This window comes from Buteo buteo, chromosome 3, assembly GCF_964188355.1.
Source record: "Buteo buteo chromosome 3, bButBut1.hap1.1, whole genome shotgun sequence".
Classification (NCBI taxonomy): domain Eukaryota; kingdom Metazoa; phylum Chordata; class Aves; order Accipitriformes; family Accipitridae; genus Buteo; species Buteo buteo.
Genome location: NC_134173.1, coordinates 58946166 through 59018254, shown reverse-complemented (window position 1 = coordinate 59018254; position 72089 = coordinate 58946166). Strand labels below are relative to the sequence as shown.

At 38.9% G+C, this 72089-nt stretch overlaps 1 protein-coding gene across 1 annotated transcript; it reads right to left on the bottom strand.

Annotated features, from left to right (window-relative positions):
• Positions 1-27293: 27293 nt before the first annotated feature.
• On the bottom strand, positions 27294-70634 carry EMC2 (ER membrane protein complex subunit 2). The gene is made up of 11 exons (XM_075023821.1): positions 70482-70634; positions 64821-64934; positions 61426-61490; positions 57002-57087; positions 54067-54124; positions 41313-41398; positions 41083-41142; positions 38539-38620; positions 37287-37397; positions 34816-34920; positions 27294-28751 (listed from the first exon to the last, which is right to left on the bottom strand). Exons 1-11 carry the CDS (start codon positions 70519-70521, stop codon positions 28665-28667), a joined length of 894 nt encoding a protein of 297 aa, XP_074879922.1. The 5' UTR covers positions 70522-70634; the 3' UTR covers positions 27294-28664.
• Positions 70635-72089: the final 1455 nt, after the last annotated feature.

Below are 72089 nucleotides of genomic sequence, written 5' to 3'. Positions count from 1 at the left end.
GCTGCCAAATTAGCAGAAAGCACATTTCTAAAACAAATAGAAGAATACAGCTGGAAAACAAAACTTTAACTGATGCTTAACCAAGCGTTGGAAACTAAGCATTCAAATTTGACAGTCAGTAGTAACAAAAAGTGACACAAAATTTAAATATTCAAGAGCTGTCCACAGGAGTCAAAAAGAAATTGAGCAATGAATACGTACAAGGAGAGTGAGTGACTATTGAGACAGAAGGGTGAAACATTTGCCAGCCCTTGGAGCTAATATACTACAGTCCTAAAACAGCCCCAGTGAGTGTTGTAGCTTATTTACACAAATTTGCTAAAATCCATTTAGCAAGATCTCTCACAATTTGGGTAGCACAACCCCAAGAGAATAATTGTCTTGTGATGACTTTTAAGCTGTTGCTACTGGATTTGGCTCTCTTGCTGCATATATCAAGTACTGATTTTGAAAAGCCCATCACTTGCATGATACTGTAATTCAGAGCGACTTCAGAAATGGTTTTGGTGCATTTCCTAGTGGCACCAAGAACATACAGCACTTTGCAACTGACTCTACAATTAATGAGGTCACACACGTAACTGATACATGAAATAATCACAGACAAGCGAAAACCTTCCTTTCTTTTTACATCATCACAATTTTTTTAAAAAGCAGCTTTGGAAATAAGTCAGCCTTGCTGACTTCTGAATGGGTGGTAGTATCATCCCTACCAAAAATGTATTTATAAGTACAATGCCTGTGGGACAGTTTGCTGTATTTCAGTGTTACTGATGTACATGGGATCTGACCTTAGGGAACCTTGTGTAAGTACAGGATAACTCAGGGATGAATCAGGACCTGCATGTACCCATGGCCAGGATGCAGATCATTAGGCCTATCATGTGCAGCCTGCCAGGATGACAGGTATAGCAGGAGAATAAACTGGTATTAAAACATGCTAACGTATTTTTCATGCTGTAATGGCCTAATTCTCGTTTTCTCAGTTGCATCCTATGCAAAGTCTCTCTCTGATCCTTTCTCTCACGTGCTGACACTACTTCGGTGTCTTTACATGTATGCCCCGGGGCCTAGAGATAATTAAGAACAAATTATTTGGCAGAAGCCCAACATCTGTAATTAGATCTATTAAAGCTTAAAATGCCTCAATTATTCTTTATTGAAAAACATGCAGTCAAAACACTCTTAAGAAAAGAAATGTATTGTTCCTCTCAAAAAACTTCGTGAAATATTTACCCCAATCTACCATCAACAAGACACGCGTTGAAGCCTTCCGCTAAACCTTCAATAAGAAAGAAGATCTCCTCCGGGGAAAGAGAGGAGCAGCAGATAAACTTCAGAGGAGGAGAAAATCCCACCGTAGCGGCGGCGGCGGCGGCAGCTGCCGCCAGATCCTGCCTTGATCCGCAGCCTGCCTCACCCCCCGGTTTCGGCGGGAACGCGCAGGGCCTAATCTAACCCATATGACAAACGAGCTTCCGTGCACCGCCGCGCGTTCGCCTCACATATCTACCCAGCGCCTATTAATTTTGAGATAAAGTAACGCGTGTAATACTTGTTTTTCAGGTGTCATTGCTATCTGTAATTTTCAGGCAGAGGGAGTCGCAGAACTAAGTAATGAGTTTGTGCTACAACGGCTCCCAAAGGCCTCGCGGGCCCGCTCTCCCACCCCCTCCACAATCCCCCCCGCTGCCTGCCGGCAGCCGGTGCCCCAGCCGCCCACCTCGGGAGGGGGCAGCCACCGCTGCGGGCACCCACCCGCTGCAGGCACCCACCCGCTGCAGGCCCCCACCCGCTGCAGGCCCCCACCCGCTGCAGGCAGCGCAGCACCGCAGCTCCCCGTCCGGCCGCTCGCTGCCCGCCCCACAGGCCATGCCGGCCAGCCCTTCTCAGAGCGGCTGGGGTGGGAAGGGGCCTCCGGAGGTCCCCTGGCCCGAGCCCCCTGCTTGAGCAGGGCCACCCAGAGCTGGCTGCCCAGCACGGCCAGCCCCGGGCCGCCCCGGGGGGCACAGCCGGGTGAGGGTATGAAGGGCAACGTTCGCTGTCCTGTTTTGGGCTGCCACGCCACAACCAGAGAAATTACAGGTATCAGATTGCATCTGGCTGGTTTTGTGGCACAACCTTTACAACCGGAATCAACATTTTCTGACAGCAGCCTGCTGGCTTCTTTTTAATAAACGTAAAGGTTGGAAACATTTTGGTTCCGAGGTTAACCGCTGGTATTCTCTGTAGTGTGCAAAGCAGAGGCGCGATGTTTTTCATGTGCAGCCTCATGGCACTTTCTTGCCCTCGGTGTAACGCCCTCCCTCTGGCCACGGCTGAGCAGAGCCGGCGTAAGCGGGAGGCCTTTTTCCCTCTTTTAAATAGAGACTACGAACATACAATTTTTGTATTTCTTATACAGACTTCCCTATTTTATCACTGCTGCACGTATTTGAATAAAAGCCTCCAGCATACACTTGCACTGCCCTGCATACAAGATTTCTCCCTCTCTAAAGAGTCAGAGATAATTCCTGAGTCTCAAGGGTACGAACATATTACACAGCTCTGGACTTTTCAGCTTGATAAAAATAATCTCCATTCTTATCCAAATGTTTCAGAGCTCTGTCAGCAAACAAAGAGTAAATCTTCAAAGCCCCCAGCATCCACCCCCAAGGTATTAACCAAAGCTACATCTGTACCTAAAGTGGCAGAGCATCGGGATCAATGCATTTATGGGGCTTTTCCTGGATCTCCCTCCAGCTGTTTGCAAACCTACCCGAAAGGTTGTCCCCGTGGCTGGGAACAAAGAGCAGGTAACAGCTCGGGGGACACCTGCACCCCACGAGCCCTGGGAGGAGGACGCGCTCCCTCCCCGTGTCTGCCCCCAGCCCTGCAACACGCTGCTCGTGCAGGAGGGCTGGGCAGGGCGGCCCGAGCCGCTGAACTGCGGGGAAGCTGCACCACTGGCTCATCCATGGCTCCCCGGTGAGACCAAGCCATGGCAGGAGGTGCCAGGGCAAGGTACAGGAATGGTGGTGTGCGGGATCTCTCTCGTGTTTGTGCATTTGCTCCTCTCTCTGCCCTACCCTCGTTCTCGTTAGTGCCAGGCACAGGCAGCGGCTGAGCGTCTGTCAGGCAGATTGCGCATATGGCGCATTCCTGAACAACTTCAAACACCATTTCCAAGCGTGTGCAAGAGCTTCTACGCCATATTCCTGACTGTTGCTGTATCACCCTAGGTGGGCTGCTCAGGGTCTTTCTGCAGGTGTTTGGAGATAAAGCATATTCAAAGAAACATCTATGTCACATTAATACTGCTTCTCTCCTCTCTTTGTCTGACGTCGAAGGGGAAAGAAGGCAAAGATTAAAATACAGCAATTATGTTTATAATATCAAGGCATGTTCATGCAACCATTCGGTCAAGCCTGGGATCTGTTGCTTGCCAAATTTCAGTAACGTGTGTGTTTGCAAAGAAACACTAAACTTAGAGAAGTCATATGACCGATGTAGATGGAGACTAAGAAAATGATCAGGGTTAAAGAAAGGTAAGAGTTAAAATTACATGACAGTTTAGTGGCTGGAGATGTTATTTACAACTTTGGAGTAAAAATTTTTGTTTATCACTTTAGGTATCTTAAAGTGAGTAGTTTATGATGCAAAACTCCAGAACAGAAAGTAATTACATGTAATATGTTAATCTAGATGAGGAATTTTGTGCTATCCATAATTAAGGAAAGTGACAGCATGCTAAATACTAGCTAACCTCTGGCAGGGAAGCCTGTTCCTGGAACCTGGGCAACCCAGTGGTGATCCATCGCCTACGTGCTTTTAAAACAGTAATAGAAAGGCTTCAACTTTTCCAGATTCTTGCAGTGAAATCTCACACTACAAAAATGCTTCCTGCAGCACACGCTGCGCTAACAAAAATCACATTTGTCATTGCTTTGGAAGAGGAATTAGCACTACAGTGACCAGAAGGAAAGCATGTGACTGTGTAAAAAAACCTGTATTTGAATAAACCGCCAAGAAAAAAAGTGATCTTCAGAAGCACCAAAGATTGACCTAAATATTCTCTTCTAGAGGGAAAAAGAGGTGCTTTGGAAGACTTCATCAAAAACGCCTCATGGCAAGCTGGCTTTGACTATGCGATTCAAATTCATGCAGAGGAGATGCAATTCTTGTTAAGCTAAACTGAGCCACAGTTTGATTTGACTGGTCTTGGGGTTCAGTGGGTCGTCTGTGCAGTGAGCTGTTACCCCTTGGGCAGACATCCCGACTCCTTCTGCAATCAGAGAGTGAGCTGGAATAAACCAGCATGGGTTTTGGTCCTGAAACTGGAAGAGGAACCCTAATACACTCTGTGGACAATAAATGTGCCCCCCCGGGCGGGCTGAGGCAAATAGTGGGTAAAACTCTAAGGTATAAACATCGAGTTTGTTAGATGCTTTTGCTGTCTGTGAAGACTGTATGAGATGTGACGGCTAATGATGTAAATGTGCCCAGGTGTGCTCTCCGGCACTGAGACCAGCAGGCACTGGACAGTCCCACCTGCTCCATCAAACTCCCATACCCTCACCCCAAACAACATGGGCTGCAACTGGGCTGCACGCTGGGTGTGATACCCGGCCTGTGACAACTCCTGCGCCAGCTGAAGGGACCCTCCAAAATTTCCTGAGGCAGGGAGGGCCCTGGCTACTGCCTAGTTTACTTGCATAAAGATAACCGTACACACAGTATGCTGCTCTGAAAAATGCAGTGTGCTTCACCTTTCCAGGCAATGGTGGTGTGCACATAGGCACGCAGTGCTGAGCAGCCGAACGGTCCTTGCTCTCTTGTCAGCTCCCTCGCAGACATACCCAGGGTCAGGGCAAATGAAGGCAGGATTTAAGCCAGCATCACCGTCAGCACTCAGCGCCACACCACAACCTGGGTGCATGCGTGCTCCGCCTAAACCAACAAGCGTAATATGAGTAAGGGGTGTAAAGTATCATTTCAAAACACGAGTGTCAGAAAACACAGGGCTAGCCAAGGAGCAGCAGAGGGGAGGTGCATCACACCCGCTGCTGCCGCTGCAGCTCTGTGCCCTGTCTCTGGTGGGCTCCTACGCAGCAACACTCACTACAGCTATACGGGGAGATCAAACCAGGCTGGGAACCAGGCTCAAGCGCCGGCATGCGGTTGTCCATGCTGTTTAGTTATTGGGCTGCTCTCACCCCAGGCAGCACTCGCCCAGGCAATGCCCGAGCACACTGCGGGGGCAACGCGCCCCAGGGATTTTTCCCAGTAGGCAGCAGTCTGGGGGATGAAAAGAGTTGAGCTACATGGGCACAACACGAGCCGTGGTGCCTGCCCTCGGGCTGTTTGATTTATGGGTGCCAGCCAAGGGTGCGAGCGCATGGTGGGGATGGGAGTGCACTGTGCGAGGCGTTGTCAGCGAGAGAGGGAGCGTTACAGCCCCGTAACCCTCCTGCCTCTGGCCCCCGAGCCTATTGCGAGTCCGGCCCAAAGAACGGAAGATGCTCATCTCAACATTTGCAAGGAAGCAAACAAAATGCCTCCACCTTTTTAATGCACTTCAACTTGGCTTTGTGAGTTGTGTGGTGCTGGCACAAGGCATGTTTTTACAAAGAAACATTATTTTTAAAAGTGGCAATAACCCTATCCTAATTAGTCATCTTACATTTATTAAAGCCACTTTCTGAATAAATTGCATTTTAAGCATGATAGAATGTCAGACTTGAGGGGGAAAAAGTTTAAATGAACCAAATACCTTGCAAAACTCAGTGATGACTTTTATGACTCTTTGGGAATGAAAACGACTAAAACCTTTTTTCACCATTATAAGCTAAAGTTCAAAAATTGGAGCAAGGTCACTTTTAAACAGACACATTCCACCCAATCATTGTTTAGGTGAAACAAAATGTGAAAGTCACTGCAGATTTATGCAGTAGCCACCAATGAAATTCTATTCGATATAAATCAATGAAATTGGATCTATTCAGATTGATGGGGATAGGGGTCAGGGAAGCATGCCCGTTCCTCAGCAGTCGAAGTGACAGACTGTGTAGGTTTTCCACAAATCTGACGTGGTTTCTTAATTAGAAACATAAAGGAAGCGGATATACAAATCCCACTGGTATCCGGTGGAAATGAGAGGAGAATGCCAAATGATAAACCAATATTTATAGGGGATTGTTTCCAAGAATTTATTACATTGTTTTTCCACTTAATTACCTTGAACTGGTCCTATAGAAATTCTATAAAGAATAAAAATGTGCTCTTCTTTTAACAAAATAGCAAATTCCTGTTTAAAATGAGCTAATTAGTCTTACTAAATACATTTGAGATCTGCTGTGAAATCCCAAGGCTTAGTCTGCTTACAGCATAATCACCTTAGCTGACATCTCTCAATGGAAAAGTCTAACCTTTATGGGGCACTGGGAAAGACGATCTCATATATTATTCCAACATTTACAAATCTCTAAGGCAGCTGGATCCATTTTTAGAATAAGATCATACATATCGTATGATTTGTGGTTCATTATTTGCATTGAAGAAATTAATTGTGTGTTTGTAAAAGAAGAAAGCAAGCAGCAAGAAAACTGTTTGCCAAGAAAATCACCTTGATTTTTTTTTAAAGTAACTTTTTCTAAAAGAAATTTTTAGGGAGAGACTGGCTTTAGACTTATTTTTTCTAGCAGGGTTCAGAATTAAACAGGGACGAATATGTACCATTTCCTCTTAGTCATATCCTTGAATCAGATTCTGTTTTGATTTTAACTTAAAAAAAGCCATCTTGAGAAACTGCTGGAATCAACACCTACTTTGAAATCAGAATAGTAGTCAGGAGCTACTATTCCAGACCAATAAAAATGTAACAGTACATATGAAAACAGACAAACACTGTGAGGCAGCAGAAGATAGGGTATAGTTCCTGCAGAAAAAAGTAGGGTCAGGCATTTTTCTACGTACTATTATTTTTTAAAAATACTTTGTACTACAATAACAGCTAAGTGTTACTACAATAACACCTAGACTTGTCTCATTTAAAAAAATATATCATCCCTCCTCCAGAAGAATTTAAACCCAAATTCACAAAAACCATTGAGCTTCATATGTCCTATTAAAATTCATAGCTCTGACAAGCTTAAACATATTTGCAAACCTCAACTTTTCAATCAAATTTAAAACAAAAGGCAATGACTAGATATAGATCAGCAAGACAGTATAAATGAATATGAGCTATCAATAGTGAGTGACACTTCATATTTGTCTGGTTTCCCACAGGCAGCAGGTAAAATTAAGATCTGCAACCTACCAAGTGGGTAATGGAAGCTGGAGTCAATCCTTTATACTGAACGACAGGCAGGACGAAGATAAAGTTTTGAAAGGTTTTAAGAACTGAGACAAAGGTGCTTATTTTTGAAATGATAAAGAGGGAGCCAGGGAAGGATTACAAAGAGAAGTGTCACGGTCAAAGCAACAAGGCAGAAAGACGACCCATGCAGCAATGTGCTCAATGGAAGTGAAGGGCAAGACTGCATTTATCAAAACTAGAAAAAGTGTGTAGAGAAATCAAGACATGAGCCGATGAAAGCTACAGGGTGAGCTTTAGCTGTGCAGTTAGATAGGAAAGGCCATGTCTTAGAGATGCTAGGCAGACTTCAACCCGTTTTTCTCCCTGCAGCCTCACTCCTCTTTCCAGGTGTGAAAACTTTGAAAGATGTGGGAAGGTGATGTGTCAAGTTAGGTGGAATGACAGACACGTGGTGCTGCTGTCTGCAGGAACAATGACGGAGGGGAGGGTTAGAGGCTGGTATGCTGCTTCCTAGTATAAAGGGGACAAGATATCTCAGATACATACAGACCCTCAGTGAACAGAACCGCGTTACAACCAGCGAACAATTTTTTTGTCCCCCTTCACCAGATGCACACTTACTTGTTGCCATTTTATTACATAAAATGTGCCAGATGGTTTTCTGGCTTTGCACAGCACAGCTCACGTCCACGCAGCTCTACCCTCCCCCTCCCTCCGCCAAGAGGGTGCTCTCGTCCATGCTGCCTCTTGGAACAGTCTCTTGGCCGTCTTCTTCCCCAGACTGTTGGGAATGCCCTTTCCATGGGCATCCTTCCATGGAGAAATGATGGTTGTCACAGCCCAAACCATGCTAGAAAGTGTGCTACCAGTTACACCGCATGACTGACCGCACAGCGGTGCCGTGTCTTGTTTACTTTGCTAGAAATTGTAAAGACTAATTCAGTTTACCAGACTAGTGCTACTTTACTAGAGCCAACCTGAAAGCATCCCTATTGCTGGGGGGAGTGGAGAGGATGGAAGGAAATGTGTAGTGGGGGGAGTTCGCAAAAGAAACCTCCTGAACAAATCCCAAGCTTAACTAACTCACGTGATAGAAACAATATTACCAAAAGCCTCCCCCACTACTAGTTAGAAAAATTCTGCAAGGGGCAACTTTCTGCATTAAGCTGTGGGCCTGACTTTTCACCCACTGCGGGCTGTGGGGCTGATTGGATCCATTTTACCTCTTATATAGTACTTCATACATATTAATCAATCACCCTAGTACTAGGGAGATGCGAGCAAGCCCACCGCCCATTTTACCTGGAAAATCAGGGCCAGATTGCATCATGAAGCTGTATGCTCATTGCAAAAATCACACCTTAAAGCTCTCCCGATTATTAGTATTTATTATCTGCACCACAGCATAGCCTATGCACCCCGAGCCTCAGTGTATGAGGTGCTATATACAAAACCAGAACAAAAAGATGATCCCATGCTCCAATGAGCTTATTCTGATCTGGCTGCTTAGCAATATTGAAATGTTTTGTTGAATATTAAGATTGAATAAACAGACAAGGTATGTGGCATGTACTCAAATATTTTTTAATGAAAATTTCTGACCCAAATGACCCTTGAAAGGTAGAAGCTGTCATTCTGAGAAATGTGTAGGGGCAGGCGTCATCTTTTACGATGCAAAATCTGACACGCTTTCAAAGCGCTGGCACCAAAAGTAAGAGAGACTTGGGGACAACTTTTGGCATAAACACTAAGGAAAACCGCCTAAACACTGGAAGAAGCAGAAAAGTTTGCACCTTTTTGAGAATTTAAACTAATCTATGGTGCTTCAGGGTATTTTCCTTTAGCATAAGTATTCCGTCTTCTGTGGCGCTGTACAGTACATACAGCAGAGGATACCATTTTTGAGAAAGAAAATAAGCCTCATGATACAAATCCTGCTCACCACACTTAAGCAAACATTCTTCATACTGAATCCAATAGGGCGACTTATGAAAAGTAGAGCGGAGAATTTGGTCCATTATGTGACTATCAGATTTAAATTACACCAATAACTGAGATGCATGGGGTATCAGTGACAGGAATACTGGACCTAGAGTGTATGATTACTCAATTACTCCAATGTCTGTGGATGCTTAAAGGCTAAAACAATTTTGGGTTCCTTCCAGTCAGTGCATATCACTGTCAGCTCTTCAGACAGTTTACCTTTCCCAAGAAGCTTTTGCTTACCTTATCACCTTCCCAGATCTGCTGCCTGCATTCTCCAATTACTGCACTTAACTGCAAGCCACGTTACATATACTTTACACTTCATCTTTATCTGTTCCATTTCGGTGATGTGATATTAGGCAAACATCTTAAACTTACAGCACTGGGCTTTAAGTCACTGACATCTTAGATTTATTTCCCCCAAAGTTTTCAGGTTTAGCAGGAGCTCAAATGTAGCAGTGAGAAAGTGGAGCAAGAAGCTGTAGCCATAATTGTGGAGGCAGTTTGGCAAATGGAAGTATTCTTAAAACACAAGGCAAAAGGGGGCAAAAATCTGCAATACTCTGTAGTTCTGACTTATGAAGGAGATCACAAAATTGAAAGTTGAAAAGAAAGCTGAAACAGGAGGCAATCTAAATCAAAAAGGAGAAACGTGTGAAGCAAGGGGTCTAATTAACCTAAGTTAAAATAAATCTATAAAAGAGAATACATTAACTGGAAATATTTCTTATTACTGTTGTGATTTCTATTTAAAAAAATCTTAAAAGGAAAACAGCTATTCACAGAGTGAGACAGACATATCTATTTCCTCCATTAAACAGTTTTATCTGATTTAGGTTTACTCTGAAGTACCACTATTTGCAATGTAATGCATCATTCAGGAAAGTAACAGCCAAACCGTAGATCACTCATAAAAGGAAAGCGGTTAATACTTAATATCCAAAATCAAACTGGTTTGTTTGTTCTAATTTGTCACATGGGTCTTAAACTTGCTTCTGTGTGCTGATAAAATGAATCCATAACCAAGTGGCTTCTGCTTCCATCGAACACACATTTTGAGCATAAGTCATTGCTTCTTACAAATGCTCACTAATATTTTCCTTGGTTTGCTGTTTCTCTGAACACTTTTCTGCTCCAAAACTATAGGAACAGTTTTGTAATGCAAATAAAAAATTTCATCAAAGACAAATGAGACAAACTTATCACAGCCAATATATGCAGAAAACTCATATAAGAAAATCAGCAATGACTACAAAATAACCAAACTATTAAACTGCTTTTCTAATATTTTTAATAATAAAATACAGTTGTAATATGAGATAATAATACATTGAAAATGCTGTCTAAAGAAAGTGGGGCTCTCCACATAACTTCAGAGTATTTCTAATCCTTATCCTTTCAGGGTAAGGTCTCATGACAAAGCTATTCAAGGAGGGCTAGAAACCTAAATACCGCTTCAGAGCCAGACTACAGTCAGAACTGGGTCTCTGAAAGACACTTTACAGTCACCGTATGCACTGATTTAAAACCATCTTTGGGTTGCTGACATCTTCTTCAGGGAAGCACCAAAGCATTCACTTGACCATAAGCAAACGCTTAAATGCTGCTGACTGAAAAAAACACGCTTTCTTGAGAGGGTACCATCGGCACCACTGGTTGCTTAGCAGCTCTGTAAATCATATTTTTCCTGAAGGTGACCCTATCTAAAATTAAATGCATGAAATTTTAAAATATCAAGTCCAAGTCACACACACATACCCCACCCATCTGTACATAAAACTAAATCATATAAGTTCATGGAGTGCCTTGACCAATAAGGCCATATAAACACACTCCATTATTCACAATTTAAGAAAAAAAGCCTCTCTAGATAGCTATATTAATCATTGATTGGAACTTTGCAGACTTCAGAGCTAGTAACCCAAAACCTGCCTCAAATTAGAAAAAAATGTATGTGGTAGTAGTTAACATTAAGGTGGAATTCTTCTGATTGAACTATTTATCTGGTAGTGTTTCATATAATTAAACTGAGCTCTGAGTAATATGAAAACGTATAGTTATGGTCAGTTTTTATCTTCTAGTACTGCAGGGCTGCTGGGACTTGAAAATTATATGCAGGCAGGTTTGGAATGGGTCCAAGGTAGACCACACCGGACTAAGTAACATCTGGTGTATAGGGCTTAGGCTTTTTAAAAGTGTGTCTGGACAGCTGTAAAATAGAAATGACATACATCTCTGACTAAAGGCTATACGAAAAGTTGGCAGCAAGTTAATTATATGTTATTTGGAAAGGCACTGTTCTCGTCTCAAAGCTGGGTACAACCATCCTGCAATAAGTGCAAAGACATTCCAGTTATGCTGTAAAGAATTTATTTTACATTAAGTGAATGAGAAATACTTGTAAAAGCTTCATCTTTGACTAGCATTTCTCCTGCCTCCCTTTCATGTTTAACAAGTTGAAAAAAAACCAACCTTGGTCCAGGCCCAGGATGTTACCAACACAGAAAATATATAGGTGACTTCAGAAACTGTTAACATGGTATGAAGTGCTGATATACATCAATCTAGTCCTTGCTGAATTTAAACAGTTCTATTTTTCACTCTAAGTTTTCAGGTAAGAAAGGCTCTGCTGTAAGTCATAATGTACAAGCAATGTCTGCAACAAGTTGTCCCCGTACTTTTCTCCATACTGGTGTTTAAACATGACAGTGCTTTCTCCTGTGAATCTATAAAATCGCCTTCCCACAGATTAGAGCAAAAGCCAGGGGAAAAGAGATGCTCTCCCAACCCCTGCCCTGGGCATGTATGGTATGGTGGGGAAGGCTGTCAATGGTGGAAGGAAGGCAGTGGAGGCTAAAGTTTATCACTGTTTCTGGCCAATTCCAGTGCCAAAATTCATATTTGTGCATTTTCTAAAAAACAAAAGCAAAACAGCTCCCAAGTGATTATAATCACTCTTGGAAACAACAGCCAATGCCCACTTGTGTGTTTAGCACCGTCAGCCTGCTCTCCTTTCCTCTCTCCAAATCTTTGTGGCATTTCCCTGTTGAATGCGGTCTTAAATAGAAATGCCCCTGGGACAGGTCACGTATCATGACATATGCCCACAGAGCATGTTAGCGATTCAGTGCCCCTGAGCTTTACTGCAATGATACTGTGTAGGCAGGAAAAAGCATCTTAGCTGGCATAAGGAAAATTGCCTAAAAAGGCTTCTCCACTTGGAAAGAGGTGGAGGGAAGAAAAGAGAAGTATCTAAGAAACTGAAGAACTAATGTGTTTGAGCACAAATCAGAACTTTTTTTAAAAAAAACCCAAGCAAATGACATTTTCATGATTTCAACAAAAACATCAAAAACAATTTTCTGTCATTTGAAATGCAAATTTTTGTTGAGAAAAAAATATTTGGGCAGAAAAAAATGTAATTTATTTTTGCCGACACAAGTAAAAGGCAGAAAAGCAATCATGTCACTAAAATCACAGACTGTTTATAAAATAAGTTATGTATCTGGGTCATTTCAGATGTATGTGCAGTCAGTTTTACCATTCCTCAAGGAGAGCTGGTTGTTCCTGGGAGCAACTACAGGACCTATGCTGTGGTAAGGGATAGCCTAGACCTCAGCTTTCCAAGGTAACTTCCACCTCGCAGCTACATGCACTGAAACCGCAGAGCACGCAACGAAGTGGTAGGTTGGGGTTTTTTAATGGAAGCAGTTGAAATGTCTATTGATCAAATTTGCCTTGACTGTACCAGGACTGGGACTCTGGCCATTTTGGAGTGACAGGAAAACTGCTGGTGCTCTCTGACGGAGGAGCTCTCACTCCACTGAATTTCAGCATTTCAGACATTTCATTGCCATGAGTCAACGTGCAAACACAGCGTGGAGGGTGGGCTCTCGGGGAGGTGGAGGTAGGGCAGCACGGCTCACACTGAGGGCTCTGCCTCTTCATTCGGAGGAAGAGGAAAAAAGATTAATTTAATTAATTAATCTAATTAATAGGAAACTCCTCATTAGAATCACAATGAAAAAGATGCTTTTTCCTTTTAATGAAGCTCATAGCTGACCAAATGCATGCCTGAGACAATAAGGATAATATATTGTTATATATACATAAAATAACAACTTTTTTTTTTTTTTTAATAAATCCTGCGATATATAAAACATTCTGTCTTATCACCTGAGAGGCCCATGGGCTCCTCCTGCTGAGAGCAAACCTCTCGCAGCTAACCACTGGTTTGGGAGTCCAGCTAAGTTCCAGTTGTGGTAAACAAGTCTATTCAATACTTCAGTTAATATTGGGCTGCATACGTGCAACATGCCAAGTCATTAGTAGCCCTTGAGACTATAAGAGCTGAATCCTTTTTCTTCTTGTTTGCATGCAATACAACACATTTTTTTTCCAAAGGAATCACTGGATGCTGTCACCTGCTGCCGCCACCCACCCAGCAAGGCTAAATGCTGGGCTGGGCTGGCTGGTGACACCCCATGAGGGCAGCTGTACACATGCACACCAGCAACCACGGCTCCTCGCTCCTGGCTGGCTGGAAGCCACTTTATGAAGGTTTGTGACCTGTTGCTTTCACAAATAGCCATACTGTAAAACTTCGAGAGACACCCCAGGACAAAGCACCTGCAAAATACACTTATTCCAGAAATATTTTTTTCATTTAACAGCATCTGAAACCATTAAGTCAGCAAATAATAGTGTTCCTGAAAGTGGAAAAAAATAAGCCAAGCCATTTTCCTTCCAAAGTCTGAAACATAATTCCTAGGCTGCGAACATTGCCAATTTTTATCCCGCAATTACATTTTTGCTCATTTTAAATCTAAATCTATTGCAAACTGTGACTGAGATTTTACAGCGTATCAACTCCATATTTAAAACTCAGTCACTAATTCCAATATGACAGATTTCTTACAATAGGCAAAATGGCCCTTTAATGGCAATGGTTTATATTAAAAAGGGCTTAAAAAGGGTTAAGTAACTCTTTACAATAGGAATGCTCATTGCAAAGGTAAAGCAGGGAGAAGTTAAAATGCCAGAGCTTAGAAATAGTATGATTTTGTCTTCAGAGCAGAAGATTGCCTATGGAAATATGCCACTGCCCAGCAAAACTTTTCAAGTGACCAGGGTAAAGGATGAGCAAAAGTTTTACTATCAAGGAATGAGACTCGGTAACTGGTCCAGCAGATGCTGAAATGACAGCCGAGCAGCGCTGCCTTATACCCACTGTCTGTCTAAGAGATAAAGAAATGTAGAGAGGTGAAGGACTGGTAAGGTGAAAGACTAGGAAAACAAAACTTGCTGTGCAACTGTGTCACTTCAAGCTTTCTCTTCAAAACGCTGCCTCACTCGCTTGAAGCAATGCTCCTGCTTTATGAAATGGTTGCAGCCATTTCAGTGTAGGAGATATTAACACCACGGACACATCACAGTGGCATGCTGAGCTGCAGGTTATTTGGTAACATTATGTACTTGCTTCCCCACCTTACACTGTGCACTTAGGCTGGATACTCTAAATTCAGTCTCAGGTCAAAATCTTCTTTAAGCAGAGATGGCTATGTCTACCGTACCTCAGAGCTGCCCGCCTGCCTGTTTTTGCAGTGCCAGTGCCGTAAGCTGCTTCCCTCCAAGCTTCCTCTGCGATGGCATCTTACCTGGGGGGGGGAAATTCATCCCTCCTTTGAGCTCCCCATATACACCAGCTAAAAGAAGGTCATGCTTTAAAATACTGACAGCTTATTATTTCACTACTTTTTCACTTTTACATGGAAAATACTATTACTTGCAAAGTATTCACAGCTTTTCTTCTCCATCTGAAAATATTCTTCCTGATTTGAAATATAGGGAGCATGGAAGAGGTCCAGCTACAACCTGAAATTCAGACCAGCTTCTAAGTAACACCACGGCCAGGGGTGGCTTCACAATGACCTGTAATTCAAGAAAATCTTGATCAGTTTTCATAAGGCCCAAATACCTAAGGTCAAGAAAAAGGCAGTCATAGTTTCTATAATAAATTTTGGAAAGAGTAGAAATAATGACATAAACCCACATCCCTGGGTGACCTATAAGTGGATTCACTCAGGAGCTAAAAGATGCAGCTGTGGGCTACTGGAGGGAAACCCAGCATACCTTTACAGAACACATCCAAGGCATGACTGAACCCGCTCACAGACCTGAACTTGCCTCACATGCGCACTGGGTGGACACAGGCAAGCCCAAGATAGGAGGCAATGCTTTTTTGTGACTGAACGTCAGGAGCAAAACCCTGGGCTCTCGGTAGCGTGGGTCAAAGTGTACATACACCAGCGTGTACCTGCCACGTGTGGACACAGCGTTACAGACTGGCAGTCGTCCCGTGCTTCCAGGATCCCTTCATTTGCTGTCCGTGGTTAGAGACGATTCAGATCATATCCCTAACCAGCTTGCATGGAGTAATTGTTTCCATTTCTTGGTGTTTTTCTAGCTACCCTCCTGACAGTGCTTCTCATCCCAGTGCTGTCCTCGCTCTGCCTGGCCACACCTTGGCTCCTCTCACCGTCCTACAGAGGAGGCCAAACCCGTCCCTCCTGCTGGTCACCTGGCCAGAGCAGTACAGGGGAGGGTCCCTGTCATTACAAATTTGCTCCTTCCCAAAAGACAGGAGTGGCTTTTGCTACCCCCTGTAAGGAGGATTGTAACTTTCACCTGTAGAAACTTAAACTCACAACTCAAGTCATAGCTGAACCACAGCTACTGCTCCAGTGCATACCTCCAGCCACACGATGCGCTTAACCAAAACCTGTTTCAAGTCAACATAAACTGAACTGAAATCCATGTAGTAGTTTAGCCAATGTAATTACAGCGGATTAGGTTTAATTTCTCATTTAGTTTACCGTGGCAAGCGCTCAGCATCGCCACTACAGCCCCCACCCATGACTGAAGCCCCTCGCTGCTGGCTCTTTTCCCAGCGCACTTCTGCGTGTGCGCAGCTGGGGTTGGCGATTTCACTGGCTGACCTGGCTACTCTATGAACAATTTGACCAGATGACCAGGGTAACTAGTGTCCTAGCTTCATCTCTCTCAACATCCGTACTTAAAGTGGTTAGTAACTACATTTAAACAGAAGCCTTGCATGTAAGTTTTCAAAGGGCTTTTACTCTCTGCAAACTCGAATACCATGTTTTCAAACTAGTCACATGGAAAGACCATGCAGCAGGTGACACAATGAGAACCCAGCAACATCTCTGACTGACTTTTGCAGAAAGACTCTCCTTAGACCTGAAGCCTGCTATTAAATTCCTACTAAAGCAATATTCCCAATAAAAAAGCACAGGACAGGAGGAGGAAGGTAATACAGCACCAGAAATAACGCACTGTAGAAGTTTATAGTTGCAGCCGTAACTGTACAACCTTCACAAATAGGCAGTGAGGCTTAGCCCAGTTTTAGCCGAAGAAGCATTGGTCCTTCGCTACACTCCTGTCGAACCCCTCCAGCTCCCAGAGAATCCTCTGAGACACCGTGAGCTGGCACAGAAAAACACCTCCAGGCCAGCGTGCAGCATACGGCACCACGTGTTCCACGTACTCTGCTGGGCACCTCTGAGGCATGTTCCTCATTGGGTTTGCTTATGAATGTAGCAGAAGGCTGGCATTCAAAAGCATCCTGGGTCTCCGGGCTTCACAAGCACGTGTGGGTTTTGTCTCCCAGACAAAAATCTTCTGTACAGCTTGGCTCTGGGGAGGGCTCTCTCACAATGAACAAGCACAGCAAGTTTGGATATACTATACCTCATCAAGTAGATGGTTTATCAGGACTTAAACCTGACTATACCTCATAAACATGTCCTTTCAAAGAGCCACTCATAAACTGGAAACAACACATCCTGCAAAGGGGAAAGTGTGGCCTACAGTTAACTTATTTATTCCTATCTAACATACTACAGACGTCCTGATTTTTACAGCATTACATGTTTTGAACCTTTTCAGTAAAGTGGAGGTTTCTCATTTCAGCCTAACTGCTGTTAATCTGTTCCAAATGTTAACATTGCAAATAAGGTCTGGTTACCATCTCTGCCCCAAGTCGATAATAGGAACAGAGCTGATCAGCATCTGGTTTAGTTCAGAGTACAACTTGCTGCCTAATACTGCAGAATTTGGGTTGGAAGATCGTTGCATTTCATGAACACCACAAAAAAAATTAAACTAACAACACTCACATACAGTCATGTGTCATTATTTATTGCTCTATAGGCTTGCTAAAGATGGAATATCACATTACTAATTTTGGCAAATTCCAGCACACATAAACAGGCCAAAACCTCTTAACATAAATTGTGCCAGAGCTGCCTAATGATAATTAAAAAAATTCAGTCACTTACTTTCCAGACTTGTGATGGAAAAATAGTTTAAAAATAAGAGAAAATTTTAAATCAGTTTCTTATTTTGTCATGCACTTCGAATACTTGAATTGTTATGTGTCTGATTCATTGCAAGGTACTGGGCAATACAGCACTTTCAATATATAGAAAAACTATGGTTATAAATGAAAATGGTCTAAAATTGATTTATAAAATACAAATTATTATTTTAATGGAATATAATCATTGACCTAAAATTCACAACACCAAGGTCACGTTTAGATCAAAATAAAACCTCCTGCTGAGTTAAATCAGAGCTGAATCCAACTCTCAGTATACAGAATAATTCATCTCGTGATTAGGTGTGACCACTCTAACATTCAGAACCACTTCTCTTTTTTTCCTTCAAGCACTTTTTATACTTCATTCTAAATTCCTTTACTGTGTGATCTATCAATTTGCAGTTGATCATGTAAAAATTCTGCATACAAAGTATTTCGATTACATTTCTTTTGCTGCTCTAAATGGCAGATTATCCTTTATAAGCTCAATGAAGACTACAGGATCAAAAGCTCTTGACACGTATAGAAAATAAACTACAAATAATTAATGAACATTTTAGGTTAGTAAGACATGCTATCTTATATCCATCAACTATTCATACTAAAGTTCCCTTCGAGCAAAAAAATTAATAACCACCTCAAATATTAGAAGACCATTTTTTAAAATGAATGCATAGAATGCTTAAAACATCTGGAGCCTGTATAAAATGTACATGAATTCTGCCAAATTTACCTTACACTTCCCTGTGACGCGAAGCACTGACTGGGGTGACCCACATGACATAAATTTCTTGTTACCTGTAAGAAATGACTGGACACAGAAATTACTTCTTTCACCAGACAGATGTAGCTGGTTGATCAGCCAACTAGTAACGTGATATTTATGAAGTTAAGTAAGATGAACTCATAAGCACTGTATTAATTTCATGCGACACCTACAAGCAGTGATTTTTTGGGTACAACAGATTCCATTGATCCTATTTTATGTTTGAGAAATCTGAAGCAGAAAAATCCTAAATTACTGAATTGCATCATGTTGCAGAGCCAAGTCAATAACAATACTCACAAAGTGGCAGGCTGCTTCATGTTAGTCACAAAACTGTACCATTGCCCATATTTTAGCAAGCTTTCTCTCATTGTAACAGATTAACTCCCCTTCCACTCTACAAGGGGAAAAATAATTAATCAAAGATAATTTTTGGCAAACTTACCTATTTTCTGCATACAGATTTCATCAAAGAGATTTTACACATATACTTAAGGGGGGGAGGACACAGACTGAGTGACTCCGGAGATAAGACATGCTACTAACAACACAAAGATCAGTATTTACAGGTGTCTTTTACAGAAAGATCAGCATAATAAGGAACCCGATCTACTAAACCCCGCTAAAATCATATACAAAAACCAAAATCCACCGACCTTAGGCAGGTAAGAAAAATAAACTAATGTTTTTAAGATCTGTCTTTCCTGAAATGGCATGTGTCTTCCTTACCAGCACAAGTTACATCATTTGTCCTCTGAGCCAAGCAACATGGTAAGTTAATTGATTGTAAAGAAATGAAGATGCATCTGTACGTCTGAAAGATAATCCACTTTATTCAATCTCAGTTATCACTTCAGTAGCTTGCTGATACATGAAGTTCTCCATGAAAGAAAGGTGAAGTGTCTAAGCAAGGTTTCTTCTCCTTTCAAACTGCCAAGAGAAGCAAGACTATTTAGGTTGGCCCATCTCTCTTCTCACCTTTCTCTTCCTTTACATTTCTTAGAAGTTATTTTCCATATATTGTTTACACAATACAGAACTTAAGTTATCAGAAGCACCAAAATAGTTTTGTTAAGTTTTTTCTCTATGTTCCTCCCCAAAAAGAAATCTTTGCCAGGCTAACTTACTGCCTGGCTTCTCCTTTTTCACAGTCGTTACCTGGGCTGCAGCCTGCCCCTGCAAATGACCACGTGTGCAATGACTTTCTTGGACAACCATCAGTGGATAAAGCTGGGACCCGGGCTCTGCAGAGACAGCGAGGATTTCAGAAGTTTCTTCTCCTTGTTTATCTGCACTTGAGAAGCCTCAGCTGAATTTGGTCCCTGTGGGTAGCTAAGTCTGTACTGCCTTCTCTCAGATTTTCACCTGGGGCTCTCTCCTTCACTCCCCAGAAAGGAGAAGGGGGAAGGCTATAGGGAACAGAGCTGCCCAAACCCACAGGTGAACCCTGACCTTTCCCTCGCTAGATTCTGTTGGAACAGAAAGCTGGGCAAAGAGAAGGCAGACAGGCTGCTCAAACAGCCCACCTTCACCTTTTCAGACACAGGCAAAGCTCCATATAATTGCCTATTCTGTGCAGCTGCCTGCATTGCCTGCTGTCCTGAGCTGCCTCAAAGCTCAGAGAAACCATTCACATCCATACAACACAAAGCGCATTAGCAAGCAAAGAAAGGAAGCAAGCACCGAGAGCAGATTCATGGTTTCCTTTCCCTGTAAAGTCCCAGATTTGTTAGCGAAAAAGATGCAAGTTACTTGATTATTTTTAATGCCTCTGAGCCACTGTATATTAAGTAAATGGTAAAGTCCATGTCCCAGTTGTGAAAGATTGCAAGTAATAGTGTAGTCATTAGGACCCATAAAAGCCAGATGCTTTCCACCAAAAAGCATTTGTTTCACTGGAGCTTTCTCAGGGCTGGGTTTATTTTAGGGAATTTTAGTAAGAGAGAAACCCAACCTATCAAAGCTAATTGGCCAATCTCTCCTATGTTCTCCCATTTTTCCAACTGTCCACAGGCCAGAGACTGACTCAGCAACATGATGGTTAGGTCACTTGCTGGGAATACGAGAAACTCAAGTTCAAAGTCTCTCTCTTAATCAGGTAGACAACAGAAACCTCCATCTCCTACAACCCAGGGAAATGACTCAGTCATTAGGTTACCGGTAATCCAATGTGGAGTCAACCTTGTGGGTATGGCTTTTTCAGCAGTGAAAAGGATTCTGTTTTTTTCTAATATGGAACAAAACCAGAAGTCAAACCCAACTTTATTGTAAAACTAAATTCTTGCATTCTGGCCAGTCCCCAGTAATATCACTTCCCATTTAAACAGTCGTCTTCATTCAGGGTGTTTATGCTCCCCTCCCTCCCATCCCCACGGTGGCACTGAATTGTTGCTCCCACAGCTGTCTTCAGATCACTGGGGACCTGACAGCAGACGGACATCCTCCCGACACCTGTGATTCCTCTGCTTCATTTACCTGAAGTGATCAGAAATAAGTGAACGTACCCAATATCTGGCAGCCTTCTGGTATTTTTTGTTCACTGCCAAAGAACACACCCGCAGTTCTCAACAATCATTGAAAAGGAAACGGGACAAAACAACAGAAAAACCACCACCCTGGCGTGACCAGACGTCATCCCTCAGTTCTCATGCGTGTCATGGTCGGCCACAGCATACGGACAGAAACCTTGCCCCAAAGAACCACCACAAAAGATGTAACTGGTGGGAGGTAAGAGGCAAGAGACTGCAGGAATGGATGGAGCATGAAGGAAAAAAGACCACGTGGCTCCAGAGCCCAGCAGAGCACAGGCTTTGTTACATGTTCTCTATTTCAAGTAGACCTTTTACCTTACTAACTTCTACCATTTCCAGCCTCTGCAGCCTTTCTTGCATTAATTTTGTTTAAAATATTGTTCTTTCTGCATTAGTCAGCAGTCACTTTTGTTGCTTTCTTCCTGTGATTTTACACATAGATGGCCATATATGAAAAGGCACTTCTCAATCGCTTACAAATACATAGCCAGGGCGATTGAGAAAACTATCTATTCTGCTTCCACTTAGGAGTCTGGCAAATGAAGGACACAAAAGAAAAGAAAAAAAGTCAGTGCCTAAATTTAAGAATCGAATCCATGTCTAAGCACTTAAGCACTTAAATATGTGGTTTGATTTTAAAAAAAAAATTTGGAATCAAAAAAGTGCCAGCAAGGCCAAATGGGAGCCGATGACTTGGAGAATTCCATTCCTTATTTTGTTGCCTAAATAGCAATCCAGGAATAGGGTCCAGGAGCTCATTTTAAACAAAATATTTGTATGAACACTGGCTAGAGCTGGAGGGAATAAATTGGATCATTGATCCGCTCTGAAACGGCAAATCATTGGAATTTTTTAAAAAGCACTACTCGTATTATACAGGCCTTCAGCAGACAGAATGTGACAGCTGGGCATTGAAAGGACACGAGAAAGGCTGTTCTTATCCTAAAGACAGATGCTAGAGCTGGGTAACAGGCCCTGCCGCCTTGGCACAGAAGGCCCAGGTGCTCTCAACCTGGAACCCGCATAAGACACTGCTCCTTGCACTAACCTCAGCCACCCACCAGCCTGTCAGGCTCCTACCCCGAAAAATTCCCTTTCTGTTACGTAGTTATACAGCTGAAACACAGATTATCAGCCAGACTAAATGAACTTTCTTCACAGAGGGCTTTTTCTTCAGCAAACTTTACATTAAGAAAAGGGCCTAAGGAAAAACAGACATAAATCTCTTGCTAGGCTCCTTCATCCAATTCCCTCCCAAAGTGACGGTATCACTTATCGATTTGCTCTCAAAGCTGCTCCCAAATGACCGCATCTACATCTCTGCTTTACTGAGAAGATGGTTTGTACGTGGAAAAGCTTTGATATTCCTTGAAACTACTCTGATAATAGGTGTAGCTGTTTCTTTCATATGGCTAATCAGGCTCAAAATTACCTGAATATGGGAGCTTCCCAAGAGGAGAAAATTATCTGTATTAGCAAAGGCTCCTTTCTCGGTCTGGGCGGTGCCTACACTTAACTTAATCAAAGTTCACTTAAAAGCTTATTAGAGGTTTTGGCTCCATAATGACATCACATTTCTGGGAAGTTTTGATCAAAAAGCTTGGCATGGCTACAATTACAATATTGTTACAAGTCACTAAATATTATTGATACGTTTAAAGCAGAAATTCTGTGTTCATTTCATACACAATTTATCTCAATTGCAGTCAGCAAGACCAAGGTTTTTGTAGGTTTTTCAGAATTTTCATCCTCCCTTTGAATCTTTCAAACATATTTCCAGCTTACAATAAAGCCTGCTAATAATGCCCAAGCAGCCTGCGCAATAATCATTCAATAAAAAAAAGGAATAACAAGGTTGACTACCAAATTAAAAGGACACAGCAGCTACTGACTTTTAATAGACCTGTTAATAATTTTTCATGGTTTTCATTCCTGATTCTAACTTAAACAGAATAAACTGCAGCAGCTGTCCAGGGAAAGAGATACTGTTCTACTGGGTAGTTTTCTTACGCTGCTGCCCACATCGTGATCTATTCACATTTACTCGATTTCCAAAGTCTGAACTGAAAGAAATATTCTCAGATGGCCAGTGACAGCTTTGAGTGTCATATCTGTATTTAGTGCAATAAAAAACACAAAGCAACTTGTCAGACACACCACTGTGTCAAGCTCAATTACCTAAATAAACAGAGGTAATGGCTAATTTTACTTGCTGCTCACTTTTTTGAAACTGCCTCAGTGTTGATTTTTGCAGTCTCTTCCCAGGAGGATTACATCTGCCTGGTTTAAAGTTTCACTTCCAAACATCATGTCCAAAACCTAGAAGCTTGCTACAGAAAAACTGTATAAATTTGGGAAAAGATCCTTCATTCTTTGGGGAAAACTAGCCTTGATCCCAAGAGGAATCTTACTCATGCAAGCCCCGTCTGTGGGACAAGTAGCGCTTTTACTGACGATGCAAATAGGTCGTGACCTGCCATGATGGAAGCCCATCAGGGCCTTTTCCCAAGTGAGCAGTCACTCTAAATGTGTCTTTCTCCACTGGTAGCCCTGAGGCAGATGCCTATGTGCTAGCTGAGCAGCATGAGGAACCCTAACATCAACAAGGTCACACTGAAAGCAGTTAAAACACAGAGGGTCGAGGAGAAAAACATTTTTGCACTAGTTTTTTTTTTAAAGACAGCCTTACACTTCTCGTTATTTATGCAATGCAAAAGCACAGTGTATTTTGTCACCTTCTGCAGGGAAGAGAACTACTGGACCTACGCTGACTCACACAAGCTGAAAAGATGGCTCTTCCTCCCTCCAGCCCTCCCTTTGACCTTGGATTAAGGGCCTCCCATCTGGAAGTGTTTTCCCTAAGTGATTCACTCCATGCTCTTACACACGCACACAAAAAAAGGCCCACTGACTGCAAGAACTGAACTGCAGTCACCATGACACCATCAGTAATAGATCTTTCTACGCATTTGCACGTCGCTCAGCATGGATAAAATCCACCCTCCTACATTCTTTGTCAAGCACCCACAAAGGAGCTAAGCAGGCTGCAGATGTTTAACAGGACAGGTCTGTTGTCTGATGTCCTTTCAGTCCAAGGCAAAGGCTCACACACTGACCTTTAGGTGTGCACTGGTAATTGAGTGCACTGAAGCTAAGAATGTACAAAACCTGCACAGATCCAGGATCAATCCAGCAAACTGACCGATCCGTACCCTCACCTCCACAGCCAGCTCCCGTGAAACTGGTAGGGTACCACAGCAGCATGAATCTTCTGCAAGATTCCTGCTGTGCAGAGGCCAAGGGGAGAAAAGTAGAATGCAGAGGACAGTCCCCAGCAGGGGCAAAAACCTGCAGGCAGCTTCATGCCAACACGCAGCCCTGCCAACAACTGGGTGGAGACTCGCGTGCTGCGTTGAGTCTCTAAACTCATGTATCTGAGCACCGACTCTGTGGGCTCTGGGCTGTGCTGGTCCAGCCTTACTTAGCCCTTTTCAGTGGCAACGGTGCCTGCTCACCAGGAGTGCTAACTGACCTCTGGGATCCTAGTGCAGATGAATGGCATTTTCTTAGCAACTTGCCACAGAAGTCCTACCATGGCATAGGGGTTGAACAGGCCTTTGTGCTCTCTCCAGCCTTTCTTCCTTCCAGACAAGCATTAAAAGGATTGCACTGCTTTATACAGGGGATTTCCTCATCACAGAACAAAATAAATTCACCTATGAAGTCCACTGATAAAGGTTTTCCATTTCATATCCAGCAGCCGAAAAACAACTTCCTCTACCAGAGGTGGGTTTTGGGGGGTTGGATTTGTTTGTTTGGGGTTTTTTTATTGTTTTTGTGGGGTGGTGCTTGGGTTTTTTGGGGGTGGTTTTTTTTTGTTTGGTTTTGTTTGGGGGGGTGGTTGTTTCTTTTTTTGTTTGGTTGTTTGGCTGGGTTTTTTAAGAGGCAGGTAGATTAATGACCATTTATTTCTGAAAACTAGTCTCTGCGTTGAATCAAACTTCCAGCTGGTGCCTACCAAGAGGATACAGTTCTATACAGGTACAGAGTCATTCCAGATAAGGCTAATGACTAGTTTCAAGTACTTTATTCTCCATGTAGATTCATGTATGTGTAGTTAAGCAATAGTTAGTCCTAAAATTCTATTCATGCACTGAGCAATGCAAGTAATAAGCAATATTTCGAGACATATTAAGCAGTATTAGTTTTCAGGACAAAAACACATTCAAGAACTGTTCTAACACTCTTCCACTCTGACACCAACTCAACGGAGGGTGGGAGAACTGCCCTTTCCCTGCATACCAAGATACACGTAGGTTGCATAGCACTGCTTCACTGGAATCCGTATGGTTTAGATTTTAATGGAGTGTTGGTTTTAGAGCTGAATATATGGAAGCGCTTGAGTTACATGAAGAAGAATTATTATTGCAAACCTGACTACAGCTACAGTTGGTGTTCTTGGAAGATGAGGGTGCAAGTAACAAGAAGCTAACAAATTCATGCCAGTAAGTCAAGTTTAATTTGCTTTCCTTTTCCCCTCCCTTCTAAAGCTGGCTGAAATAAAAGTTCCACTGTAAATGCAGTGACTAGCAAACATGGATGCCATCACAAATACAGCCCTGCCAAGAGGAAGTCCTCCGTTGACTAATAACAGAGTTTCCAATAGCAACAGCAAGATATTCTGGGCACTGAACTGAAGAGATTTAGGGATATATTCTAAACAAGATGTGCTTTTTCAGCTACAGAATATGAACTGTGTAACATTTGGACATAAGGTTTCTAAGAAGTCACCAGTAACTAGGATTACAAAGGTAGAATCGGAGGTTTTGCTGGCTCTTCAATGACCTTTACTTCAACAGGTAACACTAACTTCTCCCTATCAAGCCTATTATCAAAATATGGCTGCAAAAAATAAAGACAGAAGTCATCACTACACAGTTTGGCATTGCAAAGGTCTCAAGTTTTTGCTGTTAACTGAAACAATATGAAAACATAGCCTTTTATTTTGCAAAAAGGAGACTGTGTGCTTGATAATATTTTTGTGTAGCATTTGTCACTGTCAGAGCGTAATACAGAACATAATCAAGTTCATTTGTTAACTAAGTAACACATTCTTTGAAAACCTATTCTTTAATGCAAGACAGCGTCAGTGACATATTACAAAATCATTTACTAGAACTGGAAAATTACTTTTGTAAAGATCACATTATATCACAGCTTCTCTTCTGTACCCTTTACTTGCTGAGAGTGCAGGGCATTTCATATGGTTACTTCCCGTGCACACATAGGATTTTTTTTTTTTTTTTCATTTGAATACAGAAAACCCCCCAGATTTCCAGTGCTGCAATTCAATAGTTCTATCAAAGACTGCCCATGCATTTTCATGGGAGTAATTTATTTTATCTTTGAAGTAAATACAAATTTGTCAGAAATATTTCCTAGGTCAATTTGTAAGCTCTACTATGTGGGAATTATGCCAAAATAGAAGCACAGATCAGAGTGCTAAAAAGTAATTTCAAAAAGATGCTAAGCAGTAGCAAAAACTAGAAGCTTCTAAGCAGCCAAATAAGATGAAATTTGTCATCAAAACACTGAAAACAAGAAACAAAACAAACCTCCTTACAGAGAAACCGATACACTATATGCCCAAGTCTGACATTGTTATGTTAAAAGTTGCCTCTGCATAAAACGTTATATACAACACTTTCCAGCAGCATAGATGCCTGCTGCACTGTTGTTTTTTAATACCTTGGGGGTAATATGTTATGCACCGCTAAGTAATTCTAGCCTACAGTACAGCTTCCCACCATTTTTAATTTTAGAATGCAACCAAGTTATTTGAGATGTAGGTAAAATAAAAAAAGATTAACAAGGGTTTAAAACTCTAGATGGCACACTCATACAGTAAAAGACTATAAATCTGAACAGAAGTACATAGGTTCACCTATGGTATTTTCTTGGTTTTCCACCTGAAACATACATAATCTATTTGCAAATACTGTTCTGAGGCCAGTTTGTGAATTACTATTATAAAGGATCTGCACTATTTCCCCAAGTTAGAATTGGGTGATTTAGTATAATACCATGCAGTATTTGCAGTTTTGTATTTCAACAGTACTGAATTAAGTTAATTTAAGATTCCACATACAATTCATTCCCATGGCATAGCACCCATCCTGTCACACTACCATACTCCAACCTACTCCATGGATAATGGGAATGAGATCTTAAGTGTTTCTTAAAAGCAGAGTCTTGTGCAACGACCACTTCAGTTACATACATTTTCAAGCTTTGAACTCATGGGGCAAGTTTTTGTTGCTGCTTTGTTTTTAAGCAGAAGCTCAGCTTTATTTCATTACATCAAGTCCAGGGTCATAAAAACGACATTACAATACATAGCCTTTAACTTACCCATCTATATAGAGTAGACAGTATAAAATCTGAAACTCCAATCAGCTTGGATGGTGGCAACAGTCATGAAAATGACATCGCAATATTTTTATTAGAATTTGTCAAGGGTATGTTGCTGCTGTTATGCAATCTTACTGAAGCCACAGTAAATGAAATGATAGCTGTGCAACTGAATGGCCACAGTATACATCTGAACAACATCCAGAATGATCAGAACTGCAAAATGCCTGAATTAGGGGTTTTGACTCATCATCTGAGTAAATAAACAAGTGCCTAAAGACAAATACAAGATGGATTTACAGTGTGCTAGATGCTTCATGGTAATGGTGTAAAAATACTTTTATCCTCCAGTAAGTACAAGGCAGTTGAACATGCTATCTCATCCTTACATGCAGTAGCACTTGGTTACTGTGGAGAAGCTAATATGCCATAGCTTACACCACAGTGAAGGGGTACCCATATCACAGGTACAAAATTAGTACAGACCAGCATGCAGCCCTGCATTCAGATGGTTTTGAAATTCATGTGGAACGTATGTTCAACAAAGGACACACAGAAGGAATAAAAAAAGTGCATTTGCATTTACCGATCGGAGAACTACGTGAACGTGGAAGCAGTTGCCCACAAAGCCACAGAGAAGAATGTCTTTGGCCTTAAGCCAGTACAAGAGCAGCTCTGAAGCAAAGTACACAAATAAGTTTTCTCCATTTCTACAGTACTGGATATCAACTCATTAATAAAACCATTAACATCATCTTTTTTCTCTAATAAAGTGTATTCATAATCACTCCTTGCTGTATGGTAAACATTTACCAGAAAGTGTACATCTGTAGCATGCTTTTACTCTTAAATAGGCAAATAAGATAAAAATTTCTAACATATGTTATTCATCTACATACATAAATTCATAATTGCCATTTGCAAGTCCAATAAATCACTGTAATTTTTTAAAATCATTTAATGAGTTTATTTCTACAAATTCTGGCTTAAAAGCAGGTATTGTAGATACAAAAATCTGAAGGGACTGATGTGCAGCACATGTCATTTCTTGGTGTTGTCTATCTGGATAAGTTACTCATTTCAGTGGGTATTTATCACATTTCTTGTAGCAGCAATAAATAGGCATTTTACTTTTCATAAAATATTATTTTAGATAGCATGTTAATCAATACAAAATTAACTTTTAACAGCACTAGAGTAACATAACCCATAGGTCATTACAGGTTGATCATGGAACTGGAAAATTTAATATTCGTTCTCTGTGCAAACCTAAGATTGAGTGATTTGCAGGGTCTCCAACATGTCCTCCACTGCCTTCAAAGAGTATTTAGTTTCTTTCTTACTGCGACCTGCAAACTAATCAACAACAAAAAAGGATTGTTATTTGTCATATATCGGAAATTCTGTGCATAGATCCTGTACAAATAACAGTTCTAAACATGAAGCACCAAAAATTAACTCCATTTACTACAAACATAAAAGCACAGCCTCTTTATTGTTTCACTAAACCCCCGCATTTTTACTAGAATACAAGCTATATCACCCTTCTTCTAACAAGTAATGCAAATGCAACAGAACTCCTTAATTTCACTCATTTGCTCTGAATGTCAATATTCAGCACTAATAAATACTCCACTTTGAAATTTAACATTTATCTGAATAGAGATCTTCCTGCTGTTTGTTTGCTTTGCAAACTTTAATATAATTTTTATTTCAGACTTTATTTTTTTATGTGATCCAAATTAGATTATATTTGTAATTTAAATAGTAGCAAGACTTGGACCTGTAGTTGAAGCTAATCTATTATTTATTTTTGTTAGAGTGAGACAGAGAAAGTTCTGTTTATCAAAACCTACTATAAAATAATCCAGTCATCATGTAATTATATTTCACAGGTCAAAGTAACTATGAGTAATGACCTTGTATTTGATCATAACCTACTGTTACAACAGCAATTTCAGGGAGCATTTGAAATAAAGTCTGTCTTGATAACGAAGATACAGCTCAATAAACACTACTTATGGCTTTAGATTCCCTAAGACACATGCAGCCAAGTTTGGGAAAGCAAAGAAAAGGGTAAAAGGGTAGGAGATGTTGATCACCCCATGTGGACCTCAAAAGGGTTTTTCTAACTGTATTGACAATTCCCATCACTCATCAGCCATATCTAACACAGTGGATTTATTGACTAGGTTGGTCTTCAGTCAAATGAAACTCTCAACCATTTTTAATACACCTGCATTAAAAAGTTTTGCATTTGGAGTTGGGAGGCGTGGTAAAGAAATTACAGAAGCAGTAACTGTAACTTGCTGCTAGTAAAATAGCCTATTCTCTACCTAAATGTTAACATCTAAACACTCAATAAATTTTCAATTTAATGTTTTTTATTTCAAATACCACTGGTGTCTTGCATAGTTAGTCCTTGATTTATAATGTGTTCCTTCTCTCTTGTAATTAACTTAATTTAGCAAACTCTTCATGACCTGTTAAGAAAGATTAAGTCATCAAACCCAGGTAATATCACACCAGCAACAAGCTGCAGGACCTGTTAACCTGCTTTTGACCCCTAGGCTACAATCTAATGTTGGGATTCCCAATCAGTACTGAGTTCTTAAAAAAATAGTTTTGGCACAGTAAATGAAAAGCTATTTCAAATTAAATAGTTAGGAGAATGAAATGTTGTTATTGTGACATTTTATAATTAAGAGACATACTGAAAATGATGCATTTTCATATTTCCAGATGATGAACTGATGTGCCATGTTTGGCTCTAGTAGTATGTATAAACCCATTCTTCAGGTTGTGCAGTTTCCATAGTGACTTGCAACAGCCAATTTCAGAGGAAAATCAAAGCTCTCCCAGGTGAGAGAAGTAACTTGCTTAGATCTGACTTAACAGAATATCCTCTTTTTGTTCACACTAAACAAGAATAGTCCTAAGCAGATACTTGGGGAGTCCAAATCTTTTCACAAAAACAACCAAATGAAAAAAACAGAACTCAAAATCCTCAGCTGAAAAATTGTTTCAAATTCAAAGCATTCAGAGATTTCAATAAAAAGCACAGAAGCCTGAATATACTGTGGTCAAAAAGCATGCTTGACAAGACACACAGAAAGGACACAGAGGAAACTTCAAAATAAGATGAATTTTACTTATTTTACTTCTCTTCAGGGACACGGAAAGCAAAACCGACATAAGACATTAGTTTAAAAAATGTTACTTGCTAATTTCAAGACTGGTTGCCTTCATGATACTGACATGTACTTTAAGCTGAACAAATAAAACCAAACTCTGCGTCATAACAAACAGAAGTATACTTGGAAACGTAATCACTTCAAATTTGCCCTGACGAACAATTATTTTGTCTATTCTGCCATTACACAGCAATTTGACTGATTGAGCCGGAATCCATTTCTTAAAATCATGATTTAATTTTCTGTTTCCCAAATGGTTTGTAACAAAATCACCTCTCCAACCATAAATAACATGTGGACTGCTTAACACAGAAGAATTTAGCAATGTACCCAAGAAGCATGTATCTGGAAAATTACTATGAGTAGGATCACATTAAAGATTTTTGTGAGCATTAATCAAACTTGCCTGCCTCTGCTGAAACGCTTCTACCAGAGGACATGCTAAACCAATTACCTAATTGAAGAGCACTAGGTAGCCATATTTTGTTTCGATGTTAAAGTAACTGTGACTCATGTCCTCAGTCAGAACAGATACACATTCTTCACAGGGTTTGCACAGAGAGAATAATTCAGTTTCCCAGTGATACAGCAAAACCAAGCTTGTAATAATAATAAACCTAAAATAATTCTTTGAATAATGAGTACTTCGCTAACATCTGAAATGAAAGATTAAAACTAAGAAAAATTTTTTTTCTGGTTTTTTCCACCCAGTCAATTAAATTTAAGTGGCCTAGAGAATAATGACCATTTTTTTCAGAGCATATGTTAGCAGCCAGGAATTCCAGCTCCATACAGCAGCCCTAGCTACAAAACCTTTCTGTCTTCCTGCAAAAGTTTACATTTCTCCTAGATTAGGCACAGGTGAGAAGTACTAAGCACAGAGGGTTACATATTTAACATCAAAATAAGTATATTAACCTCATGGAGCATCAAATATCTGTGCTTTTCAGAAAATTATTTAATTCAACTATTCTTTATCACCATGTTTTCCTGTAAAGAAACTGCTGTACAGTCTAACCAAGATTGGTGAAAATAAGGTTTTCTTTTCACACCTAAAGATTGTTTTCTTTAAATGACAAAAAACTAAAAGGTTCCTCTGATTTCATACAAGAATGCATAGGAAAAGCAAAAATCAAGTGCCAAAGCAAACTGCCTGAATGAGAGAATAAATTGAAAGAAGGGGACCAGTAAAAATATTTCAAGTAAATTGCATATAAAATAAAAAAATGCAACTATAGCCAGTGCTGAATTTGAAAAAATAAAGGCAGTTTTCCAAAATTACTGAGCAAACTGTTGGTAATTCAAGTTCAAATCCAGGCTGAAAATGGGGAAAGATCTCACTGTAAGACAATTGCTCGAAAATAACTTTTTGAATTAATAACTTCATATTTTAAAGTCACGAATTCATATAATTTGTCTAGGCACTGAAGCCAAGGTTCTAAATGCATCTTATTCTCTAGAACATGACTACTGGAAAAATTGCATTTAACAGTATAAGAAGGTCCAACTAATAAAACAAGTCAATGCCAAACTCAACAAGCTCTTAAGGCTCTTATTACAAAGTGCTTTGGATAATGCAAGGAAAGTGAGGAGGATTTATACAGATAATATAAGTATCTAGATTAAAACCTGGCTAGACAACCCTCCACTAATGGAGGAATGCTGTAAGGGCTTCCACTGGCACAAGCGACCACGGTTACATCCCTAGGTCCAAAAGATGACAATTTCCAACCATTCAACACGTTAAGGGAGCAACAAATCAATACTGGCTCATAGGGGAAACTGCCACCTACTACATCACCGAACACCATTTGCTGTAGATGTTGGATGTTGTAAGTCTCCGACATACACACTGGAGCGGCCAAACCCTTCTGCAGTCATGTAACAAGCTCAGTAGGGTTGGGCTGGGGCAGTCCTGTCCAGCTGTAGTCACTAGAACTTCTTGTGGTACTTCTGTTAAGAGGAAGGGGGTGTTCACGCCATTTGCTTGCCAAATACTAGCTTGAGCACTTACATTTTCTGTACAGCTAAATTCCCCCTATGATTCCAGTCAGATACGGTGTTCGTCATTTTAATGTCCCAAACAGCTAAAAAGAGCAGCTGAAGTATGCAACGTATCACAAAAGTATGAAGTCACAAAGAAGTTATGACATGTGTTTTAGATATATGTTAGTTGTGTTAACATGATCTGTTCTGGTAAGCCTAAACCAAAAATGCTTAATGTAGGATCCAAAAGAGTTTCACAGAAACAGTGGAATTGCACTTTCCAGTGAAAAAACCACAAAAACAAAACCCAAAGAACAAAATACCCACCCCACATCCAGAACCCCCTCCCCCATTACTAGTCATATTTTGTTTGACATATTGTGATGTTAACAGAAAGCCCCATGGAGAGAAAAAAAAAAGAAAAAAAAAGGGCATGCTTATCTGGCTTCAAGTCAAGTAACTACAAACTGTCATAATTAAGCTTTCAGTATATTCAGAACCGGGAGATGCGTATTTCTAGGTCTTAACCTTGGTATGCCACCATTCCACAGCCAACATATCCTGATGCACCCTGAAAGGGGCTGTTTCCCAGACGTGCTAACAGGTCTCTACTGCTGCTTTGAACTGGAAACTTCAGTTGCAATATTCACTTAAAACATGTGTTCAAAACTACTCTAATCTAAGCAGTTCATTTTATTAAGATGTAAAGCATGGAGTAATAGTTTTCACTCAAAATTCACACATCTTTTAAAACCTCTTTTGTTCTATCAGTGGTGAATCCACTGTGTATTCTGTTCTTCACGGGGTTTTGGGGGTTTCTTTTGTTTGTTTTTAAATCCTGCAATACTTGAGTTTTCCATCAATACTGTGCTTACAGGAATGCCAGACATACTGAAGTTAAAAGAAGTCCTGCTTATTTATGGGACATCAGACAAAATTGGTAATTCATACACACCTTACTGTCATGAGCAGGTAAATGATTTATAATGAAAAGCAGGGACTCATTTAAAGAGCAAAACAGAGAAATAAACTTCATGCACACAAGTACAAAATGGTTAATTACGTCCTCAGGGATACAATATTCTTCACTGTCAAGTACAGTCAGAAGCTACAGGGCCAATCAGGGTAAATGGAAAATACTTCAAAGTTGTAATACATCAAAAACACATCAGCCACAAGAAGCTGCACTCTTGGCAATGAATTGACATACAGTGTATTAAGAAAACTGCACTGGCCATAAAAGAAAATCCTAATTTAATTCCATAATAGATGGAGCTGGTCAAAAGGCCATTCAGTAGTATTAACTGTGAAACAGTAGCAGCAAAAGAAAAATTAAATGTTGGGTTCTGATACTGAAATATTACAGTGAGAAAGAAGCATTACATGTATAACAGCTTTGCATTTAATACCAACATTTTTGCTCAGAAAAAGTTCAAGGGAGAATTGGACAGTATGATCTTGATGTTCAAGATTACTTACACATAAACTTTAATTGGCAGATCATTAAGAATAGCTGTAAGGGAGTCAAACAGATGTACAATTTTGGGGATGCACAGACAGCAGAACCTATGAGCTAAACCCTGTTTTCATTCGTAGTTATAGAAAAAATATAGAGGTTTGTAATACAAAAGCAAATCTAAATGTTTATGTATAACCTTTCAAATAGCTGAAAAGACTCCTAATGACTTCAGTAAGCTTTGATTGTGGCCTACAAAGTCTACATTTTCACAATTCAATGGGCATTCTTCTATAGAACTATGAGAAACCAACTTCAGTCACAATTACTAAGGTAATTATTAGGAACACCATTAAATATGATTTTGAAAGGTCAGAATAAACTGAAGAAAAATAAAATTCTAGAATTTTCATTTGTTTTCTAGTAAAATAGAAGTAGATGACCAAATCACTCTAAGAATTAAGATATAAGGTTTTATTAAAATACTTAGCTGCAGAACTGAGTCTTGGAGGTCAACATTACACTAGTGTACATTCAGTTAATGTTAGTAGAAAATAATCTGTTTAAAGCTAATAAGTAAATAATACTAATTAATAACTGTAAAACATCAACCTTGTATTAATTGGTTGGCTTCCAGGAAATCTAACAGAAGCAGAATGCAAAAAATCCAAGCAGATTATGCTGATGTACACGTCATATCTAACCTCTTGAATAGCAGTTGATACAAGTGCAGAAAAGAACTACAGAACATGTCAAGAGTATCATAAAACTATGACGTACTAACCTGGTATGCTCTATTTATTTGGTTAGCTGCCCAGCTGGCGTATTTCATATTATCTTTTTTCATTTTTGCACTTGCTTTTGGATTGGAAGCAATATGGCTGGCAGACTAGGAATACAAAAATAAGAACAGTGTAACTGTAAGATATATGTGCATGAAAAAAATGAGAGCATTCAGCACCTTTGCATTCAGAGCCCCACGCACAGTGATAGTGGAAAAGGAGAAAAAAATAAAAACAGTTACTGGTAAATGCATCCAAATAAGAATCATGTAAACCTTTAAAGAATTGCTTTATTAATTAAAGCTAAATTAGGCTTCCGCTCAGTTGTGTTCCAAGTTAAGAACCAAACCTGGACATGATCAGCTAGTCCAATTTGCTTTTCCCAAATTGAGAATTATGAATTAGTTTTTCGGATTCAATTTGTTACCAGAGATGGTATAAAATACATCACTTGTGTGTCCAAACTGCCATTAAAAACATGACATTTTTCCCTATGGCATCAGAAAGCACATTTTAAATGAAGGCAAGACTCTGTACATAAACTATGCCCATCTTCCCCTGAAAAAAAATGAAAAAGACTTCTTAAGAACTAAACTCATCTCAGAGACTTTTCCACTTATATAAATAAATCCACTTTGCAAGGAATCACTGTTACTCCCTCCCAGAACATCTTTCTGAGTGCAAAAGTACTTGAATGCAAAGAACTACAGAACCCTACTCTCACCAATCAATGAAGAACCTCCAGACAAGATTTTAAAAAGGAGCATGGAAGCAAATGTCTACATGAATAACACATTTCAAACTTAAAGAATGTTCCCTTACAGTTATCTCCCTGAAACTACCTCCAGAAATAGGAGAGGAGTGGGACTGTCAAAGCAGCACCCTCCACAAACTCAGGAATGCATTCTCTGAAGCCATGCCCACATGAATTGAATTTGTGATCTAGTACAAGGTCAGGGCCCTAAGATGAGGCATAATTCTCTCTGGTTTCCTGAATTCCATGAAGTACTGACCAGTTTCCTCAGTAGATACAGCTGAAAGCCTTTGTGGAAAGTTTACCACAGTTATGGACATTCTTTGGGGGACTACAAACACTGGGCACTTCTGTCAAGTACAAAAGCCACAGCCACAGCAAAACCAGATCCTAAAGCCTGGAAACAGCATTACAAAGAAATCAGGAGCCAAAGGGTAGATACTGAAGCAGTGGTGGCAAACTGTGCTTGCAAAAACCACCTAGTAAAAATGTGACAGCAACCAGCTGAGCAAAACTGAAGAACTGAAACAGAGCATACACACATTTTTTGGAGTAATGAACTTGCATTATGCAAATCAGGGTTTATGTGTATGACTTTCAGGCACTGCCAAAACAAGTTTCCCAAATGCTTGGGTCATGTTAGCTCAAGGTTGCCAGCCAGATCATCACAGATAACAGGCTCTAAATCTACTTTACAGACTGAAAATAACAGGCAGAACATAAGATCTGACAGAGATCAAGAGCCAAGATTGGCCATAATAAACCCCAGGCCTGTTCTAGAATCAATGCAGAAGTCTATATGTATACACACCTTAAAAATCAGTTTAGGCCAATAAACAGATTTGGTACAAAACTTACTCCTAAAAAGCTAAATGACCTAAGGAACAGCATGGAGGCAGGCTCTTCTCCTTCTTGAACATACAATCGCCAACCCAAGAATCTCTGCAGATGGGCTAAGAAGATTAGGTCTAAGTCTCTTGGAGTCTTAATGGTGATGCCTAACAAGTCTTTGAAAGGAAGCTGCTATTGCCTGGTATTAGCAGGAAGTGTCAAAGTTACCTGCCTTTGTGTCTCTGTAAGCTGCCCCCCCCAAGGAACCTTTCTGGTTTTGTCCCTAAAAAGATCTTTTAAAAGATCTAAAATCTAAAGGAAGATGTTCAATAGAGGCCTCAGTATCTTTAGAGAAACTGAAGAGCTGGTGCCAGTACGTGTTACCCATAGTTACTGTAGTCATGGTCACACTCAAGCTAACAATGCTGTGCAAGCTGAAGACTCACTTTGAAACTGAAAGTAGAAAGTTGTATCTAGAAATTGGAGTGAGAAAAAACAAAGAAAAAAAACCCAGGCTGGTTAAAAAAAAAAAAAAGTAGAAAAAAAAAGCAGCCATCACACTGTGCTGGTACTCTTCAGCAGTTCACCTTCTTGTAGAGAGGAGTATGACTTTAAATCCTATTTCAAGAAGTTACCTTCATGTGCCAATAATGATAATTCTTGGAAAACACAGGCAAGACTTAAAGCTTAAAAGCACTTGAAGTAAGGAGTACCTACTGGCATAAATTTCTCCATACTCAGTATTTAAAAACAGTTAATAATCTGAGCTATTAAGTCAAACCAACAGAAAAAAAAACAACAAAAAACCCCAGCAAATGGTAAAGGATAACATACATGCATAAAAATATATTCAAAATGATAACATGGAAAATCTATAATTGTGCTTACCATGTAAAGTCCAAACAAAGCTCTCATATTTCTGTTGTTAAGCTTCAGTGCTTGTGCAAAATACTTTCTTGATAGCTCAAGGTTTTCAAGCCCCCCTTGAGTGTATTTAACCTGTAAAAATTATAAGCTCCTGAAACTTGCACATCATCCGTATCTCAGACATTCACTCTTGAAGCAAAGATACTATGAAACCTCACTTCAGGTTTGTTTCGCACGGTATTTCAAATCAGGTGAGTGCTACTAAAGGCCAAATACTGGCTTGGGAGAAATCCAAGCTCTTTACAATATACAAATTTTTAAATATTTAACTATAGGAGGAAAAAAAGCCAGCATTAGTTTAATTAATTTATTGCTACAAGAATAAAAAGTGATTATTTTACACCTACACATACTTACAACCTTGGCATAGTCTCTTATGAAAAGTAACACAAACTTTAAATCTGAAGTGAAATTCTGACTACTATAAATCTATATAAATCTAACTCTATATTCCTTCAGCATGCATTACACCAGTACACAAAACAACACAATGCCTTTCATTATCTATTCAACTGCAACAGTGTACAAAGTTTAGAATATTACTCTGTTGTTTTTCTATTCATTTTGCCTGTTATTAGATCAACAAAAAGAGGGATAAATACTAGAAGACATGCTTCAGTCTTTCTACCAGAAAGTTATTTAGACTTTCAAGTTTTAATGTTAATCCCATTTTATCCACATTAACAAAACAAATCCATTCTAAGCAGTTAACAGTACAATTGAGGAAAAAAAAAAAATACATCTGAAAAAAGAATGCTAATGACTAAAAACCTTGAGTTAAAACTTCTAAGGGCCCTCTCTCCCTCCAGCGCTCTTTCAGGCAAAATTTCCTACGTGGATCCCGAGATCTGGCTCCACAGTAACAGGCAATATATCATAACCTCCTAGGCAGCATTGTTGTGGAAAAGTTTAACTTCTCATGCACTTGATTTGAAAAATGCATAAACACTTCAACAAGAATAGCTCATTTAAAATGAATTTTTATCTTCAATATTTCCTGTCCTTACTCTTATATTTAGCTTAGTCACAGCGAGTAAGAAAATACAGTTTTCTTAACATGTTAAGTTCTACGAGATGTTAACATTCTCTGCATACTCTCTTAAATCTCCTAGGGAAAAATTAAAGAAACCATTTGTATTCCATTTTCACCACTTCAGTAACATAAAAACAGAATATATATTCAAACATAATTGATTTTTCCAAAAATACCTACTTCAGCATACTGCTGACAATATAAGTGGTTGTGTGGATTAGTCATCATAAGCTCCTCTAAGCAGAAGGCTGCCTTTGCATAGCTGAGGAATATAAAAACAGCGACAAAATGAAACAGCATATACAGTTCTTTGCTTCAGTTTCTTTACAGCACAATAAAAGAAGTCTTACTTTTCCCCCATAACTTCACGTGATTCACAATTAAGAAAAATATTTTCTTTTAAAATGATGTTTGAAACCTCAAGTTACTATTTTTACATCATAGTGAAAAATGTACAAAATTTAACAGTCTAGGTATATATGGAACAGCTTATGGAAAGCATTTAATATACTCATTTCCTATTAATAAGTGCTATTTCTTATCAACAAGAGTGATGAGTAGAAACAGGCATTAGGTACTTAAGACACTGAACTCAGACTACAAAAGAGTTCATTTTTTTCTACAAGTAACTTCAGCTACCTGAGGATTCACAAACCAAGCTACAGACCAGAGCGCTTACACTGTCAGTTAACTGTACCTGCTCACAGTGAACCACAGAAGTGAGATCGAAAAACCATACTAAAAGCAGTTCTAAAAATCAAACAGTTCAAATGTATATACGAAAATAGCATCGTACCAGTCCAAATGGGCAACAACTTATCGTTGAATAAAGAAAAGGCTAGTACTTGTTCTTTAAATGAGAGCTTTCAGAAAAAATTAAGAAGTCAAGCTCAAAATGTAGGTTTATTTATAAAAATCTTAGCTTCATAGTCTTTCAACCAATACAGCTCCCTGCAGAATTTACATCTTCTACAGATATGCGATAGCACTGTTGCACAGAGTGTACATGATAGGATTCCAAAATTCAGGGCCGCAATGTTTATAATGACAGTGTGGGTAGATATTTAATATCAGACTAAAAGCAATTTAGCAATTATGAGACAATATTAAACCATATAATCTGTAAAATCTTACTTCTTAAAATTAATACATTGTGGTTTTCTCCTGTGCACATTATGATAGTCATATATGTATTTCAAATATTAATTTGAAGATAAAAGGATAGCCATTTCATTCTCCAAAAGCAGAAGCCACAGTCCTCGTAACAGAACAGAGCGTATATAAACCTTGTACATCTAAGTGTGTTTATGAACAATGGTAACAGCATGGTGATTTCACAAGCAAGACTAAATTTGTGACACTGATAAAATAAGTAAGCTGACGAATTGTCTCTGTTTTAAAAAAATTATCTTTTAGTTGCTTTTTAGCCAAGATCCCAATTTTCTCCCCATTTCATCATCAAAATAATTATAATAATAATAATAATGTTCATAAAAATACAGTGAGCAGTCAAGTCTTTCAATGAACTGGAGAAAATTCTACATATTATTTATAATTGGAATTACAGATCAAGACAAATATAAGCAAAAGCAATTTCTCAGGTTTTATTACACAATTTTGTAATAACGATTATAGCCAAAAAAACCCCAAACCCAGTAACGGAATATGTATGTTTGCACCACTCTATCATTCACTTTTGTACCGACAGATTTGACAAGCTTAAATATCTTTCTAACCTTTTTTTTTTAAAAAAAAATAGCTATTGGAAAGCTGGCTGGTGAATTTCCCAAAACAAATGGAAATCTGGATATCAAAATTCTAGATTATTCCTTAAGTCAGCATTTGAAAGAGCTTAATAACTGTTTTCTTTGAGAATGGGGTGGAAGGAGAGGTGATGGGGGAACAATTTTTTCATCACAGTGAGAATGGCTATTTCTTTCTTTAGAATTTGATTCTTTTACTACTCTCTGGAAAGGAAGGCAGGAAACAATGTGATATAATTCAGGCTGGGCTGAAGAACTAAAGAAAGGGAAAAAAAAAGATACGCCTTTGGGTGGAGGTTAGAATTAATGCTGTGATATTAGAAAACTTGCACTAAGGCTTTGAGCTAATCCTCTCACACTGGGATTTCCTCCTGTCACTACAGCAATAAAAAAAAGCTAACAAAAACATTAAATATCCAATAAGCATGTTACTACAACATTCAGCATTCTTGATTGCATTGGGTTTTGTACCCAGGCGACCAGATGCCTCTAAATCTGGATCCATGTTTTGTTTGGGTTTTTTTATAAAGGTTACTAAAAGTTCTTGCAGAGGTAGGCTAAAAGAAAATCAGAATACCAGTTGCTGTGACCAACTGATTTTAAAAGTAAAGAATTTAAAATCTATAACTAGTAAAAAACATCACTTGAATGAAAAATTATGGGAAATAAGTGCTGTTCCCTGCTACACTTAAACCACTTCTTTTAAAATACTGGATTTAAAAAAATGACTGAAACATGCAGGTAATTAAGTAAACTGTTTCTGTTTTAAAATCAAAAGCCTTCTTAAAGCATTTGGTAGTCAGATAAGTTTGGTAATTATTTTCTATTGATGGTTGTTATATTGGAAATGTGACAGCATACTTTCTAACACTAGTCGTTCAAAAAAAATCACTGAGGTCTTTGACTTACACAGAGTAGGTTTAATTTAGCCGTTTTTATGTGGACTTAGCAAACAACTTACTCGTGTTCATTGATGTAAAGTTCTGCAAGTTCATGCCAAGCTTCTTGGTCTCCAACAAATCTGTATAGAGAAGACAAGAGAGGAAAAAAGGAAAAATAGAAAGAATGTGCAAGGGATTCTGTAAATGACCAGCATGGAAGCAAAAGCGTAAATCAAATGCAAATTCCCTTTTAATTAAAAAGATTTATCAGAATACCAAAACACAATCTGTATTCTTATAAGACACTCACTGTTCCAGATACTCATTCAGCTCTCGGATGGCCTCAAGATTTTTCCCCTGGGCTTTTCGAATGGCAATCTTACGCTTTCTTGCTGCCTATGGATTGACATTAATAAAGGATTAGTGTCTCATAATTCCCTGGGTTTTTGTAAAGAAAGCAATTTGACTGTGCAAATTATTATCTCAATACCAGTGGAATTCCACCGCAGAGCAACTGCTAGGTTGAAGTTTATAAACATACCCTATGACATCCCACTGAGAGACTGAAAACCTCTTCTTACAATCACATTATGTATGCTTTTCTTTGGAGACACAAACTGTATGCATTATTTCATTCAAATAAATGACTGTCCAGATTCTGATAATTACAAAACAGCAGGGGACACTAATCTTCAGTCGTTCCAAAGACCCCCACCTTGTCATTCACAAGATCCATAACTGAAGAGGAAAGATGGTGACTGAGTCTTAGAGAATCCCACAGATGCATCTTGGTTGCCACTGTATAAATATGGCTTTCAGCCATTTATAAAGATTCTTGCTGGAGTGCTGAATGCTATCTTTCATTAATGTTGAATACACACCAATTTCATAAACCAGTCTCTTACCATTCTTGGAGCACAAAGAAGGCTCTTCAATGTAAAGGGAATATAAAATAGCCATTTCAATGGCAAAACTGAGCAGTACTTTAATATGTGGGTGGAAACAATAAACAATATAAAACCAAGAATTATAATGCATTTAAATGTTGAACACTATAAAAGTTGTTACAGACCACCAGGAGAAAAGATACACAGAATTTTAATAGTTGATTATTCTGTACTTCAATCCAATATTCCAGTTTCTGAAATACATTGGTTACAGTTCTCTAAAAGCAGTTTTCAGACCTGTAGGAGCTGTGAATCAAGATACACTTGAGGTGTAATTCAAAACAATGGATGTCTTCCCAGCAGTCTGACAGAGTTGGAGCAAACAGCACTACACCTCAGCCAGCCTGAAAGTCATCAGATCGGGAATCTGACAGAATGAAAGTAAAACCAAATTCCAGTGTAACATGCCTCAAAGAATGAACACCATCAGCCTCCTGTCTCGCCTACAACCGCTGTTCTCCCGGGTGATCACAACCGCTGTAGTCAGACAAGAGGACAGACGGTCTGGTGTGCCTGATGTGTCTGCATATACACACACACTTATATGCCATTTGTCCATGAGATAGTATTAATAAAAAAATACCAAAAAAAAGGGCACATTTTATCTGGGAATGAAGTCCCATTGTTTATTCCCCTCATAGCTCTCATCCCATTTTGTATCTTATAAAGAGGATATACAGTTGGGTATCACCTTACAGAAGCCTTCACAGCACAGGAAGAGAGAAGTCTTCAACAAAACCTTAAACGATTTTAATCTTTGACTTTAAGATAGCTCTGAAATTAGTTTCTTCATGATGTATCTTCCCAAGATCACAGTCACATACACCCCAAAAGAGTTCTTATACTTTTACAGTATTTTAAACATAACTATTCTCTTAAATAATTTCTTATCCTTTGATCATCACCCGAACAAATTAATTGCTTCCAGAAGAAGAGAGTGTCGCGTTTAGAGTAAACTTTTTCAAGCTACCAAAATAGCACAACTAGAAATGCTTTTAACACTAACTGTAGGTCAATTCTTTCCTTTGAGTTTTTCCCCGTCACCTCCCCCACAAACATATTTGATGAAAATTCAGTGAAAATTACTCAAGTGAGGAAAAAATATTTCACTCTTCTGCTTAAACGCAAGGCACAGGCAGAGAGAAAATTCATCAGAACAATCAGGAGACAAATTAGGACACAGGCAATGTGGTAGGTTTACCCACAGTCATTTTGTTTTCCACTGCTTCTTTGTCAAACTGCAACCTATGAAGTTACATTCATCATTTTACTTTTTTTGGGAGGCACTCGGCTAAAAGCCGTAACTGACTGTGGAAATTCTAACTGCTGACCACATTTATCACTATAACAATAACACACACTTGTTATTTTATTTTTGAGTTTTTAAAATAAATATAACAGTGTAATTGAACTTTTTTTTACTATAAAAAGAATAATCCCACATTCTTATCATATTGCTACTATTACTAAACAACAAACAAACCAAAACAAAACCAAACCTGTTGTTCTCTATCACATTTTATGAAGAGGTCTCAAAGCATTTTGTATAGCAGGTCACTACCCCTGCTATGGTGGGAGCACCAGGGTAGTGTTAAACTCACTACCCAATGCTGATATTATACACAGCCCAGCGGCCTGCCCACTGAGCCCGAAACATGAAAGAAGGGAAAGTGGGGATAACAGCATGCACAGCCAGAGAGGCGTATCATGCAATTACAGCTTACAAAGACAGAAGGTTTTTTTGCAGGTAACGGGCTATCTACTTTAAAATATAGCTTTTTGATTAAAAATTCAGTTGTTATTTTCAAAATCTAAAGAAAAAACAATCGACTGATAAAAACTAAACTGCTTGGGAACCGAAATAATCTCTTTAATATATAAAATCAATCAGTGCATCTGACAACTTAATTTGCAATGGCAAACAGGAACAGTATACATAAGCCACCCTCCTTTTTTGTTTCTAATGCAACTCCTTCAATTGCATGCAACTCAGTCCTCCAAAAGAATCTGGAAACAGATTTTCTCCATGGCTGCTTTATTTCTTAACCACAGCACTCCCAAGTAACATAAATCACTGGAATCTCAAGACATTAATTTATGAAAAGCTACAACTATTTCTAGTCACAAATATAAACTGATGTTTACCTATAACAAGCATGTCATCTAATGCAATCAAATAATGAGGACAGAAGGATTAGACATAATTAACATGTTCTGATGGTAGCATTTAGGAGTTAAATGAATTACATACACATTTGACAGAATTTATCTGCTTCTAAACTGCACCAAATCCCACAACATTTCTTAAAAATTACACTTTTTGTTTCTTATTTGAGGAAAAACAGTATTTAGAACTTCCTTTTTTATCCACCTTCCTTATCACCAAAAATAAAGCAGCATCTAGGCTTGAAATCTGCACTCTCTTTACCCTCAAATAAACCTTCAAAAATGCTGGGGTAAGTTTATTTACAGAGAACTCTTAGTTTACAAAAAAGAGACTCAGCCACTTCAAACAGTGCTGACATTCAGAGGATGAACAAAATGTTGTATAGTAGCATAGAATTTTTCAAAGTCTCTTTAAAACCACTGGGAAGAAGTCAATGAGGATATAGGGTTTTTTTAAAGCAATTATTTATGTGATGGAAAAATGTTAGTAACACAAATATTCTGAACGCATTGCCAAGAGACATACACATAGGTGTTCAGTAGAACTGAAGTATTCAAACCTGTGATTCCTAGGAGTGGTAAGACAGGCTAAAAAATAGACATGAAAACAAACTACTATTGCTTTTACCTGTATTCACAGACTCTCTCCCATCTGACTTTCTAGTTTTTGTTTTGAAACAGAAAGACTATCCAGAGTTTTTTTAAATCAAAACTGAAATTCAATGACTCCAGTTGTCAATGCTTTAAGAAAAACATATATGAAAAGGCCTGCCCTAAAACCAAAACATGGGGCATTTAGTGTGCTGTAAACTTCTAATTCTCATTCTGATTTGTATTGCCTCTGAGCCCCTATCTAGCTTCCTGCGTGTATCAGCTTCCTCCTCAGTGAGCTGGGGCTCATACTCAGTATGCTTACTGAGCATCCTGAGGAAAGCGGCGTAACTAAAGACAATTTATACACATAGCATCAATTTTTATTTCCATCAATTTAAACAAAATGTTTTACTGTGCAGAACCACTGCCAACACTAATAACCCCTTTACCTGGCAAAAAAAAAAAAGTTATTTGATAAGGAAAGGTAGCCCCCCCCCCCCAATTCTACATAAGCTTTACCTAGCATTTATTTCATATATCCCGATTTATTACCAACCTAAGTATCAGCTGATATAAGAAAATCAGGCAATTTCATATAAGCAATTTTATTATGTTTCAGGCCTTTTTTTAGTAAAAATCTCACATTTCAAAATATAAGCTCATTTTTAGGGGACCTATTGCAAGATACTAAAAACCAGCAAAATGCAGAGTACAAATCTGTTCAATCATTAATTTCAAGTCCACTAAGAATATTCATGAGAAACTTATTTTTAACTACAAGATCTGAAATTATTTTGAAATCTACAAAGCATACTAAAATAGTCGTAACAATTAAGTTAATAAAGGTAAAAAAATATTGTTCAAGAGTTACATTTCGGTTCTTCGCATTGTGACCGTAAGATTTGTAAGAACAAGCCTGATACAAAAATGAAATCAATCTCCTTTCTCCTTCCACCTTAAATCAAAAGGAAAAGACAAAACTTTCAGTGCTGCAACAAGATCTGCAGTGTTTGACCATGCAGAACCCATGACATGGAAATCCCCCTATCAATTTTCCAGAGTTTAAAACAAAACACTAGAATGGTTATTGGCCAATTCTGTAAATCCAGCATTCTTAATCAAAAGATATATGCCATCTTAAAGAAACACTTATACCGTAATCAGTATCATATGGACTAAGGTACTTCAGTATGTCACATATTTATTAAATAGTGAACCTTTCTAAGCTATTTCTTTTAAAGACTAATAATCCCCAATCTGGCACAAGAACTAATCCTCCATTTGTCATGATTCTTTTTAATTAGCATTAGGTAGACTCAAAGTGAAGTGAGGAGTTGAACATTTATCAACTTCTGCATGTGATTAGTAAAACATACCAAGAGAGAGTCTAAGATTGTTCTAAATTTCATGGCTGCAAAGAAAGTATTAGTAGGAGAATTTTCAGGGACTGACATCTCTAAGAAAGGAACAATTTCATATCTGTATAACTGCTGCAGCATTAAACAAATTACATTTTGCATCTTAAAAAGAAATTCTTCTAATTTTTGTATTTGTTTTTATCAAGGACTTAATATTTTAGAAAATGTGCATTTGGTCTGAGAGTTTGATACATTAAAATAATTTCCTTCAAATTGCAATATGCAAATCAAAACAGAAGCGTAAGCAACTACAACAAAGATAAAGGGAAGGGATTACACAGACGTCAAAAAATACCATATAATCTGAATACAACCACCATAACGAACAAACTCTTACCAGACTTAAAGTTTTTTCAAAGTTGACCATGGAAGACAGTTAAACCAGGCCAAATCTTGCAAATGAATCTATGCAGGCACAGAGCTGCTGAGTTGAAGCTGCTCCTTTAGGGATAATGTCAAAGCTTAAGCAGCAATGGTGAACATAACTTTTTACAGGATTCTAAGGGGAATCCAATAAATAGCCTATAAAGTCTAACATCAGCACACAGCAAACTGGTAGAAGCTATAAAGGCTAAAAAGCTAAAGTCTGGAATTGGAAAACATGAAAAATGTTATATATCAAAGAAGAGTAGGAACAGTTTACACAGAGGAAAGTAAGGCTTCCCTGATCTACTGGAGTTCTTTAAAGGAGTCACTAAGAGTGTGGATGAATAAAGATCCATTTAAAAGTCAACTTCGACTTCAAAAATAATTTCAACAAGATCTCTCACTCTGAAGCTGAAAGCTCTGAAGGAAACTAAGCTGCCACAGTGTAAGAGGGGAAGGTCTTCACATGGATAAATTAGTCAAAAGATATAAAATAGAGGAGAAGAGAGTTCTCTTCTACCACCAGTGAGTTCTCTGCACTGAGAATCCCAGAGTTGCCTGTACTAAAAACTACTGCTCAGCATCTTCATAAGTGATCTAACAAGGGAATTAACAGTGATGTGCTGAAGTTAATTGATAATAATGAGTTATGGAAGCATAAAGAACAAAAGTCAGTTGCAAAGAACAGCATTCACAACAGTGAATGTCAGCATGATAAAACAGCCCCTGAAATTTAATCTAGATAAAGGGCTGCAGATAGAGTAAAACAATACTAACTTAATGTACACAGAAAAGCTGTCTGAATTTGCCCAGTTAGGAATGAGAAGCTGGAGTTGCAACAAACAGTTCTATAAAACATCAGTTCGATGTTCAGAAGAGGTCTTAAAAACCAAACAAAATAAACACCCTAAAACCCCAAATCCTCAACACTATGATACTAGAATTACCAGAAAAGAAGACAGAAGAGAACACATCAGTGGCATCATTTTGCCATTGTATAATTCCATAATGCTCTTGCATTTTTAATACTGACTGCAGTTCTGTCCTCTCCTTCCTCATCCAAATATAGAAAAAAAAAAAAAACAGAAAGGACACCAAGAACACCAGCAGAGTTTCACAGGGCACAGAATAGCAACAAGAACTGCTGGACAGAGGAGGACTTCTCAGCTTAGAGGGAAATAAAAAGCAAAAGATCCCTAAAATAATGGGCATGAATAAAGTGAAAAGAAAACAATGTTGACCATAACAGGCAAATTAGTGGTATCAAATAAAATAGTTAGATTTGAAGGTTGGGGGGGGGGGGCGGGATTTGCCTAATCCATGAATAATGAAATTTCATTTCTGAATGATGTTGTAGACTCAAGTACACCAAATTTATACAAGTTCAAAAAAGTTAAAAAAAAAAACAAAACAAAACAAACCAATGCAGAAATTTCATGAAGAGCTCTTAAAAACAGAGTTACCACTTCCGACACAGGAAAACCATAACATGAAAATTAATAGAAACTTGCAGAACAGACCAGAGCATACTGTGATTGTCCCCGTCTTGTACACTTCTACTATCTGCTATGGGTCACTGTCAGAAACAGGACAAGTAAAATGGACTTCCGGCATGACTCCAGTATAGCTGTTCTTACGTTCTCAAATACTTAATTTCAAGGGACAAAATCTCCACCAACATTTAAAAGTGCTATGCTCACAAAAACAAAACGTGGAAAAAAACCTGGAACGCACTCTGCTCTCTTACTTCACTGATCATGATTGAACAAGAAGCAAAAAAAAAAAAATCTCACAAAGGTAAGTGATGCTCTAACTGTCAAAAGAAGAAAACATTTCTTTAGGATCCACATAGTGCCTCCTCAGCTTAGCCATCAGTCCTCCTTGGGGACTACCTGAAGCAGCAGCTGCAGCTCTTCATACCTCTCACGAACTCCATCCTGCATCAGACACAGTACCAAACTATCTGTTTTGATTCCCTTTAGAACTACCATTACACATATTTAAGTTTAGGCCTAATTGTGTCTTTCCCGGCAGTGCTAGCAATATATTTAATGAAACATACACACATCACCTCAGAAAATTCCCCCTATTAGTAGGTACTTCATTTGGTGACCAATCGTCCTTTTTGCAACTTAAAGCGCCCTTTAGACAAATGTACAAAGCTGCAAGAACTTCACAGGAGGTCTCTGTTCAAAACAAATGCACAGCTACTGCAGGAGTTTTAAAGAGTTATTACTGTTCATATGATAAATAGATATCCAACGCTTAGACTTAAGTGCTCATTATTCTCATGTTATTTAGTAGCCAAGGAACTGGGAGGGGGGGAAGTTACCTATACAGTCAAGAGGGTAGTAACGCACAATGATACAAAGAGATGCTAGGAAGAATGAACTCAGATATTCATGATATACAATTGCTGCCTATTTATATGATACTACGTACTAGGATTTTGCTCTGAATCTTTCTAGTATCTGGATTCCCACGTCTTAGCCACCTCCTGTGCCTCTTTTGAAACATGTCCAGCTTGGCTAGAAAAAGAATCTCAAAATATGGGAAAGTGTAACTTCATGTGAGCATACACTTACACTTGCTCCTGCCCACTCCCATAAACAACAGAGTTATTAGTGAAGTATTTTATGAACCCTGGAAGGCACCAGCTTCACCCAGAACACTATCTTGTTCTGAGAATTCTAATTTTTAATTCTTCGTTCACACAACTATATTACTAGACCCATGAAGTTAATGAGATTATCCACACGCTCTAAGCTAAGCAAGCATATACAGTGTCTTGTTGTATTAAAAGCTTAGCTGAAAAAGCAGCAAGAAAAACAGCAAAATTATCACCCCAATAAAGACATCGGATTTTCTGTGGATTAGAATTAAGGCAGAACTTGTGCCTCATCTCACTGTCCCCTGGTGTTGACCAAGTGCTCTGCAATCTTCTTGATGGCTGAGCTGAATAATCAGGAGAAACTGCAGATGCACTAGGATGACAGTGGAGTGGGTTAGACACCAACGTAAGTGCTGAACATCATCATCAATCTTCTTTGCTCTCCTGGACAGCCACCTCGAAACGGGCCTGACTGGCAAAAATATTTAGCTATCTAATCAAAATAGATGGGCCTATATTCAAATTGCTCCCCAAAAGCAGAATCTTTGCCAGGGTAAAATAATGCAAAAAGGCATTCAACTTAATCTGATACAGACATATATATATAGTTTAAAAATTCCTCATTTAATATTTATCACAGAATTGAAATCAATAGCAAAATCAGAGAGCTAACTGCCTGCTTAGGAACTGAATCCTAAATAATTTTGCAGAGCTGGGCTTTCATCTGCTCTCCATATGTCAGTACTATTTCATCTCACATGGCTCTGGAACAAATCAGAGAAAAAAACCAAACATCCAAGATGCTACTTCCATTTGTGAGGTTCTTATGTATGAGCCCCATTCACAGAAATAAGGACTTACATATCAAATAGAAAATACAGGTATTATCAATTCCATGCAAATTGCCTACTGAACTTAACACAAGCAATCCATCCAAAACATAAACCTTAATGTAGTATCCAGACCACTAATAAGGATACCGAGAACACTGTGAAGATCAACTTGCAATTTAAAAATGCCTACAGTTTGAATGTGGCACTACATTTCATATTGCAATATTATATCAAAGTTTAGCCATTGTGTTACCTCAATTTACAAAGGATACAGCTGAACAATAACTACTTACTTCAAAAGATGTCCAGTCATTTTAAGGGCAGGCAGATTCTAGCATTTTTTAACCAGCATGCTTGAGCATTTAGCCTTATCTCCAGAAGGTATGAAGTGTACCTGGGCTTTCTTTAGTGAAAGAACAGAAATCCCATGTCGCAGAACCACAGGTTTGGTTACTTGCAGCATTCAAATGGTATATGCCTTCACTATTAGAGCTAAACCAGTTACTAACAGAACTAATACACACCAGGTACTACAGGGAATAAGAGACATTTCACCAGTAGGTCTCAAAGCTATTTACTGACAGCAGAAAATACAGTGCCTCAAGGCAAAATGTGATTTTTTTTTTAGGGAAGAAAAAAAATAGCACACAAGACTTAAATGTTAATACAAATCCCTCTGTTCTGATCTCCTACTCACCCTTCAAGCCATCTGTTCCCCTACATCTGACCTGACCTCTCCTGTTAACTAACCACCTAACATTCCATTACCTTTCTCTTTTGGTCCTCACATTTCTGCTTCCTTCTCTTTTTACTCATTTTCTTCTGGATGTTTTTTTTTCCTTCTCCTGCTCATCACTTGGGTGCAACTCAGAAAAGAAAGGAGTCTCCCTACTTTCTCCCCCTTTCCCAGAGCCCTACAGTCATGAGGAGCAACTGCAAGGAAGTCCTGCTTAGTCTCTGTAGCCTGGGATAGATCATGCTCAATACAAATGGGATTTTAAGAAGATGTATTTAATAAAAATTCCAGCAGTCTCTACTGAGAACATGAAGCAAAGATTTTCAAATGCCTGTAACTTAGCCAGTTTGGGTGTTTTTCTCATAGTATAATAAAAGCTACATTCTACCAAGAGCTCTTTTCCTGTTGGTATCCAAGGCTTCCCTCCAAAGCAGAGCAGTATGAGGATTTCTCAATGAAATACATTAACAGCAAAAACAAACAAAAAAGTCCTTTCTACCAACCCTACTAAAAAAAACAATGTCCCCCTTATTTTGTTCTGAGAAACAGACTAAGCATTTTATCTGAAGATCTACAAACAACTCAGCCACTGTTCAGCACCAGTATAAAGATTTTCAATTGCATACTACATTAAATTTCAATTAATAAAAAGTCCCTACAATGGAAAATGTTATGCAGCCTTAATAACAGAGTAATCTGCCAGCTACAGCTCTAATAAGCCTTCATTTCAACCAAAATGGACAAGAATGGAAAAGGTTCACATTCTTATCCTATTAAAATGCACACAAGTTTTGCTTTTCACAGGAGTCACATTTCATTCATTAAACTCTTTAGAGAAGGGATAGACTTACTGAACGCCTACATGCTTTGAAAAATGAAACACGATCTCTGAAGTGACAACATTTAACATTGCTCCATTGTCAAATGAGTCATCTTTTTCAGCAAGTTAGCTCACAGTGAGATAAACCATTGAGAGATGATCACCTTTTAAAAACAAAGAGTACTTTGAATTCTATCCTAAGAAATGAAATAAAATAATTACTGTTATCTTGATTTCAGAGTTTTGAATGCAACAAAACCTCACCTGAAAGTGTAAATGTCCATTACATTGAGTTCAAAGTTCACTTTTCATAATGGAAAAGTCTGCTAGTTGTCTAAAATAAGTATTTTTTTGAAAAAGTTTTTTCCATGCTTCTATTTGAAACTGTCAGTCGATGCAAAGTATGATTTTTACATGATCTGGGTGAACAAATATCTATGTTTCACCTACAGCACTTGCCAAAACATTTAATGTATATAAGCAACTCCATGTGTCAGCGAACCAGAAGAAATTGCTATAAGGTAAGGTGAGTGCCAAGACAAACTCAGCAACAGTTTCTTTTTTAAAATCTCAAAATATTTATTTTCCTACAGCAGCCACATGTGTGCATGGAAATAATTAACAGGTAAAAGACACAAAGAAATCTGCACATGACAATTTATCAAAACTTTCTATTTAACTTTCACTCTTCATATGCAAGGCTTAGCCAACCTACTCTGTAGTTATATATTAAGGAACCTTTGCTTTGCATTTAACACTCCACTTCCATTCTCAGATCTTAAGAAATCCAATAGATCATGCAGCTGTTTTAATATTTACACTTTATGCTTCTAAATATTACCATTTTATGGATCTTTATGATTTTGTTAAGGAGGAAATCCAAATTAGGTAATAGTCATGCATATTACTTATGTAAATATATCACTTTGTTCTATAAAACTATCCAGCAAACCACTCAGATGACGTTAGCCATGTTGAGATGGCTGAAGAGTAAAACTGCCAAAAATGCACACTTCAAAGATCTGTGGTCCACAGAAGTCATTGTAATATGGTGCTCCATTTTCCACTGGCTTCAGCAAAAGGTCATAAAAAGTGCACCTAGGTGACCTATTCTTGTGGCTTCACTGTAGATGTGTTCCATCTTGTTTTAACATAACTCTGAAGACTTAGTATTTCTGAAACTCTTTGGGCCATACACTGATAAAATCCATCAAGATTTACTGCAGACAGCTATGCACCTTGTGCTAAAACTTCTACTCGAAAACACTATAGACATTCAAAGGACAACTGCAGATCACCTGCATTTGTCTCACAGAACATAGTTCAAGTAGTACTGCTCTAGGGAGAGCAAAAAATAAGAGTGAAGAATTTAAACAGTTCCTTTTACCCTCACGCAAAAAATATGAGTTCTATCACTGCTAAAAGACTCAGACTTTAACCTATCACTGTCCTCCGAGTGCTTAACTTGGTATTAATGTTTTCAGATGTGCTGCCTTGAAAATAATTTTCTGGTTTGGTGGTTTTAGGTGTTTTTTGGTTGTGGGTTTTTTTAAATTTGTTTTGTGGGTTTTTTTAAATGGTTTACTTAATTGAAGTGATGGTACTTTATCTATATCCAGCTCTGGCATACCCCAGTTACCCCCAGTTATCTATGTTTCTGTGGGTTTTCCCCTCCTGAATAGCAGACCACATCCAATAAGCTGACTGAAGAAAGGTAGACGTTCAAAACGCACGAAGGAACATTGACATGAGACTGCCAAAACATCTGCAATAGCCTAAGTATTACATTTACATAGAAGTTTACCCAATAAAGAGAACCAGTTCCCCAAAACCAAGTTACATAGACAAACATATGCCCTCAAACAGACAATGATTACTACTAATAAACTGACTCTGCATCATGTGATATAAATATTTGGAACTCCATAGTTTCTTCATGTTTCTAGTTTTATCTTCGTGGAAAAAAATGCATGAAAATACATTGCTACAAGTTTCCCTAGACTTTCATTTTGGTATCTAATAGCTCAAGGTGGCTTACACAACAAGTATTGAAAAAATGCTTAAAAGTAAAGTACAGTCTGCCTCAGATTTTGTTTTATACAATTGGCAAGCTTTATAGTATTTTGATTCAAAAGCTAGTAAAATGTCCCAGACAATAAATCAATATAACTGCTATTCAAGCACTATCTGAATGTATTCGTACGCAATATTTAGGTTTAAGTATTAGGAAGACAGAAGACACATGGCAGACTATATTGGTCCTGTAAATACTGAATATTCAGGGCAAATGGAAAAGCTGAAAGGCCCAATGTAAACCCTACTAAGACTGCTGGAAAGGTTGCTAGTTATAATCCTGTCTTCTAAATTCAGTGTTTAAGCAGGCATTATATCATGCCCTCTCATCATGAAACAAAACTCATTTGTTCTAATGAAGGCAACATAGATTATTATACCAGGAAACTAAAGGAAACAAATACAGTAACAGACACGTTTTTCCACAGTGAAACCCACAAAATGTTATAACAATTTCAAACAACAAGCCACTGCAGTTCAGAAAAATCTTTTAAACTTACTGTGTTAGTTGAATCTTCTTGTAAAATTCTATCATACAACTGGATAGCATCATCATACCTGTTCAAAGAAATCATTCTATTTATTTCTGAGACAGAACTCCTGACTTTTTGACTGTCCTTCCAATAGTTAAACCCCCCCCTGCACTTTTTATACTGAATATATTTAAGCAAACTATACTCATACAAAATTCTCTTGAGTGCTAGCTAAATATGAACAGCAGTATTTTATGTCACCAAGTTAAAAAAAATACATGGTAATTGCTTCATGGAATACTGTTTCAGGAGCACCTTATATATTTTACACCCAAATTTCTTACTCTCCTACCTGTTCTTTTTTTTGTACCCAACAGGTCCAATCATCACATCCCAACTCTACCTTTCACCTCTCCCAAGAAAGAGAAACCCACAAATTTGAAAGGCCACCCAAAATAATGACTTTTCATTTCATGATTGTCATTTAAAAGTTCATGTGAGTTTCTTCTGTTATGATTTTATAAAGTATAAGCAGCCACATACAGTAAACTGGGGGGATTCACACAAAAGTCCACCCATAGACTATACCATAAATCCTGAAAGAAAATGTATTCCATCATCACTACATAGGTTTTATTAATTAATTCTGCTATCTGAAGTATGCTCAAAACAGGTTACTCCAGCTGCTACAAATGCTTTAAAGCTTCTGGGAAATAGATCTGTGTGTTCAGCCAGCTGTGTACATGACCCAAACTGGACAAATGAAATAATTCAATTCAAACCACATTTGACTACACAGCTGTTATGCTATCACCACATAATTAGGTCATACTTTGTGTCTTCACGTAGAGTTCGACAAGTAGTTTTTCAGAGGTATTGCTGATTTGGTTTTGATGCTACACATATCCTTCTCACCTTGAACACCCACTGACGTACTCTCACTGCTCCGTAAGCACTGCTGACTTTAGCACAGCTCAGCTGTCCAGTCCAGTTACCGTAACGTATGAGAACAAATGTCAAAGGAAGCACAAAATCAGAAACAAGTAGAAGGTGACTGCTGTGGACTTGAGCAGATGTACTGTAAAATGCTGTATTCATGTTCCCTGTTAGTTGCTACTTTATCCAACGTATTTTATAAGACTGAACATGATGGCCATAATCCCAGCTTTACAGGGTGAAGTTCCAGAATACTGTTCATTTGATTAGCAAGTGTCTACAGGAATGTCTCAGTCTACAGGGATGTTCTTTACCCTTTTTTGTTCCTGGGGGGAAGGCAGAATCTTATCCACTCCTAGAAGTCACTTAGAATTTAACAAGAAGCTCACTTCTTCAATTGAAAACGTGATCCCTCCAGCTTAAGTCTCCCTAGGCTAGGCTTCATTTGTAGTCAGTGGAGAGAGACAGGCTTCTCCAGGGCATGGCTTAGAGTACCTGCAGATGGTTTCCTGTTCAAGACAACTCAGAGCTGAAGCCTCTTTCTCCTCTGACTTCTGCAGAAAATCTATGAAGATGAAACATCAGCTTTTGTTATTGCCTCTGCTCCCCCAACATTCCAATCTCAAGGATCTAACCTGACAGAGACATTTTGTCAAGACTTTTTATGAGCACTTTCGGAAAACTGTGGTTCAATCTCAATTCATTGCTGAAACAACACATAATGTTTATGCAGCAGTCGTCTCCCACAAATATCTGTTCCCATGCAATAACTTCTTCAATGCAGTCACATAAGCCTGCACAGAATTATGTTCTTTTGCACTTCTGAACAGGTTTCAGGAAGGGGGCAAAATCTGCTGCCATTCTCTCACTGTCTTCCTACACTACATCAAATAAAGACAGAAAGAGAGCTAAGTTTAATGGAAAGTCTTCATAAATGTGTGTTTGATATAAAGCGACTGTGAAATGTGGAACATCCAGTTGTCCCAAGACTGGCCCTGTGGTTGTGGAGTCTGGTTATCCACTCCTTTTGACCCAAGCAATGGACATTCATTGGTGACTCATATCAAGTAACATTTTAAAAGTTAATTTTGCAAGGATGCAACGGATGAAGAACATCTGCTAAATAAATAAATTACAAAAAAAAAAGCATGTAGGGATTTACTTCTAAGTTCCAATTCCTTCGTATAAAGATGGCCCAAAAGCTCAAAATCTCACCAACTCTGTATGCAAAGTGTGGCATGGAACAGATTTGCTAGCATTCAAAGGCACTGGAAGCTGGAAGTCCTTCTCAACACCCAAGCCAAATGCTTTAAGAAAAAATGTCGATATCAAAGATGTATACAAAGGAGCAAGGTGGACAACAAAGGTCAACCTCAAGCCCTGAGGTCATTCCTCTTAGAAAACTGTAAAGTTTTAAGCTGTTCATTATTTTAATAACTCCTGTTAAACTTAGTATGTTATAACCATTCCATGCGTCATTTCAAAAAGGTCAGTCTGACTTTTAGGTTCTGCCATTCTATTCCACATGGTTTTTTGAGTTGTTTCTATAACTAATCCTATAGATTTAATCCTTATTAAGTTCTACTTGATTTATCTACACTCAGAAAACAAGGGAAAAGACCTACATCCTGCAGTAATTAGAAGCATAAGAGAACAGTGAAGACAAAAAAACGTTGGCACTGATTTTCATATGCTACTCTAGCTCTGTGAGATGAAATGTATATCTCTCAGACTTCATCAAAAAAGCGCCTAGTGTTTTACTGTATAATGACTTATGTTGTCGAGTAAGATCCTTTTAATCTATGAAGTCTGATGAGAAGACTTCAAAAATATAACACTGCATAGTACATGCAAAAATGCAATAAAAACGTCTAAACATTATGTGATCATGTACATAGTTGTTTTCCATAAAGAAACTGCCCAGCATTGCTTTGCCATGTTTATATAGTGCCTGAATTCCTTTTTTAAGAAATCAAAAGCACCTTTCCGGACAGAAAGTACATTTTTTTTTAAATTCAGGTTTTACCTTTCCATAGCTTCAAATCTCATTCCAGTTAATCGTTTGACTCTGTGGCTCCCAGGAAACTGCCGCCTTAGTTCCTGAAGACAAAACTATAAAAATAAAACCAAAAATACTATTGTGAATATAATTACCTACACAGAAGCTGGAAGGAAAAAAAAAAAAAGTACTTAGCTGATGAATTCAACCACATGAAATGGAACTTCTAAATAAAAGCAAATACCAATTTTTGAAATAAGCAATAAAATGTATTGATAAAGAAAACCTCAGAAACTGAAACTTTGTCTGTTAGAAAACTAATTCTAAGAAGTATCTTCCATACAGGTCATTAGACCATCAGGCCTTCTTGGAAATAGTTATTTGTCTAGAAAATTAAACCTACTAAAACAGTTCTGATACTATTAAAACTTGAAGTCTACTTAGTTGCCTCATAACAACACAAGACAGTAAAAAAACAAAATAAAGACGGTAAGAGCTTATGTGAAGCTTCTTTAATAAATGGGTATCTTACAATGGAACAAACTATGCTAATACTATGCTCTGTGTTTATTTTTAAAATAAAAATTGAAATCCAAAGAAAATGTTTGTCACTGGCTTGGGTTGAGCCTGCTGGCAGAAGAGGCATAGCTTCTAACTCCTGAAATCAATGAGACACCTGGGCTGGATAAAAGAAATTCATCACAGGCAGATTTCTCCGGATTAGCGAAAAAAGATGTTTGGTAGAGGAATTGAGTCACAACTTCCCCAGAGCAAACTAACTCTAACCATATCATGAATGCGGCTAGATAGCATTGCAAAGTTTGTAGCTGACTCATTACAGTGGGCAGGACAGTCCCCAGGCTCTCAAAAAAGACCACTAGTTTGAATCACATTAAAAGCTTCACACAGAACCCTCCTTTTCCAGGCATTTCTTTATGCAACTCAGCTTATAAACTTGTTCTTCAGACCTAAGGTTGTAGCAGAGGCCTATCTACATAATCTGTTCCATCTCATCACATCCACTGGTCAAAGAAAAAATCCAGAAGCAAATCAGTAAAAATTAATAGATTCCCTCTCTGTTTCTATAGATGAACAGGTTGCTAGAGCACAGAAGAGAAATATTCACATCTCTCCATATGCAAAAAAATAGAGAAGGAAGAGAAAGGAAACAGTAATCAAAGCAGTAATGCTTAGCCTCAAGTAAGCACAGGAGATTTTCATCATGATCATCCTAGTTTCCAACAAACCAAGATCTCAAAAATGCAATTTCACATAGCAAGACTCAGGTTTAGCACAGAAACAGTTTACTGGCACTTACAGTGATGTCTAGGTGAACTCCTGCTGCTCTGGACAACGAATTGTCATAAAAAACTACATGTACTTAGCAGCACATTACATGACATCTGAACTAACCTGTGAATGTTCTTAAGAGACAGGAAAATTTACATAAAACTACAGGAAAGTAGTTTCACTCCAGCTTTTACAATACAAACTTCTAGATTTTAAAAAGAAATTTTGCAGACAATAAATCCACCCATTGGCCCAGTGATCTGGGAATCCTGAAGGACAGTGATTCTCAGTATAAAACCATGCACTGCTTTTCTCCAATAAAATTTTTAAATGTCAAAAATTGTAACATTTGCAATAATACTAAGCTCCACAATCTGCAGATGGACTTTTACATCTAGAAAAACCCCACTGACAATACAAAAAAACCCCTGATGAAGTAGCACTCAAGTGCAGCAGTACTACAAGACCAGAATCGTTCACGTTAGATCTGACTACATGATCATCATTCAACCGAATACAGCAGCCACAAAGCCAAAATAAACTCCTGTAGATTAAGACATCACATACAATAAAGTGACATGAAAAGTTGTGAGACAGTCACAAACAACTCACTGCAAGACTTTCGAAAACAAAAGAGCACGAATAAGCTACACTACCTGTATCTTCAAAATGTTCTGGACTCAGCAGCACCAAATGTCCTCCTTTTAAAATTAACCTGTAATCCCTATAATCATTTATGTTATTGAGCACTGGGTTCTGCACTATGTCACTAATCTACTTTCGAGATTCTCTCAGAAACTCCGCAATTCCAACGGCAAATCTCATTTGTATGTGAAACTTTAATTTGCAGTTAATTTGTTTTCTGACTCTTTTAATCATGTCAGTTTTTAATTTTAAAGGTCTGACAAAGGCAAAGAAATATAAACCTGGACTTCAGCATGTAAAATACTGGTAGTGCAAGTACCTGCCAACAGTAGGTGATTTCACCAAAACATGCACATGAAAGAACTGGCTGATTGCAGAAGTGGCATGCATTACACAGTCATTTTGTGCAGGACAGAGAGGACAACAGTAATAAAAAGAGGAAAGAAAAAGCAAAAGCAAAAGTCAGATAAATTACTCTGAAAACCATCTCAGCCTCCTCATTTGGAGCAGATGAGACCTATCCCCCTAAGCAAAATGCATCGCAGCTGTCAAAAGCTCGCTGCTAAAAAACAAAAGTTCCGAAGCTGTTTGTCTACTTTAGGGCTACAGCTGTAGCAAAAAGCCGCATATGATGTTGACTTGTTTGAATTAATTTCTTTATTATAAATCAGTCAGATTTAAAAAAAATAAAAAAAATCAACTAAGTTTCCCTCTAAGCTTTTAACCTCCTTTCTGAGCTGCATATAAAATGTTGCACTCCCTCATCTCAAGCAATATTCCTTAGAGGGCACAGAAACTGCAATTTAAAATCCCTGCCACGGTTAGTAAAAATAAATAGTATTTCACAACTGATCTTTCAACACTGGCTCCCTCAACAATTTTGTGAAAGTCTTCCTAAAAAGACCCTGAAAATAAAAACCAAAACTGTTTTAGATATAAATCAGAACACAGAAATATATTTATTTAAACAGTAAGTCTATTTGTTTTTGTTTAAACAAACATCTATACTACAACAGTATTTTCTTCTGAGGAACAAAAGAAAGGGAAGTTCAGTGAGTTCATGACCAGTTCAGCATGTTATGGCTGTATTTTCCAGTGTACTCCATTTTACCATATACATATGGGATGCAAGATAAACTTGTCTAGTTCTGCCTACTTTCAAATTGCCCTTCTCCCAACTACATCCTCTAGTCTGACCCCTTGTATATCACAGACCATTAAGTTTCACCCAAGTGACATCACATGAAGCTCAAAGACTTTATGGGGTATTTTGCCATCTGACAGAGAACAAGGCACTGGAAGAGTAATCCCCATGAAACACCTGGACTCCTGAAAATACCTCTCTTTTTACTTAGGATAAGCTCAAACTTGCTGGCTTTCAGGGCACTAGACAAGCTCATGTTTTTTTCCCAGCATTTTGTGAAGGAGGGATGAAAAGATTATTAAAATTTGCCTGCAAAACACACTTGGCCTTTTTCAGTTGCTGCCTTTAAAGGATTAGCTAAGCTTCGTTGGGTTTTTTGTTTGTTTTGGTGTTTTTTCATTTTTAATCTAGTGAACAGGCGATACAGTTCTAAATAAACTCTTTATCTAAATCGTTATTTGTATAATTCAAATACATTTGCATACAAATTGACTAAACCCAAATATCCATTAGCAGTATTTTTATCAAGAATCACTGAATAATTTGGATTGCAAGGGACCTTTGGAGGCCACCTGCTCCAAATCCCCACTCAAAACAGAGCCAGCTTCCAAGTGAGTGCAGGACCATACTCCAATCCATTTCTGAGCATCTCCAAAGATTCCACAACTTCTCTGTGCCACTTGTCCCAAAGTGTTCATCAACCCCCTTGTTAAAAACTTTTTCCTGATATCTAATTGGAATTTCCTTTGTTGCAGCTTACGTCTCTTGCACTTGTCTTTTGCTGCACATCTACAAAAATCGGACTCTGTCTTCTTTATACCTTCCCATTAGTACATATTCAAAGATAGCAATAAAATATCTTCTTAGCTTTCTCAAGACTTAGCAAACCCAGATCACTCAGCCTTTCCGTATACATTATGCAGTCCAGCTCTTTATTCATCTTGAAGACTTGCTCCAATATGTCAATTACTTACTTTGATGATAGCCAACATGACATACAATATGAAATGCACAACAGGACGTTTTACCTCAAAACATTCAAAAAACCAATAAAATTGAGAAGTTTTCAATAAACAAACACTCTCTGTACAATATGGCAACTTCAGTATTATTCTTGACATTTAGCCCTCACCAGAGTAGCTGTAAATATTTTCATGGCTATTGGAAGAGACATGATCTGTCTAAACAAAAGTTACAGATTAGAGAAGGTGGGTGGAGGCAGTTTCTTCCCAGCAGTGTATTTCTTGATAGATATTCTACAAGTCCAAGCTATGGAGTTCTGAATATCCTATAGCTGTCCAAAGAACTATCTAGAAGAGATACCCAGGAAGAAAACTTAAGGTTTCAGGGAAAAGTCAACTTAAAAACTTACCAATGCCAAATCATCTCGACTGCAGTCCAGGGCAGCAATCATCACCTGTTCATATATTATCCAAACTGGACACAAAAGAGACATTAAATGCAGATAATTTATTTTTTAAGATAATGGGAAACACCTACAATGTAAATAAGATTAATGAATTTTGTCTGTGTATTTTTCCCCTTCTACTCCTGTGGATCACTACTGAAACAGACATTTTAAGAAACTGCTGGAATTAATTAAAAACGCATTTAAGCAATTTTATTGCTTTTAGTAACAAAGTACCTTTTGACATCTTGAGAGGCAAAAAAGCTCTAATTCTCTGCTTTTCCTAACATTATAGCTGCAGTCTTCTAAGCAGATCCCCATTAGGACTTGCTCTCTGATCAGACCTGAAGAACAGACACTTGGGCTAGAAAGAAAATAAATTTCCCTTAACTGTTTCACTGCTGAAAGTCCTACAAATGTTGTCTTCTTCCTGGCGTTGAACAATTTCTCTAAATCAATGACAGATCACGTTATTTCTGTTCTAGGCCTACCAGGTTCTTGAATATAAAGAACTTAACACTGTAGCTACATCAGCTTCAGAAAAGAGAGGTTATGGTAGAGGGAAGCACGTAATGTGAGTTTAGAAGTACTAAGTGTTTTGAAGTCATGTAAATACAATCAGGTGCACTCAATAATTCATAGAACTGAAACAAAAGTCTTGAAAAAAATATAAAATAAAGATAAAATATAAAATAACAAAGGCCCTCTCATTTTTAAAAATAGTTTCTATGCTATGAATTTCCACTATTTTTAAAGAAAATGCTATTTTTTGCTAACTATACAAAAGAAGAGAAACAGGCATCAATTTGCCTGTAACCCCTCTTCCCCACTGGAACTATAAGACATATATTCTGTTTTTATTATATAACATATACATTTTTTCCATGAACGTAAAAATGCATACATAGATGCAGACAAAATACAGATAACATATATCCATGATATAAATTATATATGATGGTTTTTTAAAAAATTCTAAGAATAAGATACTTTTCTAGTTTATGAAATGGCTCTCCCCATTTGATCAAACTTCTACATTGATGCTTTAACCCTAGCACAGGTTAGTGTCAGATATTAGGCAAAAGAACACTTGTATGAGAATCAAGTAACCAGTCCACAGGGATCTGTTTTTCTAATCTGTACTAGGGCTTTCTTGTTCAAGCTTAAAAAACCCCCAACATAAAAAGCCAAAGGTCTTACTCCTCTACTTTAAGTCCAACTCTATAGCTTTGGACTACTGATTGTCCATAAGAAAATCCCAACTTTTCATTAAAATTACAATGTGGATAATAGTATCCCTGCCCCTTAGACTGACTACTCAGTAAGTTATTTTAAAAACTCTAATAATAATAAATTTTTTGTTCACCAATTACATTGGATGTCTTCTGCCTGAGGAGGCAAGATACCCAAATAATTTACCCCATTGCATTCATTATTCTCCCTTCTATATGCATTGTGAAGTTAGCCACTGTAATATCCAGATGTATTCTGAAAACACATGAAGCAACAAGACTAACATTCATCATATACAACTCATTCACCTTCCATGGCTACTCAAGAAAGAATTCTACATCTACTGTAGATGTTTGTGGGGTTTTTTGGTTGTTGTTTTTTTGTTTGTTTGTTTTTAAAATGGTATATAGTTGCTTCTGATACTACTTTAAAAAAAAACAAAAACAGAATACAAATATGTAAATTAATTTCAGCTACTTTTATGCATTGGCTAAGAACATCAGGAACATCGCAGGTAATTTATCTAATGAATCCTGAATGTCAAGTCTATGAAAGAATAAAATGCATACATCTTGAAAAGAAGGAAAAACTCAACACTGAAAAGAAAGGAATGTGTCTCAGCCTGTATTACTGACAACAGTGTTTCAGAAAGGCATTGGTAAGATCCAAGAGGAATATCAAGCTCTTCAACAATTTCTTACTAAAATACAATTCTCATAAATTACTAGCAACATGGTAAGAAGAAAATAAAATCAAGGTTAGTTCTCTAAGTTCTTCTAAAGCAGAGGGAACCTACCACAATTCTCTTGCAGGTGGGTGTATTAAGCCTACCCATGCAGTCTAAAAACAAGCACGTTCCTCAGAGTTACAGTATAAGACCCCCTCACAGTGCAGTATCTTCTGCAGGCACTGAATCTCCAAACGCACTTCATGACTCACTGCTATGCATAGAGGTATCTTCAATACATGATACTTTGGGTAGATTATCCATGTATTTATATCCAAAAGAGTAAAACATTTGCAGTGGCAAAGTTCCTTACAACAGAAAGAACTCCAGAACAGAATTACAGCTTGGAAGGTGCAAGACAGAACCAGAGCAAAGCATTTATAGAAAAAGAATCCTATCTGCAGAACTCCAAACCCAATACTGAAAGATTCCTCACCTGACAAGAAAGGGAGGCAAAGTGTCCTTCTGAAATGACTATTTGGATTTTAATTCCTGGAACACTGTACGACGTTAGGTATATAAAATTAAAGTTAACTAACTACAGCTGAACAAAGTTAATCATATGGCATACTGTAACTTTTATTAGTAAATACAATGCACTGCTGTGGCTGCTAAAATCCACTGTGACTATATAACAGAAGTTAATAAATTGAAAGAACTACAAGAGAAATATATTAAAGAATGTCTGTATTAAATTACCTGAATTATAGAAAAGGGAAAAAGAAGAAAGAATAAGCATTAAAATAAAAACCTGTGTGAGATTAATATGCAAACCTATACAATCTTGATAGCGCTTTGTTATACTTTGTTTTATTTTATGCTTATAGTAAAGAGCATTATTGTATTGTGGCATGTTTCTAAACAATTCTCTTTTAGTAAAAAAAAGTTATTTCCAAGCTTTTGTCTACTGAAATTAGTGTAAGATAGTTAAAATCCCCTGAAAATAATAATTTCATGAATAGTGGAAACTTCACAAACGTAATGTAATAAAAGCAGCCTTAATATTAATTTCTGCAGTATGTATGACTTGATTGAGGAATAGCTTTCTCTGTTATAAAAAGATCCTTCTCAATTTTTGCCACAGTGTTGAAGAACAGAAAATCAGTCAAATGACAGCTAAATAACAGTTTCACACTAAGTTTCCACGTAATGGTCTAACTACTAACACAGCATACTAACAGTTCTAGGAGGTAATTTTTCCATCTGTTTTCACTGCAGCCTATATTTGGGAAAGAAATAAAATCTAGGAATTCTGGAAGCCTATTAGACTAAGAAAGTAATATATATTTCAGCAATATCAGCAGATACAGGAAGGGAACACAGACATACAAAATAGAATCTGAAAAGAGAAAACAAAACCAGAGAATGGAAGTTTTAAAAATAATGATTGTTTACTTACTGTCATCTCCAAGTTTAGATGCATATTCATTAATTAACTCTTCTCCAACATCCACGATCTGTTCACTGTTTCGGTAGTTTTCCTCCCTCCATTTCCTCATTTTATCACGCATATCTGGGGGCAAAGTGGAGAAAAACATAAGAAAATATTGAGATTTCCAGATAGTAATGGAATTTGAATTTTATTTCTTAAAAATATGCATATGAAGAATGGGTTTAGAGAGCAATAGATCTAAAAAAGTAACTTCTACTAATATTAGAAACTACTAGAGAACAGATAGGTGTACCAGACCTCTGAAACCATATCACACAAACCATGTTCATGCTTTAATATAATCGATTCAATTTCTAAGTTTGCACTCTCTCAGGTTAGTAACATATGCAGTAAAACCCCCTTATACCTAGTTATCCAATAAATGATAAATTTAACGGACATTAGCCATGGTTAGGAAAAATAGGCTACGAGAGATTTCTCCCAAGTAGTTTCACATTCATATTTACAAACAGTACTATAATTGCATTTCTGCTCCAGGTGAATAAATTTTTACTCTTAGTATTAGAAAAACTATGAGAACTCAACCACTGCTCACGTTTATCATTGTAAGCAAAATGCTGTGAACTTCCACTCTCAAAAGAATCTACACACTCCTACAGAAAGGAGCCACAAGAAAAGTAGACATGAAAGTGAAGGCTTTCTACACCACAGAAGTACCCGAAGGTATAAAAATTATCACTATCTAGGTAAGATAGAAAAGACAGTTTCTTTTAGCACTAGGATTTTTCTTTCAAGAGTACATTTACTATGGATCAGATCTCCAAGACAGCAGGCATACTCAAAGCCAGCTAGAGAGCACTACCTAGCCTAGGTTTTAGTTATCCTCTGGATCAGGAAATTGCTAAGAATGGGATTTTATATACCTATATACATTTATATACGTGTAGACGTTCCACATACAAGAACAAATTTTGAGGAAACTTAAGGAAAATAGTTTTCATTAATAGATAGTAGCTTTACTAATATGAAGGTACCATGACAACTGTTGCCAATATTTTTTTAAAACTTTACAACTGCTGGAAAAACAAACACAACAATAGATCTAAACACTGTCAGTTTTTCTTCAAAATGCATAGTTAACATAACTGACAGATAAAAATTAAACACTGAGCTTTCTTCCATCTACCTGAAGTGATCTCAGATTGCTCATAAGACTGTTATTGTGCTACATTTTGTATTTTGAAATTCAACCAAAACCACCACAGGGTTACATTTCATATGCATGGGTAAAGTTAAACGGTTCTAGACACATGATGGTCCCTGGATATTCAAAGTTAGACAGCAAGAATGTGAGAGAACACAAACATTCACAAAAGCTGACAAGCTAAACGCATAAAAATAAATAAGCTGTCTGATTTCTATCCACTCATTTACTTGGAAATTATCAACACCTCCATTCCAGTGTGATTCCAAATGGAATAATGTCTGAATTATGTATTAACAGAACACACATCTACCATTCATCACCCAAGCACAGCATTTACAGCGATGGAAAAAAACTGTCGACGCAGAACGGTATAACAGTATATCAGCTGATGACCAAAAAACAAAGTTAAAAAAAAAAAGTTCTCATTGATGTGAATCTATCAGGAGGCTCGTCAGTTTTAGAAATAATGAATTTTAAGTAAAAGGTAGAAGAAAGAAAATGCTAAAAAACTGCAGTAAAATTTACACAAGACTTTTTACAATGTTAGTAAACAATTCATTAAGTTTGACAAGAAAGCTATCAAAAGTCAGCCAATAATAATTTAAGTCTTGGAGGCAAATCTACATACAGCACATAATACAAGGTTGGGCAATAGCAATTGGAGATTTTAGAAAAAAAAAATGTTAAAGACATGTCTAGTTTCAGCTACAATTACTCCTGTCACATATATAGGCTGGTCCCGAGCAATTGATACATTTGTTTCAGTCCTAAGTTCTCTTAAATCAGCAAGCTTTGCACATATAAATCAAAACATTACAAGTTCAAAGGAGCAGATGCACTTGCCACAATGTTTGCTGTTCCCAAAAAACATGCAAGCAGCCTACAGCAAGCCAAAAGAAATAACCTGTGTTTTATTTTTGTGTCTGTTAAGGCGTCAGTTAATTTGGCTCGAGCAACCAGATATGAAGTGATCCTCTTATAATTACTTATACTTTGATTGTTTAGTTGGATCATAGTTTTCAAGTCCTCGATATCTAAAAGCACCCGCTGAAATAAAGAAAGCTACCCTTATTAATAGAGACATACATTGCATACTCCAAAACATTACCTTGACATATAACAACTGCTGCCACCAGCAGTCACCCAGGGACCCCATAACCATTATATTTCTAGAGATCATTTGTACATTGTTCTTCTGTTACAGACACCAAATCTTCCACCACACCTCAGCACCACCCACTCTCATCTTCCAAAACAGGAATCAAGCCAAAAACCTCACAAATCCACCAGTTCAACAAGCTTACCTAAACGCACAGGGTGTGCAATGGCCTGGCGAACTGCTCTCTGCGGGTTTCCAGACCCCTGGCCTCATCCGGATGCCTAACTAATACTTTGCAAGTGCAAGCAGAGGCAAAGGCAGCTCAGCTGGGCACTGCGGATGCTGTCTCTAACCATAACAACTCAGCTTTCAAAGTGGCCTCAACTAATGCCCCAGCATCTCACCTTTGCCTGTCGTAACCCCGCAAATTCATATATAAAATCCAGAGTAAGGTGATCTGCCCCTTTGATTACAACTGAAAATTAGGAATACCTAAAAGCAAGGAAACACAGCACGGAACACAACGAAAACACCTCACCAACACTTAATTGCACACAGATTATGACAGAGATAAAACATTAGACTGTCTTCCATTTCCTAGAGTCTTTCTATAAAACCTAAATATGAATTCAGTTTCTAAGTCACAGGAAGGAAGCAATTTTGTCATCTAAAATGGACTCAAATGACTGGAGACATTAAAAGATAGAAGTGTTCAGGTTTTAAATTCGTTTGGGATTTTCTCTTTGTTATATGTCATGTTGCCCAATACATACATGTGCAAGAAAATGGCCTCACATATACAGACTGTTAAATTTCATCCTATAAAGCATTTTATGGTATTTCCAAAATACACTTTAAAGCTCAAGACATAGCAAACAAAGTAAAGGAAGAAAAATAAAGACAGGTCCAACAGTAGAAAATAGTTATTTTCAGTTATCTTTCCTAACCATCTGTAAAACACATTGATCTAACATAAAATTTAATCATGGTTAAACTCCTACCTTTGTCACAAAGAACCCGAGTGAAAAGCAAAGCAAGGTAGAAACTGTATGTCATTTGTCTCATGTTATTCTTTTTCCCTAACCTCCAATCAGTTTCATCTTTGAGCAATATGCAAGTAAAAACCATGTTGTTTATAAAGGACTGAGTATATAAAGGACATTTTTCAGATAAATATCAACCATACACCCGGTTGTCTAAAATGCTTAATTTCTATGAAAACTCAAGATGAGCTACATTAAATTCCTAGAACTGCATCCAAGTTCTTTGCTAGGTGCTAGGTCACAATGCTGCTGGGATCATCCCACCCATGATAAAAGTCTTCAGCTGGTCCCCAAAAATTTCTCGTTCAACAAACCCATATGCAAAACCATGCATCTAGCACAATGTCACAGATGTCAATCAAAACTCTTGGAAGTAGAATATGGACGTTATTTGTAAGAGCAGAATGCTCACCTCAGTACGAATTAGCCAAGTCCAAAAGCAGTAAGCTTTAGCATCCTGTACCTGGCCTTTACATTAGAGAACAAAGACACAACTTTGCAATACTGTCAGACAAAACTATCTAGGGCTAAATGTACAGAAACATATCCACAGTGCATGTTACCTATCCTGTGAAAAATCTCATTTCTCTTCCCAATCACTGACACCTGAGAACAAGAGGAGGAAAAACACCCTCTACATCTCTGCTTTTTGTAACCATGTATGTTCAAGCAAAATAAAAACGAGAAAAGTTCTTTACACAAGCTGGTTTAGAGCAACTTCTGGGAAAGCCTAATGGCACCAGTAATGGTCCATACAACTTCCCTTCCCATACAGTGGCCTGCCTGCTCTCTATCCAAGCTGAGCTTCACAACCGCTATACCTTCTCACAAGAGATATAAAAGAACGGGCAACCAAGCTTTTTCTAAAGTGCTAAATTACCCTAATGACATCACGCTGATGCAACCAAGTATCAGAGAAAAACTACCTATAAACCGACCACCAGAGACGCTGGCAAGAAAGCCCTTTTCTTCATCCTTAATCATTCAGTTACAGCACTATTTTCTTCAATACCAGCTAAAGTATTTTCTGACACCAATGCAATTTGAGCTGAAGACTGAATATTTCAAATTTCATTTTGTTTTGCTTCAGAGTCCTACAGAAAAAGGTGCAGAAAGGACAGCATGGGCACTATTTCTGATGGGCAAGTTACTGGCATCTGCTACAATACATCCCCCACAATGTTCTTCCTCTTATCCCCATACTACAAAACCAAACTAACCGACAATCTATGCTCGGGGAACTATTCTACTGCTCAATTATTTCTTCAGAGATTAGCAGTAAATAAATAAAAAACCAAAGATCACACAGCTTCTCTCTGCATTATGTTCTCTACTGTATAATGTTCATAATGCATGGGACCGCCTAGCTAAAGGTTCCCCCTTTATGGCCAAATTACAGAGAAGCATTAATTTATTCCTGATGGGAGACTGTAATGGGTTCGAGTGCTGTATGAACTCACATTTGAACACATACTGCTTATGAAAAAAGCCACCAAAGGTGTCAGGTAAACCTCAGAAAGTATTGTTATATGAAAAATAAATAATCATTATGATCAAACAGATATGAAAGCTAGAAAGATCTGGGGAGCAGGATTTCCAAAAGCCTGCATGTCGCTTCAGAGCTTCTGGGAGTTCCTCCACAAACGCCTATGATCACGTTTCAGGAAAGCATCAGGTAATTTTCAGGTGCTCCAAAAGGTGAACCAGGACACAAGCTGCCGACCCAACCAAGAGGCCTTTTTTTCTTGTAAGCGCTGTGTCAGCACTTGAGGGGGGGGGGGGGGGCCGGGAAGCAGGGGTGGGAGGAACCCCCCGCCGCCGTCCTCGGGGGAAGCGGGGCTCCGTCCCCCCAAAGCGGAGGCGGCGGCTGGAGGGCCCCCGCCCGCACCGGCGCTGGGGAAGCTCCCCCCGCCGCGCACCGGGGACAGGCACGGGGCCCTCGCTGGGCGACGTGCGCCTTACGCAGCCGGCGGACCGGCGGGCACCGAGGGGCTGAGCACCGCTCGCCGACGCCGCTTCTCCGGCGACGCCGCCCCGCTTGCGCCGGCCGGCCGCAGCCCGAGGAGCCCGGCAGCTGCCAGAACCGCCGCCCCCCGGCCCCGCCCGGGAACCGGTGCCGGTGCCGCCACCGCCCGGCAGCGGCTGCCGGGGCACAGGCGCCGGCCTGCGCCGGGCCCGCCGCGCAGCGGGGCTCCGGGGGCGCCGCGCGGCTGCGGGCACCGCCGCTCCCACCCCGCGCCCGGGGGTGGGTCGGTCGGTCGGTCGCTCGGCCCGGGCCCGGCCCCGGCCGGGAGGCCGCCGCCTGGCCGCGCCGTTACCTTCCCAAGTCACGTCGTACATCTCCGACACCTTCGCCATCTTGGCGGCCGCCCGCGTGACGCGCCGCCGTGACGGCCCCGGCCGTCATTGGCGGGCAGGGCGGGCGGCGCCCCGCGGCGGGGACGGCCCGGCGCGGCGGGGCGCGGGGTTCGCCTGACGCGGGGCCCGCCTGAGGCGCCGCCCGCCTGCGCAGGCCCGCCGGGGCCGCCGCGGCGCTCCCGCCGCCTCCTCCCTCCGCCGGCGAGGCCTGGCTTAGGTGCCGCACTAAAACGCGCAGAAGAGCCTAAACCGGAGGCGGCACTACGGGCTGCAGGTTAATTTCTCCAGTGTTATCATCCGCGTCAACTCCCCGTGCCCGGTTCCCGTGGCGCAAAGCCCTGCGCCTTGAATGCGCGCCCCGTGAGGAGGCCCCTGCGTTGGTTTGCTTTCAGCCTGCAAACTGCCAGTGCGTTTCGTGCCCCCGGGCGCCTGGAGACGGGCTTGAACCAGCAAGGATGAACCACCCGTTCCTCTGCGTTTGCTCCAGCCGCCCCAGGTGCAGCCAACCACCCATGACAAATTTATGGCTACGAGTCGGAGAAGCCCTGACGGGGCCTACAGCCCAGAGCAGGGCCAGGGGCCTGCTGCCGGCTGTGCCCACCTCTGTCTCCTCTCCACCACTTATTTTCCGACACTGTGGCTTCTGCAGACCACCAGTCACGGAGATGAAGGGTTTCTTAGTAAAGAAGGCTCCCCATGTCAATACTGTGTAATTGTTAAGAAATACATGTATCTCTGCTGAAGATTTAGAAAAATGGCGATGGATCTTTAACTTCATGTATTCTAACGGAAATGGTTTTCGGAAAATATCACCAGAAACTTACTTACCTGACGTTCAACTCTGACAAGTCCTCTCCCTGGAAACACCTCAGGCTCTGTACTCAAAATTAATCCCCTAGCTCCATCAACAAATGGTACCCTAGTATCGAGAAAACTGTGTCTGTATTTATTGTGTTGCTTCCTCTGTATTAGAATAAACTACTAATTCTTAATACAATCTACAGCGTAATTACATGTAATGACTTAGACAGCTAAAAGGCCTCAACTGGAATTCAAATAGTGGTCTAGAAAGACTGTGTATGCCTAATTTTTCTTCCCTTGAAAGCAGTTTTTGATCTTCTGAGTCACTGAATTGTTTAGACCTTGTATAGCACAACTGTACTTCCAGCTAATTTTACAATAGCAGTGTCTGTATTATCTGAACACTTCCAAAAACATTTATTTATTCTTGTAGTATTCCTATGAGTAGCGGACAGTAAGTCCCCTTTTAATCCCTTACTTCTAGACAGTAAGTCCTACTACAGGAGCAATTCTCCTGTTTTACAAGTAAAGGAATGAATGCAGAATGGTTGTGTGCCAGATACATAAAGGATTTAGCAAAGACCTGCTCTGTACATTACTGGGTAACACTGACAGCTGAGGTAAAAGGCAAAATTAGCTTGCAGAGTTCAGTACTGCTGGATTGCTGAGCTAGGTGTAATGCCTAATGTGGGACGCAGATGGAACTTTTAAGCATATAAATCCAAAATTTTGACCCTCTTAAAAGCCCTGTCAGCTGCCACCTAATG

Bases quoted from the DNA above. Each gene is read 5' to 3' on its own strand.
- EMC2 (XM_075023821.1), bottom strand. From the start codon at position 70,521: ATGGCGAAGGTGTCGGAGATGTACGACGTGACTTGGGAAG. The intron at 54,125-57,001 runs GTAAAACCTGAA...TTCTTTGAACAG, and splicing joins AGATTTGAAGCTATGGAAAG to GTATGATGATGCTATCCAGT. The intron at 41,143-41,312 runs GTGAGTGTCTTA...TTCTCTATACAG, and splicing joins CTGAATGAGTATCTGGAACA to ATTTGTTGGAGACCAAGAAG.